This window comes from Hordeum vulgare, chromosome 3H, assembly GCF_904849725.1.
Source record: "Hordeum vulgare subsp. vulgare chromosome 3H, MorexV3_pseudomolecules_assembly, whole genome shotgun sequence".
NCBI classification, from domain to species: Eukaryota; Viridiplantae; Streptophyta; class Magnoliopsida; order Poales; family Poaceae; genus Hordeum; species Hordeum vulgare.
In genome coordinates this window covers 606120023-606192111 of record NC_058520.1, presented here as the reverse complement: position 1 = coordinate 606192111, position 72089 = coordinate 606120023, and the positions used below count along the sequence as shown (strand labels likewise).

The following is a 72089-nucleotide window of genomic DNA, read 5'->3' as shown; positions in this document are numbered from 1 at the left end:
AATCCGTTTTTTGCAGAACTATGGATCCACATATCAGGAACCTCGAAGAGGAAGAACTTCTCGAAGATATAATCAAAGACGACCCCGACGTTGAACCAGCTGAATCTCCGTCGTCATATCTAAACCCCTCCGGATATGGAATGGAGGTCGAGCGACACGAAGATGAAGCCGATGGGGCAGGAGATAGGTCCAATGACGGAGAAGGTGATAGCTCCACTGATGGAGAAGCCGGTGGAGAAGCCGGTGAAGAAATAATAAAGTCCGACGTGGTATACATATGAAGTTCGACAATCACTTGTAATATGTGAAAAATATTGGAGATAGCTCTATATTGTATACATATACATTCATTTGATGAATGTTTCTCCCTCTTAGGCCTCCACATCGAGCAAAGCTACGAAACGGGGCCCGACAAGAAAGTTGGATGCACGAACGCATTACACCTTTGAGGTGATATTGCCTACGGGCGAACCCAAGCTTCCTAAGAATGCTGCTGACACATTCAAGAAGCAATGCGGACTTCTCGTTAGGGATCACGTCCCGATCAGCGTTCGGGAGTGGAACAAGCGCAAAGGGGCAGCCGATAGTGACTATGTCGCCGAAAGGTACAAAGATAATCTTTGGAATGATCTCATGTCATATTACAACCTGCCAGAATGTGAGAATGAAGACGCCGCACACAAACTGAGGGCCAAAGTCAAGCAGTGGACTCTAAAGAAGATGGCCGAACTGTTCCGTAGCTGGAAGTAGAAGCTATTGAAAAACTATCTGAAGACAAAGAAAGTGCCAGTATTCGAGGGGTATCTAGCCAAGCAGGCGAATCACTGGAAGACATTTCAAGAGTACAAGGAGTCAGAAGATGCCCAGGCATTATCAGAAAAGAACAAGATAAATGCCGACAAGAAGAAATATCACCACAAGCTGGGGCCAGGGGGCTATGAGACTGTCATCCCAAAGTGGGATAAGAAAGAGCAAGATCTGCTAGATAAAGGCATCGTACCTGAACCACTCCATGATGAGTGGGAATTGAGAGCAAGAAATTGGTTCCTTGCGCATGGTGGGTCGTACGACGAAAAGCAGGGGACCTCATCTGCAGTGACGGTCTTAGGATAGCCAGGGAGAATTGGAAAAGGATAGTGAAAGAAATTAAGGAGGGAAAAAGAAAGTTCACTGCAGATAGAGAGAAAGATTTGCTCACACTGGTCCTCGACAATGACGAACATGGAGGACGAACGCGAGGCTTCGGTCCTTCTTACCCATGGTGGCTTGGACTTTGCCAGAGATCAAGACACTTACAGAAGCCGAGAGAGAGCAAAGAAGCAGCATCAGGATGAGGAGAATGACAAGTTCAACCAGTTGCTTGCCAGGATTAACGAGCAACAGAAGCAGATTGATGAGCTTAGACGAGTAGCGCGCCAGGAAGATCCTGCACTTGACATTACCGGCGCCCCATCTAAGCGGAAAAGTAGCGTGGCTGAATCTGAGGCCCCGCCCGACGATGCACGAAGAATGATAGAGGGCGGTCCCAGCTACCCCGTGGATGGAATCAAGGAGTCAACATCATGTGAACTCCATCAGAAATTCAAGAACATATCCATGAAGGTGGCCGTCGGACAAGCTTTACCTTCTGGCCCTGATGCACGCTGGCATGGCCGTGAGATTCCAACTGGCTTTGCTAAAGTCGGGGTGGATGAAATCATGGCGGGGTTTCATGATATGGAGCTCGACATAGCTGGACCCGAAGATGAGAGGACACTCGGAGAAGTACTGGATGGAGTCATCCTATGGGACAAGAACTACATCAAGCTTCCAGGCTCGGCCCCAAGGACAACACCGCCTCCGAGTCGTCGCAGGTCACCAACACCTTCATTACCTCCAAGCCCTCCACATGACGTCGGCCAGCACAACACGAGTCCATCTCGATCACCGCCGCCGGACTTGGTTCGTCCGTCTCCGCCGCCGCCCGCACAGGATACTAAGCGGAAGCGTGCCACCAAGAACGCTCCGCCGACGATTTCTAAGCGACGGAGCCCCCCAGTGCGCAAACGGTTGCCCCTCCCAAAGGTACCTCATGCTAATCTTCCTATCAGACCTTATGATCGTACCCCCGAGGAAAACGCCAGGATAGCAAAGGAACATCATGATGCGCAGATGAAAAAGAAGGAACCCGAGCCCCGCCCGGAATACACCGAGAAGCAAATAGCATTTGCAAAATACTTCACGACCCTTCCATCACAGTATGACTTACACCATAAGCCTGATAACTATACACGCACATTGCAGAAGGAAGTGAAAAAGAGCAGATCACGTGCAAGTGCAAGTGGGAGCAAATCAAGTTCAACTACATGCAAGAAAAAATCAGACGTTCCTCAGCTTGGACAACACGCCAAACAGTCGATCCCACCCCTCAAGGTGTTAACCGAGAATGTTCCCCCTCCGGTGCAGGGGCAAGATTTTGAATTAACAAAGAAGTGGGCGGCTGAATGGGGTGTCTCGGTTGAAGATGTTCTCGCTTACCAAGACGACAGGTTACCAAGGCTGTGGTAGCCCCTAAGCCACAGTTTGTCATGGGAGAGCCTTTGGTCAGCAAAGATGATCTCCCAACAAATATGCGTTACTTGCATACATGGTACTTAAGTGAATCAAAGAATAGGAGAACGATGATCGTGGTGAGTGTCCCACGGGAGTACTACGGCCGCCCCGAAGAAATCCATATCGACTTTGATGAACTCTTCCAGATGTACAATGGCGACGCCCTCGACAAATCGCTTATGAGTTGCTATTGTCTGTAAGTTTTTCAATTCGTTGTCTACATATAACTTGTTTAGTTATTTCAATTCATTGTCTATATATAACTTGTACTATATTATGCAGAATGAAGATTCTGGATTGTAAAAGTAAGAACATCCTAAATATTGGGTTTGTTGACCCAGATAAAATACATATAGCGACGCTTACTGATAAACCCAAGGAGACGGAGGAAAACCTTCTAAGGTTTCTAACAGATCAAAATTTCTGTGACCACATACTATTTCCATACAACATCAGGTGAGGGTCTTTACTCTGTTGTGTCCATTCACTTATAAGTGTAATTGATAAGTTACTGACACACACACACACACATGCAGCTTCCATTGGATTCTGTTGGACATTCAAATTAATAAGGGAAGAGTTGATGCCTTCGACCCATTATCGAGACCCTTGGAGCAGTTCCAAATCCTGCAGGACATGCTCCAAGGGTAATTTCAACCATTCTTGCGCTCTATCGGTATCTTTCGATGATTTTCTGATATATCAATTAATGAAAAACTGAGCAAATCATTATCCTTGTCGGGCAGGGTTTGGAAGCGGTTCAAGTGCGTGACTCCCGGTATCGAGCCTGAGAAGCTGACCTTTAGAGCGGTTCAGGTAAGTACTAGTATGATATACTTCTATTTTCAATACATTTATGATGCTAGATTATTATTTTGATTATATATATTCTATTCTCGTAAAGTGCGACTAGCAGCCACGGGGGACGGATCTATGCGGATACTATGTTTGCGAGACCATTCGCATGTTTACCTCTGAGCACAAGGATCACAGATTCGACGTAAGCAATGAACATTCACACCTCTATTTTTACCCGTCATTCTTTGTTATCATGATTGATATTCATATTCATCTCCTCTTCTTATATAGTACACGGCCATGAGGACGAAGGTCCTACCAGAGCAACGCGCGATTGATGTTGCAGAGGAGCTTGCGACCTTTCTGAGGACGGAAGCTATAGATGACAAAGGACGATTTAGTGTAGCTAGGGGCCATTACTGATGTTCGTCCATGTAATCGAATAGACGGACTCTAGTCCCGATAATTCAGATCTCCATATAATTGTATATTTATGCTCGCTTGTAAGATAAGTTAATCTTATATATATATATATATGCATAATTGTTTCTATTTAAATTATATGAAAACTAATTCCCGAACACCAAACAAGGCATCACGTTAATCTTCCGAACACCTAAACCCTAAAACCCTAAAACCAAAAAATAATTTCATTCAAAAAAAACCCAAAAATAAGCAAAATCTGAAACTCTTTAGTCCCGGTCCGTGTAACGAACCGGGACTAAAGGTCCTGCCCCTGGGGCGCTACGAGGCGTCCACGTGGAGCACCTTTAGTCCCGGTTGGTGAATCGGGACTAAAGCCCCTTACGGGCCGGGGCTAAAGGCCCCGTCCCCACTAGTGTTAGGAGCTTAAAGATGCAGCAGCCGAAGGATCGTCGATGAAGAGCCGGTTATCACGATCTTTATATATTGTAATCTAGGAGAAGATGGTACATGTAGGGAGCGTTGTTAATTCCAACTTCGATTAGACAAATGAAGGGGGTTGGTGGGGAGGGGGGGGTGCAAGTTCTCCGACGAAGCACCATCTGACCGAGTTTCATCGGATGGAGAAGGAATCGGAGGGAAAAACATGGCGCCGCGCCATCCCCTCCGTAGGATGCCGCCAATCTCCTAGACAAACACTGCTATGATAGTAATTTTCTAAACGATCAGTTTAACTTGCAATGTCCTATCCTCGGGCAGTTCTTTTTTTCATTTCACGCAAGGGGAAAACCATGGAGAAACATCTTCGTTTCAGCTAGACTGTACTTAAAAATATGAATGTGGTGTCATTTGTCTTGTCTTTGGTCACAACCTTCTGGACGGTTAATTGGCATGTTTGGCAATACATCACTGGTTGGTAACTGAAATACGATTGGGGGTCATGTTCATGCTCTGCTTGGCAAGTTGCACCTGTCGTCTATAAAAGAGTGCTCTGCCCACAAGCAGCTCTGTCAAGTGCTCAACCACAGCAATAGGTACCAGCTATAGATGGTAGATTGGTCGTCGCTTCTGCCCTCTCCGTCGATCACTACATGGACATGCCGGTTGTCTATCACAATCGGCACTTCAACACCGTCAACCCTCGCGTGAGCCGCATGCCATCTCCTCTGCTTCCACCTTCACCATCTCCACGGGAACTGCACATACTACGGAATTGCGGACCTCTATTGCTATACAAAAGGGAAGAGATGTTGGCTTTTGAACATGCGTATGCAGCTGTACAGGCGTGCCTACGTGATTCTTGCTTAGGCCGGCTACTTGACGGAACTTGCGTAACTAGCGACACGAATAAAACTGATCGATGGATTTGATGGCTAAAGGCCCGTGTCGAGCCTTTGCTTTGTATTGCTTTTCGTTTTTCTGGTGTTACAATCAACACCCCTAGGGTGTCTTTTATACACGTCCACAAGGGACTATAGAAATAGACTAGGACTAGGAATCCTAATACTACTAGGACTCGGTTTGGCTTTCTTTCCTAATCCTAAAGAAACAACATGATTAATTTCTACATTCACCTCCTTAATCTTGTTGCTTGACTTCACTTCTTGCACTCCGACTTTCTTCCTCATCTCGATGAACTTCTCTCGACCGAGGGACTTGGTGAAAATATCGGCAAGTTGGTCTTTCGTGTTCACATGTTGAACCTCGATCAACCATTCTTCAATGCACTCCCGGATATGGTGGAACCGGGTATCTATGTGCTTGCTCCTTTCGTGATGAACCGGATTTTTGCACAACGAGATTGCAGCTTGGTTATCGATCTTCAGTGACACCTTCTGCACCTCCCGCTTTGCAAGAATAGCTAGGAGTCTTCTCAGCCACACTGCTTGACAAGCCGCCGTGCTTGCCGCTATGTATTCTGCCTCGCATGAAGACAGTGCCACCACCTTTTGCTTCTGAGAATTCCAGCTAATCGGGTTCGGGCCAAGGTAGAAAACCATGCCCGTTGTGCTCTTTCGGTCATCAACATCACCTGCCATGTCGCTATCTGAATATCCACGAAGGATCAATCCTTCCTTTCCCTTTCTGTACGTGCAACCAAGATTAATGGTGCCTTTCACATAGCGCAAGATTTGATTGACCGCGCTCATGTGCTCGGTTGTCGGATTCTCCATGAAACGACTCACGATCCCGACTGAATAAGCCAAGTCAGGTCGGGTATGCACCAAATATCTTAGGCTGCCCACAACGCTTCGATACATTGTGGTGTCCACCGGCGGATTTGAGCTACGCTTGCTCAACTTGTGACGTTGGTCCATTGGAACTTGTGTCTTGTAGCAAACTGACATGCCACACTTTTCCAATAACTTGACCGCATAAGCCGATTGACATAGGGAAATCTCTCCGGAGCTTTGCTTCACTTCGATGCCCAAGTAATAGCTGAGCAATCCCAGATCGCTCATGCTAAACTTGTTCTTCATTTTCGCCTTGAAACGTTCAATTTCTTGTACGCTATCTCCGGTGATAATCAGATCGTCGACATAAACTCCAACTAGCAGGTTTGAGCCTTTGGAGTTCTTTGTATAGACTGCGTGCTCGAGGGGACATCTCTTGAACCCGAGCGAGACCAAACTCCGGTCTAACTTTGAGTTCCAAGCTCTTGGCGCTTGCTTCAACCCGTAAAGTGCCTTCTTGAGCTTGTAAACTTTCCCTTCTTCACCTTTCTTCTCGTAGCCGAGGGTTGTTCCACGTACACTTTTTCTGTGAGATCGCCGTTGAGGAAAGCGGATTTAACAACCATATGATGAACCTTCCAATCCTCTTGTGGTGCCAAAGCTAGGAGCACTCTCACCGTCTCGAGTCGAGCAACCGGTGCAAACACCTCATCATACTCTACTCATTGACGTTGTACGTAGCCCTTTGCAACGAGTCTTGCCTTGTATTTCACAATGGCACCTTTCGTGTCCTTCTTTAACTTGTAAACCCACTTCAAACCTATCGCCTTTTGGTTTGGAGGTCGGGTTACCAAAGTCCACGTGCCATTGCTCTCAATCGCCTTCATCTCCTCATCCATGGCGTGCGTCCAACTATGACTTTTTCTCGCCTCTACGAAGTTCGCCGGCTCCTCAACTCCGAAAAGACATAGTCCGGAGTATTCGAGCATAACTGGCTTTGTGTACTTGTAGACTTTCTTGAGGGTCTTGTAGCGACGAGGCCCTGAAGAGTCCATTGTGGCTTGTGAAGGAGGCGACACAAATTGTGTCGGTGTTGATGCACTTGAGGAAGACGGCTGAGACCCTGGCGTGTCATCGACATCCGTGTCGTCGGCGTAGTCGTCGCGACCGTGACCATCATCTTGATTGTCAGCGTCACTATGCGCCTCGTTGTCGATGTTGTCATCGAGATCTCCACCCGTGTCGTGCGCTTCATTGTCGCTATCTCCTTGCGACCTATGCACGTCGTCGTCGGTGTTGCCACCATGATGATCCCTACCATTGTGGTCACCTTGGTTGGGCGTCTTATCAACCACTTGGACATCCTCCCCTGCATCATCATCAGTTGGAAATTCAACCGTGAATATGTTACTGTTTGGAGCATTGTCGGCTGCGGCGCTCCAATTCCACGCTTGGTTTTCTTCAAACACGACGTCGTGTGAAATCCGTAGATGCTTGGTTTGTGGATCGTAGAAGCGGTATGCTTTGGTGCCGGAACTCCTCTCATATCCGATGAACACCATCTTGGTGCTATGATCGGAAAGCTTTGAGAGATGCGGCTCCGCCGTCTTCACATGTGCCACACACCCGAACGTCCGTAGATGAGACACATTCGGCTTACGTCCATAAATTGCTTCATACGGAGTCTTGCCGACCACCGCCTTCGTTGGAGCCCGGTTGAGAAGATAGACCGCCGTCGAAATAGCTTCTCCCCAAAAAGTCCCCGACAGGTTCTTGCTCTTGAGTAAACTCCTTGCCATGTCAACGACGGTTCGATTGCGCCTTTCAACGACCCCGTTCTGCTGCGGCGTGTAAGGTGCCGTGAGGAACCTTTTTATGCCAATCTTCTCGCAGTAATCGTTGAATTCGTTCGACATAAATTCTCCGCCGCGATCTGTCCGTAGAGCGCGAACCTTCAACTTGTGTTCCATCTCCGTTGTAGCCTTCAGCTTCTTGAACGCTTCAAACGCCTCATCTTTAGATCGTAGGAGAACGACCCACATATATCTCGAGTAGTCATCTACCACGAGGAAGAAATACTTCTTTCCCGCGTGAGTTGCTGGGGTGATAGGGCCACATAGATCACCATGGAGTAGCTCGAATGCATCACTTGCACGATAGGTAGACTGAGCAGGGAACGGCCTGCGGTGTTGTTTTCCAACCAAGCACCCGTCACATACTCGATCAACATGGTCGATAAATGGCATCCCGGATACCATCTCCATCTTTGACATCTTCTTCAAGGCGTAGAAGTTAACGTGTCCAAATCTAGCATGCCATAACCATGAATCATCATCACTCTTGGCGAGCCAACACTCCAGTTGAGATTGATCAAGGTTGAGGATATAGAGCCTATTCCGTGTGCGATTAACACGAGCTAGCACGTTTCGGAGGTTGTCGAAGATCGTCATCACTCCGTTCTCGATATTCACCTTGCATCCATTCTCGTCAAGCTTCCCAATAGAGATAATGTTGTTGCGAAGCCGTGGGATGTAGTACACTCCGGTGAGTATGCGATGTTCGCCTGTGAGAGCCTCGAAGAGGACAGATCCTTGCCCGCAAATCTCCACAGCTGAACCATCACCGAACTTGACCGAGCCTTCAACATCGTATTCCAGCTCGAGGAATTTCTCCTTGCATCCCGTCATGTGGTTACTGGCACCCGTGTCGAGATACCACGACCCATTGTGATCCCTGGATAACTTAGGTGTCACATTCTTCTCATGAAGTAGCACCTTCCGGGTTGGTTTCACAACCACCGTTTCAGCCAGATCACAAACTTTGGCCATCAGAAGACCTGGACCTTCGTCTTCCTGCTTTGCCAAATTTGCCTTGATCTCCCGCTTGTTAGGCTTCAGACAATCCTTTGCAAAGTGACCCATCTCGTTGCAGTTGTAGCACTTAACCTCGGATAAATCCAAGTTTCGTGGCTTCCGCCCTTTAGATTGGTCCGCCTTACCACGACCTTGTGGCTTGCCTTTTCCTTTGCCTTTTCCGGTTTGTCCGTCGCGCTTCACGTTGCTTGAGCCTTCGCCACCATCACGCCTTCCTTTGCTACTTGGGGCCTCCCAATCTGCGCGCGAGTACATGAGTTGGTCGCTACCTCCTCCTTTGCCTTTCCGACAGCCACGAGCATTCTCTTCCCATGTTCGCAAGCGTCCGATTGCCTCTGTTATGGTCATGTCGTCGATGTCGTAAAGCTGCTCGAGCGTGCCGATGATGTACGTGAATTTATCAGTCACCGAACTGAAAAATTTCTCCACAATATCGGTCTCATCGAGCTTTGCACCAAGCGCGCGGATCTCTCCCACCAAAATAGTAAGACGCATGGCATAGTCGTTCACCGATTCAGTTTCCTCCATCTGCAACTTGTGAAATTGGCGCTTCAGCACTTGTGCCTGAGCCTTGGTGACGCAATCTTCTCCGATCCTCATCTCCTTGAGTGCGTTCCACGCCTCTCTTGCCGTCTCGAACTCCGCCAATGTCATTAGTACGGAATCCGGCACGGACTGGGCTATGGCGGCCATGGCACCTTCGTCGGACTTGTCATCGACGTCGTCGTCCGTGATTGCCTGCCACACTCGAAGGGTTCGGAGAATAATTTTCATCTTCACCTCCCACACGCCGTAGTTGGCGTCGGTGAGCATCGGGTACTGGATGGGGATGTTGCGATGCGCCTCGACGTTGGCGCCGCTCGTTCCTCCACCACTGGTTGCTGACTTGACGCCCTTCTTCACCTTGTCGCCGTTCTTGTTCGCCTTGGCACCGCCCTTGTCGGACTTGACCGACTCAGCGTCGTTGTCCGTCATCGTAGATCGTAGATCGTCGAGGCTCTAGATACCAATTGTTGGCTTTTGAACGTGCGTATGCAGCTGTACAGGCGTGCCTACGTGATTCTTGCTTCGGCCGGCTACTTGACGGAACTTGCGTAACTAGCGACACGAATAAAACTGATCGATGGATTTGATGGCTAAAGGCCCGTGCCGAGCATTTGCTTTGTATTGCTTTTCGTTTTTCTGGTGTTACAATCAACACCCCTAGGGTGTCTTTTATACACGTCCACAAGGGACTATAGAAATAGACTAGGACTAGGAATCGTAATACTACTAGGACTCGGTTTGGCTTTCTTTCCTAATCCTAAAGAAACAACATGATTAACTTCTACAAGAGATAAGTAGTGTAACATGTCGGGCTTTGAATTCTTGAATTGTAGGCATCTCTGTGGTTTCCTCACTAGTGGGGACAGGGCCTATAGTCCCGGCCCATAGTCCCGGTTCACCAACCGGGACCAAAGAGGCGGGACTAAAGGTCTAACCTTTAGTCCCGGCCCTGTTCCAAGCCGGGACCAAAGGTGCTCCACGTGGACGCCTCGGAGCGTCATCAGGGGTAGGCCCTTTAGTCCCGGGTCTTAACACGGACCGGGACTAAAGGATCCGTCTATTTATTTGACCCAAAAAGGTACCTTTTTTATTTATTTTTCAAATTTTATTTTTGAATATTCTTTGATTTGTTTTTATGTTTTATTTCAATTTTTAAATCTTTGATTTATTTGACAATTTAATCTCTAATCACCCATCCTCACTCCTCTATCTCTATCGTAGATTACTCATTTCAAATCGTCTAACTTCTCGGCCGGTCACCCATCCTTTCACTGCTTCAGCCCGAGCACGCTTAACTTCCTGGTTCTATCGCCCCTAGTTGCCAAGTCTGCACTTGTTGTTCTCCTAACAATAGTAAGCTATCAATCCTAAACAACCTAGGGTTTGATGTCATGTCACGTGATTTAATTTTTTGAATTCAAACAATTATTAAAATAAACAAAATAAGTAATAATAATAGTGAATTTCAATGAAAACAACCTAAAGATTTTAAATAAAATTATTTTTTCTTATTTCTGTGGAAAAAACTTCTTTTTGCCATAACTTTTTTTACATTTGGAATTTTGAGCATGTGAGAAAACTTCACCGGGCAAGCCCCGGTGAAATCGATTCCCAATGTTCTCTAGTTTTTTTTTATATATTAAACTTTTTTTTGACGTCGTATGCAAAAGTTATGGTCGTTTTACATTTTTCCCTTTTTTGAAAAAACGGTCAAAATTCATATCTCAAAATTTGTATACCAACTAGGCACTAAAACCTAACTATATCTCAAAGGATTTTATTTTTCGAAGATTTTAGCATTTTTGTTTATTTTCTACAAAACTAAAAAAGACGGTCCAGGGAGGGTAGAGTTTGAAAATTTCAGAATCTCCCTTTAGCCAAGAGTCCAATCATACCCGTCGACTACATTTGCTAGCACCGTCCCTGCCAGAATCACAACTAAGGTTAACCAAGCCAGAGTTAACCCTTTCTAACTTTATTTGCTATGTTGAGCTAAATGACCCTGAAATTGAAAAGAACTATAATGAACTCTGAAAATATTGAAACTTGACATGGTATCATCATTTCATCCACATAGCTTATGCTAAAAAGTTGAGAGGGTTACGACAAAAACTGGATGCACTTCGTGTACAAACTGGACCATCTCCTTCGAAGTATCACGGTTTCGAACGAAAACCCGTCTGCTAGAAAGATATATTATTTTTTTACTTATTTCAACTTCAGACATTTTATGCATTTTGTGCATTCAATATAAACCATTCAAAACCACATCCTAAATTTCGACCCTTTATAACTTCATTTGCTATTTTTCATGCATTTAATGATTTTTTGACCTAAATGACCTTGAAATTGAAAAGCCCGACAAATGAACTCTGAAAAGGTTGAAACTTGGCATCGTATCATCATTTCTCCCACATAGCATGTGCTAAAAAGTTGAGAGGGTTACGTCAAAAACTAGATGCACTTCGTGTACAAAATGAACAATCTTTTTTGAAGTATCAGGGTTTCGAACGAAAACTTATCTATTGCAAAGGGATTTCATTTTTTTGAACTTATTTGAACTCCATACTTTTTGTGAGTTTAAAACACACCATTTAAAGCCACACCATAAATTTTCAATATTTTCTGACTTCATTAGTTATTTTTCATGCATTTACTTACTTTTTTGAGCTAATTGACCCTGAAATTGAAAAGCACTACAAATGAACTCTGAAAAGGTTTAAAGTTGGCATGGTATCATAGTTTCACCCACATGGCATGTGCTAAAAAGTTGAGAGAGTTACGATAAAAACTGGATGCACTTCGTGTACAAACTGGATCATCCTTCGAAGTATCAAGGTTTCAGACGAAAACCCATCTGCTACAAAGGCATTTTATTAAAATGATTTTAATTCCAAACTTTTTATGCATTCAATATGCTACATACTATAACATGTTAAAATCTACAGAAAGTACTAACTAAAAATAATAAAAAACAACAATTAAATGACTAAAACAACTATATAAGCAAAACAATATTGTTTTAATTAAAATCCAAATTTAAATTATTCGAAAAATAACCAAATAAATCTTACTCTAATAACAATCTAACAGATGACTAGGAAAAAAAGAATTAAATTAAAAACTATTTGTAAACTCAAGTTATTCACAATTTGGGTTTGAAGCAAATTTGAACAAATCCAAATTTAAACCATTCAAATTTAAAAACTAATTGCACAAACAGAAACTAGAATTTTTTTTAAATCTAATGCAATAATAATCACTAAAAAAATTAAATATTCTAAAAGATATAAGCAATTTAAAACAGAAACTACGAGCAGAAATAAAATTTTAAAACAGGAAAAAATACAAATACAAAACCCTTTAGTCCCGTTTCGTGTCTCGAACCGGGACTAAAGGTCTACCCTTTAGTCCCGGTTCAAGACACGAACCAGGACTAAAGCCTCCAAACCCTTTAGTCCCGGTTCGAGACACGAACCAGGACTAAAGGTCCCTTTTGAACCGGGAATAATGACCGACCGGCGCCCTTGCCGTTCGAACCGGGACTAATGTGTAAATTGAGCTGGGACGGAAGCCCTTTTTTCTACTAGTGCCTCCATTATCTCAACATTGCAATTGTTTGCAATTGGTTGTTCGTAGCTTATTACAAAGCTGACCGCTTGGTTCATTATCTCAAGATAGTACTGCGCTTTTTCATATGCCTCTTGGCACATCATATACTACTACAATAAAAGATACTGGGAATAATTGCACAATTTATAGTACTTAGGTCACACGGAACAAATGACGATGGCCTCATGCATTCCCTGTGCCAATTTCACAAAAACTGTTATTCATGCATTCCCTGACCCTATGTCAATCTTTAAGAGACAAAAAAACTATCTAAATGATAAAGCTCATATGTATGGCACGAGGCAATATGGTCCACACGCCTTCATAAACATACGACTTGCTACATCAAACATATGATATCAGCAAAATCTTTTTGGTTTTTTAGACTTACAAATGTTTTATCTCTTAAATAAAAAATACAATTAAAAATATATTTTCATTATTAAGTCCAGCTCGACGAGATCTTCAAAACAAGATCACATATTTATATGTTTGGACGACCTTTTTTGCGATCAAATTTTGCCACGATATTTACACTAAAGTTGCCATTTTGTTTACAATAAAGTTGCCACGACATGTTTCATCTAATTTTTTCTTCTACATTTAAATCTAGTGCTAATTATCATTTTTTTTCCCAGTCATGTTCATGTGCTCAGTTTTGCCCTCAGTTACGAATCGTGCTTAATTTTGTTCCTAGACTGTGCGCAACTACTATGACGAGGCCAAACGGGTAGTTTTGAGTCCATTCAGTCTATTGACATTAGTGGTAGTGGGTCCGTAGCTTACACGTGGGACCGCATGAACGTGGGTCCGGAGCTTACATGTGGGACCGTGCAACAACGTCCTCAAATCAATCCTAGTGCTCTAACCGGGCCACTCGACGCCACTCTGTCCCGTCGCCGCCCGACCGTCCCGCGCCGCAGCCAGCTGCGCTGTCACGGCCGTCCTGCTCCACCGCTACCTGCTCCTCGCCGGGAACATCCCGTGGGAGGCCGGCCCTTCCCGTCTCCGCGAAGCCGCGCCCGCCGCCGCCACCCCTCCTGCCTCGCCGGAGGTCCCGCTCCCGCCGGAGCAGGAGGCGTTGCACCAAATTGAATTCGTGGAACATGAATTTTTTTAGTAACTAGACGATGCCCAGCGTGTTGCTGCTGGATATTCTTACGAATTGTTTGAGATGTGATGGTTTAAGAATATTAAGGTCCAATTTCAAATGACAAAGACTGTACATCAGTGCCCTGGAAATTCATAAGATATTGGGTATTCATGATACATGAAAGTATTAATTTTATAAAAGAAGATGAAAATACGATGGTATGCGTCTGCCTACTATGGTCGGCCAAATATTCCTAGATCAAGCAACGTATGTAGAGCTTATCTCAAATCCATGGAATTTGTATTGGTTCAATTTTGAAAAGAGTTCAACTCACAATTTTTTGATAATAATGTACAAAGACAGTGGTAACTGAATGAATAATTAAAAAAGGGTGATTTTATGCTACCATTGCTCGTTTCCTTGTGCAGTTTGGGATTCCGCCTTGGGTTTTTGCAGTTTGCCGGTTGATCCGCTCCTTCTCTACTGACTAACAACGTGGACGACTGGTGCGTCGATTGCCAATATAAGATCCAGCCACCTCGCAAAAAAGATTTCCCTACCTTGGTTATGGAAATTTGGTGGCAGTTGAGGAAAGAAAAGAAAGGGGATATCTTTAGTTCCACAAGAAGATATGTGGAAGGTTGGCTTCCACAACTTGAAGCATATGGCATTACAAAATTTCTTCCATCAGCTCTTGTAATCTATAAATATTCTTCATACCTCTAATCTTCCATTTTATACTTACGTTGTAATGAACTTTCTTCTTAATCGATGCAAGAAATATTGTTGCCTTCATTAAAAAATCTTAAGCTGCTAAGCACGAAAATCGGGAGAATATGCTCGTCAACACCAAAAGCAAGCGCGTGTTTTGCTATTCTGCATACTATCAACAATCAATGAAATAATGGATGGAGAAAACTAACCAATCATGGCAAACCTTTGAGGTTGACAGGGAGCAAGAGTGGCACCTGCAGCAGCTACACCCACGTAGTTGCCACTTAATTCTTCGGCCAGTGTTGCAACCACACAACGATGATACAGATTGACAATTTCACATCACTCTCCGGAATAGAAATTTGCCGACGTGGATTGGAAAGTTGAGGAAGACGTGAGGGAACCTACAGCTATGAAGTAGGGGACGCTAAAGGGTAATGAACCGTCGGCCGGACGCTTGATTACCTCATTAGTTAATCTTGTACATGTGGAATAGTGAAAGATTGAAATGGCAGCCATAATGGCTGGCTGGTAGCGTGAAGAAGAAACGAAGCGATGCGTTGAGAGTCGTAGGTGAAAGGCAGATGCACTGAGAGTTTTAACACACGCTAAAAAAACTGAGAGTTTTAACACACGGGAACATGGAAAGCTGAGGTGGCATATTTGCTAAAATAAATGGTTGCATGTCTATCGCTGATGTGGATAGCTTGCATGTAAAGAGAAATCAAGTAGTTGGGGGCTCCTATTTAGATATAGAAGATTCATCATGAAAAATTGAGTTTATAGATCATGTCAATTTTAGTATTATGACCATGGAAGTTCTAGTGTCTTGAACATGGAAAATATTTTTTGTATGAACCATGGCAATTTTTTGTGCATGTATCATGCCAAATTTATATATTTCAGCATGGCAATTTGAGTTTATAGTTCATGGGAAATTTGAGCCATTGACTATAGATTTTTAAAGTAATTCACGACATATTTATTTTGTACTTATGAACCATGTCAAAATTATTTCATGGATCATGGCAAATTTTTGTAATTCATCATGGCAAGTTTAGTTTCTTAATTGCATTTTTATAACATGTCAAAATTTACTTTAAACATAGAAAAAAGTAGTTTAAATATATCATGACAACTTTAGTGTATTCTTGGTAGCAATCTATTTTCAATACACCTGGCAACTTTTAACCCAAAAAAGTCATCGAAATATATCGATATGAGAGCTAGTTTGAAAGATCTCATGATAAAACGGTTTTTTTAATCATATTTTTTATTTAAGAGATAAAATATTTTAAATACTGAAAAGACGAAAGATTCGTGCTGACATAATCAATTTCGTCACTTGTGCATGCATGCGATGACATGGCTCAATCTATGATCATTGGACGTGTGATAGAATGTTGCTTCCACCACACACGTGGTGGTTATCTACGACGAAAAACTATGTGCTACAATATGTATTTAACATTTTTTTGAGCAACTAACAAGAGAACTTCTATTCATATAGAAGAGAGGACGTGAAAAACTAATATATAAAGAGTGACAAACCCTATAAATAAGACTCAACATCAGCCAATCAACAACAATAAGCTACGCATCAGGGACGCTCTCTTCCGTTGTCCACGTTATCAGGGAGGACTCCAACCACGAACGTTTAGGCAGACGTTGGGACTGGTTTCTCTGCGTTTGTTTGGCTCGCGTGGCTTCGAAATCCAGCTCTGATTGACTTACTAGAGAAGGCACAGAGGGCAACCTAGAAACGGATCGCCCACCCCAGCCCACGTTACCCCCATCCCCATCCCTCATCTGCCGCCATAGTCACCGCTGCCACCACTCACCGACGTCCTCCCCTAGAGCCGTCGCCACCACTCACCAGTGGCCTCCCTCACAGCCATCGCCGCTGCGAGCGCCCCCCCCCCCCCCCACAGACTGCGCCCCACCCCTTCTCTCCTCTCCTCATTTTATCCTCACCACCGACGACCTCCTCGCCTCCCCCTCGCCCCAGATAGAGCAGCAGGTCCGGATCCATGGCCATGCCAGCGTGAGCTCCCCAATGAGAAGGTTCAAGCCGCGTGACGAGGGTGGTCACTGCCGCTCCGACACTGGTGCCAAGGCCATTGTCAAGGTGCCTTCTCCATCACTCTCTCTATTTTTGACCTGTGCAACTGTGACCAACTGGAGTTGTAGCACATCTGCACTGGCACAGTCACCACTAGCCCAACGAAGAACTCATGTGCGTAGCTCCACCCACTCCTCTCGATGGCTGACCTATCTATTTTGCTTTTTATATTACATTTGGACGAAATACCCACCAGGGAGTAGGCAATAGAGATAGCAAGTCCACACAAGTAATAATAGCAGATAGTTGCAGCAATCCGGACAACATAAAAATGTATTGTTAGGACATGTTGTTTTTCTCTTGCTTACTTTTTTTCCTGTTGACTTGTTATATCTGAGAGAATAGCACTGCCTCCTTTTCCTGTTGACTTGATCTTTTGCCTCCCTTAGATTATTTTGGTCAGGCGTATTCCATTTGGCAATGGTTGCCTCCTTCAGATTTATGTGAAGGAAGCGTTGTTTCTAACCGGACCGATGTTGATTTTTTAAGAATAAGTTGGCGCCCCTTAATTTCACACAAATGGTTTCTGGGTTTGCATATAGCACAATCTGAACACTCCTTTTCTCATACAAAAAATGAATATGTTATGTGCTCTGTTACCCACTTAACCGTTGTGGTGCTTGTGTGTTGATGGTTGCACTCATGCAATGATGCAGAAAGTCAGTGATGCCTAATGGTTCAATCAGCTTACAGATGCTTGGATCCATTTTGCAAACAATACTAGCTGAAGTATGTAATCAATTTCAGCTATGCAAATCTATTTTTCTACAGCTGGATGTTTACCTTATGATGTCCATACCGTTGGTGTCTGATTGGTTAAAGCGTCATGGGCGAGCCTAAATTTGTTATCTTTGAAGAAGTTGGTTTTACCATTGTTTGAGCTGCTATGCAAAATGGAAGAGTCCGGGACAAGTGATTTTTTTTGCACGGTTAAAAATTAGGAAGTTGTGTTTTTTGCTTGCAAAGTTGCAATACAGACATAGCTTCCCCTTTCTATCAATCGAGTTCTTAGAATCCATGATCTGAACTATAATGGGTGGTCCTCATGTTTTATTGGGGCATACTTCTGGTAATGTTGCAGAGGTGGGTTGTTATTTAGAACATAGTGTTGTCAAATGTATCACTATGAGAATTGAGACATAAGGTTCATTCAACATCTGTCCTTGCTTCTTGGATGCATTTGAAATTTCCGTGTGATTTTTCCCCTGAAACATCTAATTCATCTTTTTATTCCAGGATACCTCATTATTACCTGGGGCCTCATCTTTGGCAAATGTTATATCCTATGGATGTACCCGCTTTCACATTTGTGTTCAGAGTACATGTGAGGGTGTTGCACGTGACGAAAACAGAGGCCACATAGGAGCTGTTGTTGCTGATTGGTTTTCTTCAACAAAAGATGTTGTTTAAGGTTATTGCTCATCGGCCCTCTAATTCCTCTTATTGAATTAACTTTCAGAACATTTGGCTCATTTATAGAAAACAAAGTGATTGTCTTCTAGCTTGGGTTACGACTTGCACACTTGTCCTGATACATCATGATTTACCTATTGATAATTGGTTGCACGATGATGCCAAATTTAATAATGTTGGAGTTGAGAGAGATATGGAAATAACTATGAGGTCAAAGTAAGTATCACCGGCTGCGCGGAAGAGATGTACGGCGATGTCGAGCGCCACTGAGTGTGCATCATGCATAAGCCTATGAGAAGGGGGGGGGGGGGCTGTCGGTATCATCTTTCTTCCCATCTCCCATTTTTTTATCATTTGCAGTCTTGCCAAACAATGGATGTCACATCTCCAGAGAAGTTTAGTATTGATCCAAATGGAACATGTTTATTTAAATTTCTCAAATTAGGCAATTGAGTAAGTCAGATGCATAATTATCTATTATTGCAGCCATGTTTTATTGATTCATTGTTGAAGATTTATGTTGTTAACTCAATACGTGCTCACCTGAATTTTGGACGGAAATCCACATTAATATACCCATCTACCAGAAAACACCATGGTTAAATTTATTTTAGTTCCCCTTTATATATAGTTTCTAAATTGGTTTCAATCGTCTTTCGGCACTTAAATATAATTATGTGGAGTGACATGTAGCATTTAATTCATTTGATTGTCAGATCATATGAGAAGCATGTGGAATCAACACCATTATTGAGCTGAACATGGTGCCCTGAAATGGTGATTTTCCCCTGCCCCTCCCACCTCCATAATTCTTTTTCCGCTATACACGTTTGATTTGGACAATAATGATTGTGATCCATGATTTAATTTTGAAAATAAGAGAAGTAAACCATCTATTTGGACAACATGATAGTTTATTTATTTATTTCGGCTTGCATTGTATGGTACTCCATTTGTAAACTAATATAAGATCTTAGTGATAAAAAAATATCTTATTAATGTCACTTCGTGGTGATGATTAGTTCATGCTCATGTTTTCGCTGAAAATATATATTCAGTTCCAATTTTGGATATTTACACAATTGTCTTTGTTTCTTTTCTAGATTTTGTTGGAGCAAAAAATTGGTTTATGATGCATTCAAACATCAATAATCATCAGCGGCAACGAAATTTACAAGGCCGGGCCAGTAGATGGTGACTATCTCCACACCTGATCTTTCTATTTGATACTGCATAATATATTATGGCATCAGAAGAACAGTCCTCATCAAGGAGTACCACGATGGCGCGCCCGCAAGAGGGACGTGGTCTTCATCAAGGAGTACCACGATGATGAGCCAACGATGGCCCCGAAGAACAGCTGCTCAAGCAGGCGATGATAAAGGCGAGGGTCAGTTCAATGGTGGGTAGTGGAGAGTTGTGAAAATAATAAGAGTAGTCTGAAATATAGTTTCAATGCCACCAGGTTGTATCTTCATAGGTCTTCTTTCCTGTGTTAACTACCTTTGGACCAACTATACTGTGTGGTCCTCATTATCTCTATAATCAATTTAGTTACACATGCCTAACGTCCCCAATGCATGTGCATCAAGTACTCCCTCCGTTCCTAAATATAATTCTTTTTAAAAATTCCACTAAGGACTATATACCGAGCAAAATGAGTAAATCTACAGTCTAAAATATGTCTATATATATATATATAATCTGTAGTGTAGTCTCTACAAAGACTTATATTTAGAAATGGAGGGGGTAGATGTTTGCTTTCCTAACAAATATCAATTAGTGATGGGCATCAGCTCATATAACTTCATTATTTTTAAAAATTATCTACTCAGACTTCTAGAACTGCTCATGTTGTGAAAACATGGACCAAACAAGCCAGCTGAATGGACAACAGCAAATGAGGCACCGCAGCATCACGCCTCAAGCGGCGCCACCAGGTGGCGCCCCAACCAGTAGTGTCCATTATGGACAAGGGTCCAGCAAGCGCTCTCACTCTTTCTCTCTCTCTCTGTGCATGATGTCGCCGCCGAAGGCCAACATTGCAATCTCATAGTACATCACTAGATCGTCGATGGCGCACGTTGTTGCACCCGTCTTTTTGTAATATTGAATGTTAGTGCTTGAATCAAATATTCAATGATTGTTGCAACACAACAATTGGAATAATCGACATCTCTACCACAATGCTATCATCTTGGTTTCAACTCCTATAGTGAAATCAAGTGCACGCATTTCATATCTCTCCTTTTCTCCCCACGTTTTTGAACATACTAAACATCATTGGTGAATCTTCTCAAAATAGAAGTTCACCATTTCTTCCATGTCGATACGTTAGAAGCAGAAAGTTCATACATGTTAACACATGTGCACAATGTAGACACGGCTAAGATAAACCACATTTCTAGTTATGAAATCCATGGCATAAACACATTTAAACCTGAAACAGGGGATTAAAAGAAAAAATTAAATCAGCAACTAAATTCTCCATTCATGATGCCCACCTACGCAGAAATGTTAGTAACCTTTATTGAAACACTTCACATGTTGTGAATTGGTCTTCCTCGCAATTTTCACCCATCTCACTATTCTGTTAGGTTACACATATTTTCCATCACAGAACACAAACCTAAGGAAGTAGTGTAGTATTATGAAAAACCATATTGATTAACTTGCTCCCAGGTGAGTATAAAAATTTGTCTCTACTCTCCACTGGTTTCAACACAAAGTGTAGTGGAGATCTCCATTTCACACCTAACCATAATAATTTGATATGTCGAAGAATGCATTATTGACAAATATAGATGGTAGTAAAACATTTTAAGATTAGGTATGGCATTCGTCGAGAAGCAACTTGGTTAGGAGCCATTGGAGACAGAGAAGTGAGAAATGAATAATTCACCAAATCAAAATTTGAGAACCTGTCTCCAAGATTTACTCCAATGGATCGACCATGAACACCACCCTCAAAAATAAGTTTGGGAAGACATTATCAGAATTTAACCTGTGGTGGTAGGGGGGATACAAAATGAAAAAAAATGTTGATGGCACCCGTTGCCGCACCCGTCCATTTTTCAGTACAACAATATTTTTTTTTAGTAAATATGTAGTGGCATATAACATGGAAACTAAATACATTTTTTTAGTTGAAGTAGATAAGTGCATAGATATATTACCAGGAAGATAACCTTCACATTCATATACACATTCTTCAACTACTAATACATGCCCTTGTAAATTCAGATTTCGTGTGCATATATGTGCAATGGGAAATGAAAAGGGACAACAAAATAGAGTAAACTTTGCGTCAATAGATGCCAAGGAGAAAGGCAAAAACTTGTACCATTATGATTATGATGAACTGAGAAGGAAAGCTGAACCAAGTTAACTCAGAAGTAATGCCAATAAGACTTGACCCAATGCCACAACAAATCATGAATTACCTAAATCAACCACTGATATATCACGGAATCGATGGTGATTGATACTTGCTTCCAGTTCTCACACACTTTCTAAGAGAGTAAAATCTGGTCGGTTATTTCTCAGTGGATGATGCAACACTACTAGACTAAAATCTGGTTGGTTATTTCTCATAAGATGATGCAACACTACTACATCTTGAGAGGACTCTACCTTATATAATATATAGAAAATAGATGCCAAATAGAATTCATGGAACAACTTATATACCATTAGGCATCAGCAAACTATTATAGGCTTCGAGGATAACAAAATAGGCTCATGTGAGACAACATTATGTTAAAAAAATAAGACATGATAGTTGACAAACAGACTCCAACATCAGTAATGCAGTTGCCTAAGAAAATGTGAAGGCTTTCATTATTGGTGGATTCAAAAGCTAGAGCCTCAATGTGCACAATCAACTACCACTAGTGGGGACGGGGCTTTTAGCCCCGACCCATAAGGGGCTTTAGTCCCGGTTCACCAACCGGGACTAAAGGGGCGGGACTAAAGGCCTAACCTTTCGTCCTGGCCCTCTTACAAGCCGGGACTAAAGGTGCTCCACGTGGGCACCTCGTAGCGCCCCAGGGGCAGGACCTTTAGTCCCGGTTCGTTACACGGGCCGGGACTAAAGATTTACAGATTTTGCTTATTATCGGGTTTTTTTGAATGAAATCATTTTTGGGTTTTAGGGTTTTAGGGTTTAGGTGTTCGGGAGATTAACGTGATGCCTCGTTTGGTGTTCGGGAATTAGTTTTCATATAATTTAAATAGAAATAATTATGCATATATATATAAGATTAACTTATCTTACAAGCGAGCATATATATACAATTATATGCAAATCTGAATTATCAGGACTAGAGCCCGTCTATTCGATTACATGGACGAACATCAGTAATGACCCCTATTTACACTAAATCGTCCTTTGTCATCTATAGCTTCCGTCCTCAGAAATCCCGCAAGCTCCTCTGCAACAGCAATCGCGCGTTGCTCTGGTAGGACCTTCGTCCTCATGGCCGTGTGCTATATAAGAAGAGGAGATGCATATGAATATCAATCATGATAACAAAGAATGACGGGTAAAAATAGAGGTGTGAATGTTCATTGCTTACGTCGAATCTGTGATCCTTGAGCTCAGAGGTAAACGTGCGAATGGTCTCGCAAACATAGTATTCGCATAGATGCGTTCCCCGTGGCTGCTGGTCGCACTTTACGAGAATAGAATATATATAATTAAAATAATAATCTAGCATCATAAATGTATTGAAAATTAATAGAAGTATATCATACTACTACTTACCTGAGCCGCTCTAAAGGTCAGCTTCTCAGGCTCGATACCAGGAGTCACGCACTTGAACCGTTTCCAAACCCCGCCCGACAAGGATAATGATTTGCTAAGTTTTTCATTAATTGATATATCAGAAAATCATCGAAAGAGACCGATAGAGCGCAAGAATGATTGAAATTACCCTTGGAGCATGTCCTGCAAGCTTTGAAACTGTTCCAAGGGTCTCGATAATGGGTCGAAGGCATCAACTCTTCCCTTATCAATTTGAATGTCCGACAGAATCCAATGTAAGCTGCACATGTGTGTGTATATATATATGTGTGTGTGTGTGTGTGTGTGTGTGTGTGTGTGTGTCAGTAACTTATCAATTACACCTATAAGTGAATGGACACAACAGAGTAAAGACCCTCACCTGAAGTTGTATGGAAACAGTATGTGGTCACAGAAATTTTGATCTGTTAGAAACCTTAGAAGGTTTTCCTCCGTCTCCTTGGGATAATTAGTTAGCGTCGCTATATGTATTTTATCTGGGTCAATAAACCCAATATTTAGGATGCTCTTGCTTTTACAATTCAGAATCTTCATTCTGCATAATAGATACAAGTTATATATAGACAATGAATTGAAATAACTAAACAAGTTATATGTAGACAACGAATTGAAGAACTTACAGACAATAGCAACTCATAAGCGATTTGTCGAGGGCGTCACCATTGTACATCCGGAAGAGTTCATCAAAGTCGATATGGATTTGTTCGGGGCGGCCATAGTACTCCTGTGGGACACTCAGCACGATCGTCGTTCTCCCATTCTTTGATTCACTTAAGTAACATTGATGCAAGTAACGCATATTTGTTGGGAGATCATCTTTGCTGACCAAAGGCTCACCCATCACAAACTGTGGCTTAGGGGCTACCACATCCTTGGGTATCTTGTCGTCTTGGGAAGACAGCAATTCTTCAACCGAGACACCACATGCAACCGCCAACTCCTTTGCTCTTTCTAAAGCTAGCCCCTGCACCGGAGGGGGAACATTCTCGGTTAACACCTTGAGGGGTGGGATGGACTGTTTGGCCTGTTGTCCAAGCTGAGGAACGTCTGTTTTTTTTTTGCTTGTAGTTGAACTTGATTTGCTCCCACTTGCACTTGCACGTGATCTGCTCTTTTTCACTTCCTTCTGCAATGTGCGTGTATAGTCATGAGGCTTATGGTGTAAGTCATAAGGTCTGATAGGAAGATTAGCATGACGTACCTTTGGGAGGGGCGACCGTTTGCGCTTTGGGGTGCTCTATGGCTTAGGAATCGTCGACGGAGCGTTCTTGGTGGCACGCTCCCACTTACTATCCGGAGCGGGCGGCGGCGGAGACGGACGACCCAAGTCCGGCGGCGGTGATCGAGATGGACTCGTGTTGTGCTGGCCGACGTCATGTGGAGGGCTTGCACGTGATCTGCTCTTTTTCACTTCCTTCTGCAATGTGCGTGTATAGTCATCAGGCTTATGGTGTAAGTCATACTGTGAGGGAAGGGTCGTGAAGTATTTTGCAAATGCTATTTGCTTCTAGGTGTATTCCGGGCGGGGCTCGGGTTCCTTCTTTTTCATCTGCGCATCATGATGTTCCTTTTCTATCCTGGCGTTTTCCTCGGGGGTACGATCATAAGGTCCGATAGGAAGATTAGCATGACGTACCTTTGGGAGGGGCGACCGTTTGCGCTTTGGGGTGCTCTGTGGCTTAGGAATCGTCGGCGGAGCATTCTTGGCGGCACGCTCCCGCTTTGTATCCGTGGCAGGCTCAGGCTTTGTATCCGGAGCGGGCGGCGGTGGAGCGTTCTTGGTGGCACGCTCCCGCTTTGTATCCGTGGCAGGCTCAGGCTTTGTATCCGGAGCGGGCGGCGGCGGAGCGCTCTTGGTGGCACGCTCCCGCTTTGTATCCGTAGCAGGCTCAGGCTTTGTATCCGGAGCGGGCGGCGGCGAAGCGTTCTTGGTGGCACGCTCCCGCTTTGTATCCGTGGCAGGCTCAGGCTTTGAATCCGGAGCGGGCGGCGGCGGAGCGTTCTTGGTGGCACGCTCCCGCTTTGTATCCGTGACAGGCTCAGGCTTTGAATCCGGAGCGGGCGGCGGCGGAGCGTTCTTGGTGGCACGCTCCCGCTTTGTATCTGTGGCAGGCTCAGGCTTTGTATCCGGAGCGGGCTGCGGCAGAGACGGACGACCCAAGTCCGGCGGCGGTGATCGAGATGGACTCGTGTTGTGCTGGCCGACGTTATGTGGAGGGCTTGGAGGTAATGGAGGTGTAGGTGACCTGCGACGACTCGGAGGCGGTGTTGCATTGAGGAATGCACATACCTTCACAATTGCCAGGCGAACATTTTCCGGTAGAATTCCCCTCAATGCAACCGGAAGCAATTGCGTCATAAGCACGTGGCAGTCATGAGACTTTAGGTTTTGGAATTTTTTGTCTTTCATATTTACGATTCCCTTTATATTCGACGAGAAGCCAGTCGGGACCTTGATACTGAAAAGAACTTCAAAGAAGATTTCCTTCTCTTCCTTAGTAAGAGCGTAGCTGGCACACCCTTGAAACTGCCCTCGATGCATGCCATCCCTTCCTTTATGACGTTCCTGGTCCTCCCGTGCTTCCGGTGTATCTTTTGACTTCCCATACAAGCCCAGGAAGCCTAGAATATTCACGCAGAGATTCTTCGTCAGGTGCATCACGTCGATTGCCGAGCGGACCTCATGGACTTCCCAGTAGGGTAGCTCCCAAAATATAGATTTTTTTCTTCCACATGGGTACGCGCTTATCAGGGCCGTTAGGAACAGGTTGGCTGCCAAGACCCTTTCCAAAGATTACTTTTAAATCTTTGACCATATCAAATACTTCAGCACCAGTACGGATGACAGGCTTCCCCCGGGGTTCTGCCTTGCCATTGAAATGCTTGTCTTTTTTCTTTAAGGGATGCTTGGGCGGAAGAAAACGACGATTGTACGGATACACATTCTTCCTACAATTGTCTAGATATATACTTTCTGTCTGATCCAAACAGTGCGTGCATGCATTGTATCCCTTGTTTGACTGTCCTGAAATGTTACTAAGAGCAGGCCAATCATTGATGGTTACGAAAAGCAACGCTCGAAGGTCAAATTCCTCTTGTTTGTGCTCGTCCCACACACGTACACCTGGTTCGGCCCACAGCTGTAAAAGTTCATCAACTAATGGGCTTAGGTACACATCAATATCGTTGTCGGGTTGCTTTGGACCTTGTATAAGCACTGGCATCATAATGAACTTCCGCTTCATGCACAACCAAGGAGGAAGGTTGTAGATACATAGAGTAACGGGCCAGGTGCTGTGACTGCAACTCTGCTCCCCAAAAGGATTCATGCCATCTGTACTCAGACCTAACCATAAGTTTCTTGCGTCAGCTGCAAATCTCGGGAACTCTCTCTCGATTTTTCTCCACTGCCAACCATCAGCGGTGTGCCTCAACTTATCGTCTTTCATACGATCTTCCATGTGCCATCGCAACAACTTCGCATGATCTTTATTTCTGAACAGACGTTTCAACCGTGGTATTATAGGAGCATACCACATCACCTTGGCAGGAACCCTCTTCCTGGGTGGCTCGCCCTCAATATCACTAGGGTCATGTTTTCTGATCTTATACCGCAATGCAGTGCATACCGGGCATTTATCCATATTCTCGTAATTCTCACCACGGTAGAGGATGCAGTCATTAGGGCATGCATGTATCTTCTGCACGTCTAATCCTAGAGGGCAGACAAGCTTCTTTGCTTCGTACGTGCTGACGAGCAATTCGTTCTTTCTTGGAAGCATCTTCTTCATCAGTACCAGCAACTTTTCGAATGACGAGTCAGTCACACCGGTCTCTGCCTTCCACTTCAGCAATTCCAGTGTGCTACCCAGCTTCTTCTGGCCATCATCACAAGTTGGGTACAACAATTTGTTGTGGTCCTGTAACATCTGCTCGAACTGCAACCTCTCCTTTTCTGTGTCGCAACTTCGCCGTGCATCAGAAATGACCCGGCCAAGAACATCAGCGGGCTCATCTGGTTCCCGTTCTTCATCCTGATCTTCTTCTTCATTGTCTTCCATTGCGGTATCAGCATACTCAGGAAACATAGATCGGTAGTTGTCATCATCATTCTCTTCTTCTTCATCGTCGTCTTCCATCATAACCCCTCTTTCTCCGTGCTTGGTCCAAATATTATAGCCCGACATAAAACCGGACCGAAGCAGGTGGCTCTGAATGACTCTTGAGGAAGTGTAATCCTTCTCATTCCAACATTTAACACATGGACAAAACATATAGCCACCACCATGCTTGTTCGTATCGGCTGCATCTCGAAAAGAATGCACGCCTTCTCTGTAAGCGGTTGTGCGTCGATCACCGTACATCCATGGATGGCTCATCTGCGTTATACGACAGTATATAAAATACAATCACGATCCTAAAAATTAGTACCGCACGGTCTAAACGAGGAAATATAGTTGCTAACCTTTTAGAATAAGTAGAAATAAAGAGGAAGAGGTTTAAGCATGGCTCGGGCATCTCATATCGTAGTTGTGTTCGGTGAACTGAAGCAGCATCGCTCTAACACACATTTCAACAAACACCTCTAGTGCATCAAAAAAAGTGGAGAGCAAGCACCCACCCACAATCCTCCATCCAAGAAATATGCAACGAAGAGGGGAGAGGGGGGCTGTGCTATATATAGGAGGACTTTAGTCCGGGTTTGAGACACAAACCGGGACTAAAGGTGGCGCACATGCGGGCTTCCCACCGCGTAGCCCTTTAGTCCCGGTTTGGGACACGAACCGGGACTAAAGGCTCCTTACGGGCCAGGACTAAAGCCTCGAGGGAGGATATGAGAATTGGGGCGACGTGGCCGGGCCTTTAGTCCCGGCCCAGAGGCAGGCCGGGACTAAAGGGTCCCGGCCAAAGGCCCGTTTTCCATTAGTGTACAGTTGCAAAGATGGAAGAAAGTGTTGGAACAAACGCGAGGCTACACTCGCTAACACAGCGGGCGAAGAACGAACGAGAGAGGAAGTCGAACACAATGACACTGGTTGTTTTGTGAGGCACAACTGCTTACCTCTTTTCTGGCTTTCTTCCCTTCTTATTCGTTCTCCCATAACAACCTGAGAGATTACAAAGATAACGGCCGGACGACTCGGCCAAAACAAACTCCACGATCCTCCTATATCGTGCCATCCCACGACTTGATCGTGGCCTAAACAAACCCACACGTTGACTGCACGTCTCTGACTACTACTTATGCATACATAGAATGACTCGAACACACACATACACGGACAGAAGCATCGCGTGTGTGGCCCATGCAGACTACTAATTAATCTCTAACTAAATATGCATGCATGAAACGAACTAATGACCTGTAACAAGATTAAACTAACAGAAAGTTCCAAAGAGACTACAATACATGAACTCAACATGTATTCCATACATGAATCATCAATATTTGGAGGCAATGATATACCTGACATGGTCGTACTGATATAATTTACCTAAGAGGCATGTCATGTGTGATATGTAATCCGTATATAACATGCATTACATGCATGGAACGTCAACTGTGTAAAATATTGCCTTGCAACCAGAAACATTCCAGGTGCTCTGTAGCAGTGTCACCACCGGCAGTTGGTTTGGTGGTTAACTATGATTTTTCATTTGATTTGCAAGTTTTTAGTTCGGGCTAAGCATTAAAGATTTCAGGTTGCCATTCATGATTTGCGATCTATCCTACTTTGCTGAAACTGTCAAAATGAATTCGCTCACATAGAAACTTCATTCCTACTAAATAAAAGAGGACAAATAAATAAGATCATAGGTTAAACCTGCAGGTTTCTTGAAGATGGTCAAAAGAAGATTAACAGCAAGATTTTCATAATTGTTTGGTTTTTTAAACAAAAAAATAATGGGCCGGCCCAATTGTGGGCGAGCCAAAGATGAATTGGCCCAATATGGACGCTACAGCACGAACGTGGTAGCTACACCATGGGCCAGCCCAGTCAGAGTTCACTGCATGCGTCAGATGCTTATTTGACGCAGAGGTCCCGCTAGGCTGGTTCACCTGTTTTTTCCAAGACTACAGTGGGCTTCACGCTACAGGAGGGCCCAATTAACCACCGGCCTTCGATTTGGCTACGGGAGCAGCTGTCCATAGGACAGTCGGTCCATTGACAGCAAATATTGCGATTACAGTTGATCGAACGGCCAAAAACATCCAAAAACAAAATCTGACGGCCCAGAGTACTAAGTACGTGAAAAGGCCGAGATTAGGTTGGATTTTTCACTGTTTTAACCTTTTTTCTAAACATGAGCACAAAATGAACCAGATTTGAAAACATTTCACGATCTGACCATTTTAGAAATGCCACAAGCCGTGGCGTTGCTGCCCCACTATGCAACGCCTGTCTACCATGACGTTGCTGCCCTACAGTGACACGCCTGTCTACCATGGCGTTTTTTCTTTCTTGCAACGCCAGTCTAATGTGGCGTTGCAGGCCCACTGTGAAACGCCAACAGTGCTGGCGTTGCTGCCCTACAGTGACATGCCTGTCTACCGTGGCATTTTTTTTTCTTGCAACACCAGTCTAATGTGGCGTTGCAGACCCATTGTGAAACGCCAACAGTGCTGGCGTTACAGACCCACTATGAAACGCAGCGACGACATCCAGCCAGCCCACGGCATGCTGCCAGCAACATGTGTACTACTGAAACGCCATGGACCATGGCGTTTCGCGCGTGGCCTGCAACGCCACATTAGACTGGCGTTTGAGTGGGTCTGCAACGCCACATTAGACTAACGTTTGAGTGGGTCTGCAATGCCATATTAGACTGGTGTTTGTACGTGCGTCTGCAACGCCACGGGCTCTGGCGTTTCGAAAAAGGTCAGATCGTTAAATGTTTTCAATCAGAGTTCATTCCGTACAATATTTTCATCTCATGGATCAAAACAGTGAAAAAACCGGATAAGGTTCAGCTTTACTGCCCTTAAATGCAAAACCGTAAAAATACGACTCTTCTTCTCCTTCCAAATGTTCCAGATGGTATAAATGAGCCTGCCACCGTGTGGCCCGCGTCCGTGCTAGGACTCCTTGGCAATTAACTCGTCCCACCAGACATTACTGGGGTTTTGACAGGAAGCCCGTAACTGTAAATTCCTCATGCGTCGAGGGGGAGGTGTGGTTCCAAACTGCCACCAAGAAGGGACAATCCTTGCACGGGTGGGTCACGGTTAGGGAACAGTTCTGCTTTTTCTACCAGTTTGGTCATAGAACAAAATGCAATTGTCAGATTAATGAAATCCATCTGTAAATTTCACAAAATATGTTGTATTCACGCACTCCCCATCCAAGCCGAGGTTTCGCAAACACTCCATTCTGTCAATAAAATATAATTGAGACTTCACCAAAATACAATCTATTAACTGTTTTTTGAAGAGCGCACATCGACCCAAAATAGGTGTGATCCCCTATTCTACACAGACGCAACTAGGCGGTCAACAAGAGTCGAGGCCGCCAACCAACCTGTGATAGGATGGTTAGAGGGACAGTGGTATTCCCGGCCATCCAGAATTCAAGTTCTAGTGCTCGTATTATTTCTGGATTTAGTTTAGGATTTTCAACAATGCGTGTTCAGTACGAGGAGACGTTCTCGTCGACGATGAGGCACCTATGATAACTTCTTAAGCCTCATAATAATATGTCGGCTCAGTCTTTCAGAGATGCCCACAGAAAAAGACTGTGTGTGTGCGTGGTCATAGGTACGAGCGCTTGCGTGTGTCACGTGTCAAAAAAGAAAGAGTCAAGGCCAGTTAAAACTAGTCCAAAATTGAACACGGTTGTTATGCTCCCAAGCCAGTACTAGTCTAATAGTTTATCCTACTCAAAATAGGCTTTCACCCCGCTTTATAGGTAAAGCAACCATCCATCGAACAAACATTCAAATGTCATTGCTATGACGGCGAGTGCAGCAACTGCACAAGCACACCTAAAGAAAGCAAAGGAAATAAGAAAAAAAGCCAGATGCTCACACAAAAAGTCTGTGTGTGTGCGTGGTCATAGGTACGAGCGCTTGCGTGTGTCACGTGTCGAAAAAGAAAGAGTCAAGGCCAGTTAAAACTAGTCCAAAATTGAACACGGTTGTTATGCTCCCAAGCCAGTACTAGTCTAATAGTTTATCCTAATGATCAAAATAGGCTTTCACCCCGCTTTATAGGTAAAGCAACCATCCATTGAACAAACATTCAAATGTCATTGCTATGATGGCGAGTGCAGCAACTGCACAAGCACACCTAAAGAAAGCAAAGGAAATAAGAAAAAAAGCCAGATGCTCACACAAAAAGTCTGTGTGTGTGCGTGGTCATAGGTACGAGCGCTTGCGTGTGTCACGTGTCGAAAAAGAAAGAGTCAAGGCCAGTTAAAACTAGTCCAAAATTGAACACGGTTGTTATGCTCCCAAGCCAGTACTAGTCTAATAGTTTATCCTAATGATCAAAATAGGCTTTCACCCCGCTTTATAGGTAAAGCAACCATCCATCGAACAAACATTCAAATGTCATTGCTATGACGGCGAGTGCAGCAACTGCACAAGCACACCTAAAGAAAGCAAAGGAAATAAGAAAAAAAGCCAGATGCTCACACAAAAAGTCTGTGTGTGTGCGTGGTCATAGGTACGAGCGCTTGCGTGTGTCACGTGTCGAAAAAGAAAGAGTCAAGGCCAGTTAAAACTAGTCCAAAATTGAACACGGTTGTTATGCTCCCAAGCCAGTACTAGTCTAATAGTTTATCCTAATGATCAAAATAGGCTTTCACCCCGCTTTATAGGTAAAGCAACCATCCATCGAATAAACATTCAAATGTCATTGCTATGACGGCGAGTGCAGCAACTGCACAAGCACACCTAAAGAAAGCAAAGGAAATAAGAAAAAAAGCCAGATGCTCACACAAAAAAACTGTGTGTGTGCGTGGTCATAGGTATGAGCGCTTGCGTGTGTCACGTGTCGAAAAAGAAAGAGTCAAGGCCAGTTAAAACTAGTCCAAAATTGAACACGGTTGTTATGCTCCCAAGCCAGTACTAGTCTAATAGTTTATCCTACTGATCAAAATAGGCTTTCACCCCGCTTTATAGGTAAAGCAACCATCCATCGAATAAACATTCAAATGTCATTGCTATGACGGCGAGTGCAGCAACTGCACAAGCACACCTAAAGAAAGCAAAGGAAATAAGAAAAAAAGCCAGATGCTCACAAAAAAACTGTGTGTGTGCGTGGTCATAGGTATGAGCGCTTGCGTGTGTCACGTGTCGAAAAAGAAAGAGTCAAGGCCAGTTAAAACTAGTCCAAAATTGAACTCGGTTGTTATGCTCCCAAGCCAGTACTAGTCTAATAGTTTATCCTACTGATTAAAATAGGCTTTCACCCCACTTTATAGGTAAAGCAACCATCCATCGAACAAACATTCAAATGTCATTGCTATGACGGCGAGTGCAGCAACTGCACAAGCACACCTAAAGAAAGCAAAGGAAATAAGAAAAAAAGCCACCTAGTGGTGGCCACAATACGGCCCCACGGAGAAGATAAACGACGTGTGGTGGCCAGCAGAGCATCCAAAATAACCCTATCCGGTCTCGGTATTGCTGCCTAGCGAGCGACTATCAATGCTGCAGAAAAACAATGATTTTGAAGAATGAGTCAAAAGTATGCCGCAGAAAGATTTGCTTGGTCAACATCTTATTATGCCTCGTCCAAAGCATCCACGGCATCGCCTCAAAGATTTACGAGAATAAGCGGCGATGTCGTCTGGCTTGATTAGCTCTTGTATGGAGGGCCACCCATTCGGACCCCAGTGCCTCACATACGAAAGTCCAGAGTGCCCGTGCCACCGTGCACGGGAAAAGGATACGGGTCCTGGTCTGCAGGACCACACATAAGTGGTACATGCCATCACCCGGGCCATCCCGCTAAAGTATCTCGGTCCCAGAGGGAAAGTGGTCTTATAAAAGTTGCCACACAAAAATCTTAATCTTCAAAGTGAATGGGGCCTTCCATAGAGGATAAAGCCACGAAATGGGGAGGCTAGGCTTGAGCTCACCGAGAATTCTCCGGAAGGACTGAGGCTCCAAGAAACAGTGTCTGGACTGTCCGGCAACACCAACGGGAGGGTGACCAGCATTCTAGCCCACTCTATAGTTTCCTCCTGCCCAAATATGGTCAGAACATGTTGTTCCATTGCCCATAGTGGGAGGCCTTGGAAACTAATAGCATCGAATTTTAGTAGATAGTGAATAGACTAGGAAGACTAACTCTGAGATGTTCGCCTCCTACCCTCGGGTCCAGCGAAAATTGGGTTCTTTCCCCATTTCCTATGGTTAAGGAAACTCCCGAGCGAATCTTCTCTTTGATATGTTCGATGGCTCTCTAAAACTAGGACCCCCCCCCCCACTTGAGAACGAGAGCATGCCAGGAGAGGCTCGCCCCTTAGGTATTTTGCGAAGGAGTTGCAGCCACATGCCTCTCTCACCCCGCAGGACGGGTCACACCCACCACAACATTAGGACGACGTTCATGTTGACGTGTGCGAGTAATATCTAAACCATCCCGATTCTTGGGCCTACATATGACTGTCCACTTGACTATATAATATTTTGGTGTCTGGTGCTACTTGCGAGAAGAATCTAGGGAGATCCTTATAAGTCATCTTAAGCTGCGCACCGCGATCAAGACGGAGAGGAAAACAAGAGAAATTAATGTTAATTTGCTAGTAATTAATTCCATTGCATGCAATGAATTGACCACCCATGTCGTGTTAGTTAGTCCGAAGTCATTAAAAACATACACGCCCCACATCTCTTATTGGTTAATTCTTTTATTCATGTAAAAAAACAAGAAATGCGGTGGAAGTTAATGCACCGTGAGTAAGTGTTTTGGGGTTATTTGGTTTTCGTAAGATGATTTAGGCCTGTACCAATGGAGGTTTCTCAGCGCGGTCTCATAGGCATTTTGGTGATGTGTCACACTAGTTAATGATGAGAGAGTAGAGTTGTATCTTAGCTACTCCCTCCGTCACAGTTTATAAGGCGTGCACGTATACCTAGGTCATCAATTTAACATATATAAAATATATTATTTAATATAAAAATTATATCATTAGAAAATAGAACATCTAAAGTTTCTAATGATATATTTTTTTTAATATATGCCTCTCATTAAGTTGATCAAACTGACGACCTAGGTATACGTACATGCCTTATAAACTGTGATGGAGGGAATAAGATATTACAACATTTGCACGGCACCATAGGAAAAAATGATTAATAGCCCAATCACATCTATGCATGAGCACTAAAATCATTAAATTTAGAGACAACCTCTAAGAAACAATTCATTGGGCTAGTAGTCTCTTAAGTTATTAATACTTCTATAATAATGTGCTAAGAAACAATGCATTAGCACATATGGCTTAGGCATGTGCCAATGCTAGTATCTTAACGGGGTTTCATAGGAAATTTGCTGACGTGACATACTAATTAATGAAGAAAAAGAGTGAGATTATATCTTAGCTAACATAGTACTCCCTCCGTCACGATTTAGAAGGCATGCTTGGAAAATCTCTGAAACCTAGATAATTATCGATTGGCTGTAAGATAAGCTGAAAAATAGCATTAACATAGTCATGCCCCTAATGAGCTGAGAAATTAAAACGACGCATGCATATAACAGTAATACTAATTAGTAGGTGTAATTGCGTTGACACCTTAAACCTTGTTTATTATAAAAATGCACGTAAATTTAAATATACTTTCTAAACCGTGACGGAGGGAGTACAACCCTTGCACTTGGCCATATGCAAAAAAATAGTTCTAGCCTAATCATATGCATGCATTACCCCAAATCATTAAACGTAGATATAACTCATAAAAAACAATGCATTGTCGTATGGTAACGTAATAAGAGATGATGCACTGACACATGCATTTATAAACCGTGACGGTGGGGGTACACCAACCGTTGTTTCCTCTTCCGGTACGTCTTCTGAGTCCATTGAACTCCCTTCTCGTTTTCTGAATGCATTAAACCAGCCGGAGGTAGAAGTGGTGATTGATTGGTGAAGCAACCAAGCGGCACCTAGCATGCAGAATTTATGGCAGCTAGCTAGGTCCCTTCCGATTCCAATGCCAGTTGCATCCAGGATCATGCATCTTCTATAAACATAGAGCTCTGCACGAACGTTTCCCTTTCCACTGGTCAGTCACAGCAACACCAGCGATCACAGTGTCAATTCCACGATGAGGGACTGGTCGTCCCTTCTGCCGGACCTAGTCCGCCGCGTGGCCGACTGCATCCTGGTAACCAGCGACCTCGATCACTACATGGACATGCGGGCTGTCTGTCACAACTGGCGCTCCGCCCTCGTCGACCCGTGCAGCAACTGTGCCGGCGTCGACCACCCCTGCTTCCGCCCTCGGCACTGGGTCATGCTAGACGAGGAGGTGGAACCCACGGACGGCGCCCGCCTCTTTGTCAACGTCTCGACCGGGCGTTTTCTCCGCCGCCGCGTCCCGGTGCTTCACGACCACATCCTCGTGGGCTCTTCCGACGGGCTCCTCATCGTCGGCGAGAGGAAGCCCCACCATGCACTCCGCGTCCTCAACCCCTTCACTGGCTCGCTGCTCCATTTCACGGTGATACTACCTAGTTACCAGGTCAATGTAGTGGTGGCCGTCGGCCATGAGATCCCAACATCCCTCGTCTTCGGGCTCGGTTGCTACGACTTCGACGACCCCGTATGGAGCGCAGATCCGACTAGCAAATACGTCCGCACCACCTATGCGACTCACTCGGTTGGTCCGGCAAGCATGGTCGCCCACGCAGGCCATGCCTACATGGTCGTCCGGGAAGCATCCGTGTACGAGATCGTCTGGGCCGATTGCTTCACCTACCGACACTGGATGACGCAGAGGCCGGACAAGTTCGTGTCTTCGGAGGGCTCAGAGCCATAGGAGTGGTGGCCTACAAATTTCCTAGTGGAGTCTGACGGGGATCTTCTCCTGGTCCGTCGACCGCGGCTCCGTTGGCAGGTCATGGAGGTTTTCAGGGTCGACGTCGAGTGACACGCGCTCGAACCGGTTAACAAGATCGCCGGTGGCCGGCACGCACTCTTTCTTGGGAAGAGGTGCCTGTCCGTCGTCGCTCGCTGGCTGTCCTCCGTCGACGGGAACTGCATATACTACGGCATTGGTGAGATATACACGGAAGACCGCGATCTGCAGAAGTGCGAGGGCATGTATGTCAGCTCGCTCCTGATCCTCGCAAGAACACACTCGGTGCGCAAGAACGAGCTCGAGAGAGAGGTTTTGCAGCGAACAACTTGATTGCTTTTCTATTTCTTGTTCCTTATTTGTACTGCGAATACAGGGGCCTCTAACTAACTCCCCCCGAGCGCTAGCTGCGGACTCGGACCACGATCGAGCTACGGCCGCTGCCATCCCAACGACTCTCTCCCGCGATCCTACAAACTCATCATGAACCCCTGATGCCGCGCCATCCCATGACGGGTTCGGTGGTGATCCTAAACTCTAGGAAAACAAAAACTTGCGCCCCACGCGGTGAACAAGCTCACACGATCGTGGGTTATTCTACTGGACAGAAACTAGCCTAAAACAGCGCAGGGTTTAACTGACAATGTACAGGTATGACGGCAGCGAAGAGATTATCTCAGGCCTCCTGTCCCCCCACAGTGAGAGCTATCGTGCTCGGCCTTTCAGCCTCGTTCAGGTTCTTATTACCTACTGCGCCGTCCTCCCTGATATGGAAGCGCAGGTTATTACCAAGGGATTCAAGGATGAAAAATGACATGTTCCCCTACCTTAATTCGTGAAGTACTGCTGCTAGTTATTGATCTCAGTTTGTGTCTTGCTCTCAATAGTTTCGAGTCGCATATCCAGTCGGAACATTCAGAAGAAAAATTGTATTTAGACTTTCTGACTTGTTCTTGGCATCGAACTCCTTATATTAATTCGTCTGCAAAACTAGAAGTATATAGGCTCTGACCTGAGGACTAACAGATTTGCTTGACAACATTATCCATCCATTCCATGCATTGTTATACAGGAACTCTCAGTCTTTTACCGCCTGAAATATTCATACAAAATTTGAATCGATATTTCTTTATGGAAAAGAAAATGTCTACTACAACCATATCCTTTTGCATAATCCAAACAATGCCTGAGTTTCTTTTTGGATAATTAGGTTTGGAAAGTGTTTTAGTAGTAGTATAGGCAAGATTGTATGTATCCCTCTACCAGAAAATGACGAAATGCGATACTAGAAACATATGATGCACGATGCGTGCCTATGGCTAATTTCGTTTTTGTGTGTGTTCTAATTCCGGTGTTTGTGTGAGCGTCGGCAAGATTCCGGTATATGCTAAGACGAGTCGCGAGTACACGAACATTTGAGATGGCTCATGACCGTGTGTTTGCTGCCTGAGAAAAGCTAACAACTGATATCGAACCAAGGTGTGGAGGCTTCGCCATTAGGTCACGACGGAATTGAAGAGTTCTTCATCGCCATCAAATTGTGTCACGGACAACAGAAAATAGAAGAAGAGGGTCATGTCGACTTGAAAGGAAAGCGGTGGTGGTGTGAGTGTGACCATTTATCCATTACCCCATGCTTGAAGGCCACAATTAAGGGTGTGGGCTATGAAGATGAAGATCTTCACACGTACACAAAGAGTCTGGGCAGCGGTGGAAGGTGACAGTGTGGTTGAAAAAATAATTGACCAAGAGGCTTTCACCACCCTAGCCCAATGTGTGCCTGATGAGCACGAAAGAATCATAAGGGGTAGGTGAATTTGCATTGAAGCTAACCTACATCGTTAATGAGATGTGAACTGGGACAAGTCTGTATAAACTATCTCTACCTCGCTCGCTTGCTCGCTGACCCCCTCCCTCCCGACGACGGCCGAACCCCTAGGTCCCCCTTTTCTTCGGCCCCTCTCTCCTACCACCGTCGCCGGAATGGTTCGCTGAGCCCTACCCGCGCGGCGCTGGCGACGACGGGATATTCTTTCCCTGCACGCACATAGGGGGCGTGGGGTCCTCCCGATGGCAACGGTGTGGCCTGTCGGCGTGGATCCCACGGGATGCGGGTTCCCCTGATGCGACGACACGATCACTGGCCATGGGGCGGCCCAGATATGTGCCCTTTTGGGCTCCATCTCGACTGGGGCGGGCCGACAACTCGACGCACGACGACACTGCTCCCTGGTGGTTGTCGCGATGAGATGGTGGACTACGGGCGGTGGTGGCTTTGTTAGCCGATGAGCTATAGCGGGGCGGCAGGGGCTGTCCGGATCCATTTGGGTATGGTCGGGCCATGAGCCTTTTAAGCCCGTGTCATCGCATCCGGTGGGATCCTCGTTTGCTGGGGAGCTTGTCCCTCCCGTCGGCTTCATTATGGATGCCCCCGAGCCCCTTGTCTCCTCGTCCGTCTTCCAGATCTCGTGTTAGTGGAGTCCGTGAGACAAAGGAGTTGGTTCGGTGACCGTGGTGGTGCATGCTCGTGGGCGGCAGGTTAGGCGTTTCACTACATTGCGTCCAGGGTGATGTTGGGTGTTTGGGACAGGAGGGCGGCTCGTTCGGCTCTGATCTGGCGATGCTCGTAGGCACCACCGGCCTACTTGAAGGGTGTTGGGAATGCCCCTCACCCACTACGCTCTGCATACCGATGGAAACCGAGGACTAGTCCGGGCAGCGGCGACGTTGTCATCGCATTCCTTCTTCAAGGTGTTGTCATCGCATTCCTTCTTCAAGGTGTTGCTCAGTATGCGAAGCTTCGGAGTGCTAGAAGAACGGTGGTGCTTTTCCGGAGGGTGCAATGGTTGCCGGTCATCATAGATTCGTTTATCTGCCCGTGTCGGCATTTGTTTCTCTTCCTTTCTTGTGTCTTTCTTCCTTTGAACTTGCTTGTGCTAGGGCCCCAACGTGTTGGATGTATCGGGTGATTGCTTTATAATATATAAAGCGGGAGGAAACCTTTATCGTCAATGAAATGTGAGATCTCAGATAAAAGAGGCAGGACAACACAATTATGGAGAAGTTACTATGGGATGTTCCTCACAACTTTTTAGCAATCGTTGCCACCATAGTGGAGTGGGGCGATGTCAGGAAGATGTTGGTGATGGACGTGATTGGACGGCTAAAGACCTATGAGTTGACGTTGAAGGGTCATGAACGTGACCAAGAACAACAACAGATGATGTTCTTGCGTATGAGGGACAATGATAAGGAGAAATATCGTAAATTCGACAAATCTAAATTGTGTTGCTTCACTTGCTAAGACTATGAAAACTATGCTCGAGAGTGTCCTAATCGGCGGAAGCACATAGTACTGGAACTAGCCGAAGTGGACATGGACGACAACCCAAGGTTGATTTGATGAAGAAGGGGTGCACTAGTGGGGACGGGGCCTTTAGCCCCGACCCGTAAGGGGCTTTAGTCCCGGTTCACCAACCGGGACTAAAGGGGCGGGACTAAAGGCCTAACCTTTAGTCCCGGCCCTGTTACAATCCGGGACTAAAGGTGCTCCACGTGGGCGCCTCGTAGCGCCCCAGGGGCAGGCCCTTTAGTCCCGGTTCGTTACACGGACCGGGACTAAAGATTTCCAGATTTTGCTTATTTTTGGGTTTTTTTTGAATGAAATTATTTTTGGGTTTTAGGGTTTTAGGGTTTAGGTGTTCGGGAGATTAACGGATGCCTCGTTTGGTGTTCGGGAATTAGTTTTCATATAATTTAAATAGAAATAATTATGCATATATATATAAGATTAACTTATCTTACAAGCGAGCATATATATACAATTATATGGAGATCTGAATTATCGGGACTAGAGCCCGTCTTTTCGGTTACATGGACGAACATCAGTAATGGCCCATAGCTACACTAAATCGTCCTTTGTCATCTATAGCTTCCGTCCTCAGAAATCCCGCAAGCTCCACTGCAACAGCAATCGCGCGTTGCTCTGGTAGGACCTTCGTCCTCATGGCCGTGTGCTATATAAGAAGAGAAGATGAATATGAATATCAATCATCATAACAAAAAATGACGGGTAAAAATAGAGGTGTGAATGTTCATTGCTTACGTCGAATCTGTGATCCTTGAGCTCAGAGGTAAACGTGCGAATGGTCTCGCAAACATAGTATCCGCATAGATGCGTTCCCCGTGGCTGCTGGTCGCACTTTACGAGAATAGAATATATATAATCAAAATAATAATCTAGCATCATAAATGTATTGAAAATTAATATAAGTATATCATACTACTACTTACCTGAGCCGCTCTAAAGGTCAGCTTCTCAGGAAAGTTACCGGGAGTCACGCACTTGAACCGCTTCCAAACCCTGCCCGACAAGGATAATGATTTGCTAAGTTTTTCATTAATTGATATATCAAAAAATCATCGAAAGAGACCGATAGAGCGCAACAATGATTAAAATTATCATTGGAGCATGTCCTGCAGGCTTTGGAACTGTTCCAAGGGTCTCGATAATGGGTCGAAGGCATCAACTCTTCCCTTATCAATTTGAATGTCCAACAGAATCCAATGGAAGCTGCACATATACATACATATATATATATATGTATATATATATATATATATACATATATGTATATATATATATATATATACATATATATATATATATATGTGTGTGTGTGTGTGTGTGTGTGAGTAACTTATCAATTACACTTATAAGTGAATGGACACAACAGAGTAAAGACCCTCACCTGAAGTTGTATGGAAACAGTATGTGGTCACAGAAATTTTGATCTATTAGAAACCTTAAAAGGTTTTCCTCCGTCTCCTTGGGTTTATCAGTTAGCGTCGCTATATGTATTTTATCTGGGTCAATAAACCCAATATTTAGGATGGTCTTACTTTTACAATCCAGAATCTTCATTCTGCATAATAGAGTACAAGTTATATATAGACGATGAATTGAAATAACTAAACAAGTTATATGTAGACAACGAATTGAAAAACTTACACACAATAGCAACTCATAAGCGATTTGTCGAGGGCGTCGCCATTGTACATCTGGAAGAGTTCATCAAAGTCGATATGGATTTCTTCGGAGCGGCCGTAGTACTCCCGTGGGACACTCAGCACGATCATCGTTCTCCCATTCTTTGATTCACTTAAGTACCATTGATGCAAGTAACGCATATTTGTTGGGAGATCATCTTTGCTGACCAAAGGCTCTCCCATGACAAACTGTGGCTTAGGGGCTACCACAGCCTTGGGTATCTTGTCGTCTTGGGAAGCCAGCAATTCTTCAACCGAGATAGCACATTCAGCCGCCAACTCCTTTGCTCTTTCAAAAGCTTGCCCCTGCACCGGAGGGGGAACATTCTCGGTTAACACCTTGAGGGGTGGGATCGACTGTTTGGCCTGTTGTCCAAGCTGAGGAACGTCTGATTTTTTCTTGCTTGTAGTTGAACTTGATTTGCTCCCACTTGCACTTGCACGTGAGCTGCTCTTTTTCACTTCCTTCTGCAATGTGCGTGTATAGTCATCAGGCTTATCGTGTAAGTTATACTGTGACGGAAGGGTTACGAAGCCTTTCGCCCATGCTATTTGCTTCTCGGTGTATTCCGGGCAGGGCTCGGGTTCCTTCTTTTTCATCTGCGCATCATGATGTTCCTTTGCTATCCTGGTGTTTTCCTCGGGGGTACGATCATAAGGTCTGATAGGAAGATTAGCATGAGGTACCTTTGGGAGGGGCGACCGTTTGCGCTTTGGGGGGCTCCGTCGCTTAGGAATCGTCGGCGGAGCGTTCTTGGTGGCACGCTTCCGCTTAGTATCCTGTGCGGGCGGCGGCGGAGACGGACGACCCAAGTCCGGCGGCGGTGATCGAGATGGACTCGTGTTGTGCTGGCCGACGTCATGTGGAGGGCTTGGAGGTAATGGAGGTGTAGGTGACCTGCGACGACTCGGAGGCGGTGTTGTCCTTGGGGCCGAGCCTGGAAGCTTGATGTAGTTCTTGTCCCATAGGATGACTCCACCCAGTACTTCTCCGAGTGTCCTCTCATCTTCGGGTCCAGCTATGTCGAGCTCCATATCATGAAACCCCGTCATGATTTCATCCACCCCGACTTTAGCAAAGCCAGCTGGAATCTCACGGCCATGCCAGCGTGCATCAGGGCCAGAAGGTAAAGCTTGTCCGACGACAACCTTCATGGATATGTTCTTGAATTTCTGATGGAGTTCACATGATGTTGACTCCTTGATTCCATCCACGGGGTAGCCGGGACCGCCCTCTATCATTCTTCGTGCATCGTCGGGCGGGGCCTCAGATTCAGCCACGCTGCTTTTCCGCTTAGATGGGGCGCCGGTAATATCAAGTGCAGGATCTTCCTGGCGCGGTACTCCTCTAAGCTCATCAATCTGCTTCTGTTGCTCGTTAATCCTGGCAAGCAACTCGTTGAACTTGTCATTCTCCTCATCCTGCTGCCGCTTCTTTGCTCTCTCTCGGCTTCTGTAAGTGTCTTGGTCTCTGGCAAACCCAAGCCACCACGGGTAAGAAGGACCGAAGGCTCGCGTTCGTCCTCCATGTTCGTCATTGCCGAGGACCAGTGTGAGCAAATCTTTATCTCTATATGCAGTGAACTTTCTTTTTCCGTCCTTAATTTCTTTCACTATCCTTTTCCAATTCTCCATGGGTATCCTAAGACCGTCATTGCAGATGAGGTCCCCTGTTTTTTCGTCGTACGACCCACCATGCGCAAGGAACCAATTTCTTGCTCTCAATTCCCACTCATCGCGGAGTGGTTCAGGTACGATGCCTTTATCTAGCAGATCTGGCTCTTTCTTATCCCACTTTGGGATGGCGGTCTCATAGCCCCCTGGCCCCAGCTTGTGGTGATATTTCTTCTTGTCGGCATTTATCTTGTTCTTTTCTGATAATGCCTGGGCATCTTCTGACTCCTTGTACTCTTGAAATGCCTTCCAGTGATTCGCCTGCTTGGCTAGATACCCCTCGAATACTCACACTTTCTTTGTCTTCAGATAGTTTTTCCATAGCTTCTTCTTCCAGCTACGGAACAGTTCGGCCATCTTCTTTAGAGTCCACTGCTTGACTTTGGCCCTCAGTTTGTGTGCGGCGTCTTCATTCTCACATTCTGGCAGGTTGAAATGTGACATGAGATCATTTCAAAGATTATCTTTGTACCTTTCGGCGACATAGTCACTATCGGCTGCCCCTTTGCGCTTGTTCCACTCCCGAACGCTGATCGGGACGTGATCCCTAACGAGAAGTCCGCATTGCTTCTTGAATGTGTCAGCAGCATTCTTAGGAAGCTTGGGTTCGCCCGTAGGCAATATCACCTCAAAGGTGTAATGCGTATGTGCATCCAACTTTCTAGTCGGGCCTCGTTTTGTAGTTTTGCTCGATGTGGAGGCCTAAGAGGGAGAAACATTGGTCAAATGAATGTATATGTATACAATATAGAGCTATCTCCAATATTTTTCACATATTACAAGTGATTGTCGAACTTCATATGTATACCTCGCCGGACTTTATTATTTCTTCACCGGCTTCTCCATTAGTGGAGCTATCACCTTCTCCGTCATTGGACCTATCTCCTGCCCCATCGGCTTCATCTTCGTGTCACTCGACCTCCATTCCAACGTCGTGGTTTAGATATGACGACGGAGATTCAGCTGATTCAACGTCGGGGCCGTCTTTGATTAAATCTTGGAGAAGTTCTTCCTCTTCGAGGTTCCTGATATGTGGATCCATAGTTCTACAAAAAACGGATTCTCTTAACCTTTGTACCAAAAAAGAATTATTCTATCAGGAACTCCGTTCCAAAACAATTTTAGTCCCGGGTCGTGGCTTCACCCGGGACTCCTAGATTTCTGCATAGTATTCAAAGTATGAGTACTTTTCCAATTTGAGCATTCAATAAGCAAAACCAAATCGTAAAATAAAGTAGTATTCAAATTAGCATGCATTCAATTATAAGCAAATACATCATCTCTTTTGTCCGTACATCGTCGAATATTATCACTAATACTCCTCGAATACTATCATACATATAGCATCACTGATAGAACTAGAACCGTAGCGCCCGACGGGTATCGGCGTGGGCGGTGGACACCCAAAGAGAAGGAACCATCACAGGATCATAGCTCGAGTGAGATCCCCGAAGAACCTGCCAGGTATGCTCGAACCTGCCCTCCAACGCAACCATGTAGCGACGGACGTGCTCATCCTCCTCGCTGACACGGTGACGTACCACCTCCGCGGTGTCCGGAAGCCTCGGCACCCTCACTGGCCCACGCGACCGCCACCAAACAAGGATCGGGTCAACGACGGGCTGGCTCCTCACCAACCTACGCCCCCCGGAAGGTAGCACCTCCCAATACCAACCGGGCGGAGCCCAGTCCCGGACAGGGCCCCTCTGATCAAGCAGGTGTCCTCCGCCGAGTCGACGACGAGGATGCGGGATAGGCATCGTAAAATAAACTAAAAAAATAAACTAGTTCTATTAATTTTCTTGCTAAAAATAAACTATTAACACTTAAGCATATACAATAGCAAAATTAAAACTATTAACACTTAAGCATATACAATAGCAAAATTAAGCAATAATCTAAGAAACACTATTAACACTTAAGCATATACACTATACAATATTTATTCTTCTTGTAACCCTAAACTAATTTTTCCTCTTCTTCTACTTCTTTTTCTACTTCTACTTCTCCTCTTCTTCTACTACTTCTCCTCTTCTCTTCTTCTACTTCTCCTCTCCTCCTCTTCTGATTTTTTCTCTTCTTCTACTTCTCCTCTTCTTCTATTTTTCCTCTTCTTCTCCTCTCCTCCTCTTCTTATTCTCCTTTTTCTTATTTTCTTCTCCTCCTCTTCTTATTTTCCTTTCTCCTAATTCTAAATATTACTAACCCTAATAATCTAGCACAAACCTAATAACAATAGGAATTAAATGACAAAACAAATCTTTTTCTTCTTTTCTTCCCTTTTTCTTCCTTTCTTCTCCTTTTTATTCTTTTCTTCTCCTTTTTCTTCTTTTCTTCTACTTGCCGGAGTGTTAGGAGGAGGGGGCGGGGGGCTTACCGACCGGAGGTGTCGACGGCGCGCGGCGAGGAGGACGGCAGGCGGCGAGGAGGACGGCGCGGCGGCGAGGAGGACGGCGCGACGGCGAGGAGGACGGCGCGACGGCAAGGAGGACGACAAGGAGGACGGCGCGACGGTGAGGAGGAAGGCAGGCGGCAGCGAGCAGGACGGCGGGCAGCCTGACGGCGTCGTCGATTTCGTCGCTGTGCCGCGCGGGGCAGGAGAACGAGAGGAAGAAGAGAAATGGACGATTTGGGTTGGAATTTTCCGAAGTCCCGCTTATATAGGTGGATCTTTATTCTCGGCGCGTGGCTCGAACCGGGACTAAAGACCCCCTTTAGTCCCGGTTGGAGCCACGACCCGGGACTAAAGGCCTCTTTTCGGGCAGACCAGGAGGCAGGAAGCAGGGGGTCTTTAGTCCCAGTTGGAGCCACGCACCAGGACTAAAGGCCTCTTTTTGGGCAGACCAGGAGGCGGGAAGCAGGGGGTCTTTAGTCCCGGGGCGTGGCTCCACCCGGGACTAAAGGGGGTCTTTAGTCCCGGGGCGTGGCTCCACCCGGGACTAAAGCCCCTCCTCGGCTGCACGATAAGTTTAGTCCCACCTCGCCCAGCGAGGGGGACTAACACTTGTTTATAAGCCCCGTCGCAGCTTCTCCATCGAGCTCCTCTCTAAAGCAGGCTTACGGGCCTAAACTCACTGAAAATTGAAACTATTTTCGAAATTATAGAGAAAATTCAATCTAAATTCAAAGTGAATTTAGATTGAATTTTCTATATGAATTCTCATATAGTTTCAATTTTTTTCTATTTTCATAATTAATAATTTTGACTATCCAAACTATTATCTATTTTGTTATTTTCAATTAAAAACTATGTTTATTAAAAATTCTTTTTGCATATTTGAGAATTTGACAAAACTATGATAATGAAAAGTGTTTGAAATTGAATAAATAATGCAAAACTATTTTCAATTTCCAAAAGTAATTATTTTGACTATCCAAACTATTATCTACTTTGTTATTTTCAATTAAAAACTATGTTTATTAAAATTCTTTTTGCATATTTGAGAATTTGACAAAACTATGATAATGAAAAGTGTTTGAAATTGAATAAATAATGCAAAACTATTTTCTATTTTCAAAAGTAATTATTTTGACTATCCAAACTATTATCTATTTTGTTATTTTCAATTAAAAAATATGTTTATTAAAAATTCTTTTTGCATATTTGAGAATTTGACAAAACTATGATAATGAAAAGTGTTTGAAATTGAATAAATAAAGCAAAAATATTTTCAATTTTCAAAAGTAATTATTTTGACTATCCAAACTATTATCTATTTTGTTATTTTCAATTAAAAACTATGTTTATTAAAATTCTTTTTGCACATTTGAGAATTTGACAAAACTATGATAATGAAAAGTGTTTGAATTTGAATAAATAATGCAAAACTATTTTCAATTTTCAAAAGTAATTATTTTGACTATCCAAACTATTTGAACTTATTTTTTGAACTTATTTGAACTCCATACTTTTTGTATGTTCAAAATGCACCATTCAAAGGCACATCACAAAATTTCAACAATTTCTAACTTCATTTGGTATTCTTCGTGCATTTACTTTTTTTTTTGAGCTAGTTGACCCTGAAATTGAAAAGCACTACAAATGAACTCTGAAAATGTTGAAAGTTGGCATGCTATCATCATTTCACCCACATAGCATGTGTTAAAAAGTTGAGAGGGCTACGACAAAAACTGGATGCACTTCGTGTACAAAACGGACAATCTCTCTCGAAGTATGAGGGTTTCGAACGAGAACTCATCTCTTACAAAGGGATTTCATTTTTTTGAACTTATTTGAACTCCATACTTTTTGTGTGTTCAAAATGCACCATTCTAAGGCACATCACAAAATTTCAACAATTTCTAACTTCATTTGGTATTCTTCGTGCATTTACTTTTTTTTTGAGCTAGTTGACCCTGAAATTGAAAAGCACTACAAATGAACTCTGAAAATGTTGAAAGTTGGCATGCTATCATCATTTCACCCACATAGCATGTGTTAAAAAGTTGAGAGGGCTACGACAAAAACTGGATGCACTTCGTGTACAAAACGGACAATCTCTCTCGAAGTATCAGGGTTTCGAACGAGAACTCATCTCTTACAAAGGGATTTCATTTTTTTGAACTTATTTGAACTGCATACTTTTTGCGTGTTCAAAATGCACCATTCAAATGCACGTCAAAAAATTTCAACAATTTCTGACTTCATTTGGTATTCTTCGTGCACTTCGTGTACAAAATGGACAATCTCTTTGGAAGTAGAAGCAACCCCACAATAAGAGACAACATTCTTCTTCTCTCATATATGGTGGACACTAGCTCACCTGATTTTTCAACCGTCGATGATGGTCGCTACTCCTACTTCCCCTAGTGCATAACCAATATCTAGCACAATGAGAAGAAGGAGAAACGACCCCCCACAGCAACAGTCGACATTCTTCTTCTCTCATGTATGGTGGACACTCCCTCACCTGATTTTTCGACCGTCGATGATGGTCGCTACTCCTTCTTCCCCTAGTGCATAACAAATATCTAGCACAAAGAGAAGAAGGAGAAGCAACCCCCACAACAACAGTCGGCATTCTTCTTCTCTCATGTATGGTGGACACTCCCTCACCTGATTTTTTGACCGTCGATGATGGTCGCTATTCCTTCAGTCCCTAATGCATAACAAATATCTAGCACAAGGAGAAGAAGGAAAAGTGACCCCCACAACAAAAGTGGTTCCGCGGCACGCCACGTGGTTCCGCTGCACGCCACGTGGTTCCGCTGCACGCCACGTGGGACTAATGGTCTTTCATTTTTAAATGACTGTTTTAATCAAAAACAAATCTGTTACAAAAGGGATTTCATTTTTTGAACTTATTTGAACTGAAGACTTTTTGTATATATATGTGGTCGAAATGCATGATACCATGAAGTTAGAAAAGGCTAAACCATTCAAAAGTAGCAAATGAAGTTAGAAAGGGCTAAACCATTCAAATTTGGAAACTATAATGGCACAAACAGAAACTAGACATATATAAATTGGTCCAGGCAGTACATGATACTAGTCCAAACAGTACATAATAATAGCTACCATAGATATATATATACAAGTGTTCGACGTTGAGAACACTACTCGTCTGAATCGTCTGAATCAGAATGTCCACCCTCCTCGAGGTGACGCTGGACATAGTTGACGACTCGAATCTTGCGGTACAACTCGTATGAAACGTATGCATCTTTTGCTGCACACTCAATGTTGATAGGATCAAGTGCGGCCTTCTCCCAAAGTTTGTGCTGAGACTTTGGGAAACTGGTCTTCATATCACCATATTCCTCGTCGATCAAGGCAACTGCCATATGAGCCATCGAAGTCCTGACATGTCGAACCCTGAATACCGTTTGGAGATCAATGAGGCAAATAGTTGGTATCTCAATACCGAAGCTGTACCTCATCTTCAGCTTGTCGTTCCTTATGTCAACGGTAGCAAAAGTGATGCCGCTGCGAAGGAAGTCCATGAGTTCTGAACAATGCTTGTCACTACTGCAATAGAAACAAATTAAAATGGAACAAATGTTACATACTGCTGCAATAAGGAAACATGTTTCACTACAACTAAAGAGAAAATTATCTTTAGGATTCAAATAGAACATATGCAATGTAACCTAGAGAGATCACTATAGCTATCCAATGGAACCTAGAGAGATCACTAGCTATATGCAATTTTCATGACTATGACATATCATATTGCTATCCCATGGAACCTAGAGAGATCACTAGCTATATGCAATTTTCATAACCTTGGATCAAAGAACACCGCATAAAATTGTATCACTACAACTATGATTTCAATGGAACATATTGAACCAGTTAGATTTTTCAGATTGTGGAACACTATTCCAATCAGATTGTGTTCCCTTCAACTAATCAAAATTGTTTCACTGCAACTATTTGAAGCGAACCAACTATGATTCCAATGGAACATATTAAACACTAGATGATTCTAATACGATTTTTCAGATTATGAAACACTATTCCAATCAGATTGTGTTCCCCTTCAACTAATCAAAATTGTTTCACTACAACTATTTGAAGGGAACCAACTATGATTCCAATGGAACATATTAAACACTAGTTGATTCTAATACGATTTTTCAGATTATGGAACACTATTCCAATTAGATTGTGTTCCCCTTCAACTAATCAAAATTGTTTCACTACAACTATTTGAAGGGAACCAACTATGATTCCAATGGAACATATTAAACACTAGTTGATTCTAATACGATTTTTCAGATTATGGAACACTATTCCAATTAGATTGTGTTCCCCTTCAACTAATCAAAATTGTTTCACTACAACTACTTGAAGGGAACCAACTATGATTGAAACAAATAAACTTACAATGTCATTATCTTGGATCAAAGAAAGCCTCAAAACTTACCTCGCCCATTGGAAGATCAAGACATTGCGTGCGAAGCATAGTTGGATGACGGCAACACCGCGTTGATCGGCCGTGTACTCCAGATCAAGCCCCAAGAACTTCTCATGATCCATTGCGGCGTCAAGCCATTTTTCCTTCAACCGTTCAAGAAAAAAGGCACCTCCCTGCTCTCGTTCGTGTACACGACATCGAGCATGGTCGTGCCATGTGCGAGCACCTTTTGAAAGCGAGTTGGCATGGTGGAAGAAGAGAAGGGAAGAAGAGAGGAGAAGAACAGAGAGGGAGAGCGAGAGAGAAGAAGAAACAGAGAAATGGCGACTGTGCTTCGGTTCGTGCTTTTCATCGCCCAAAACGACGCGGGATGCAAACCGTTTGGGCCTTTAGTCCCGGGTTGAGCCACCAACCGGGACTAAAGAGGTATACCAACGGTTGCCACCACTACGGCAGGCCACATGTTAGGCCTTTAGTCCCGGGTTGAGCCACCAACCGAGACTAAAGGGGGATACGAACGGTTGCCACCACCACTGCCCGCCGCGTAGCCCTTTAGTCCCGGTTTGGGACACGAACCGGGACTAAAGGCTCCTTACGGGCCGGGACTAAAGCCTCGAGGGAGGCATTGAGAATTGATGCGACGTGGCCGGGCCTTTAGTCCCGGCCTGCCTCTGGGCCGGGACTAAAGGGTCCCGGCCAAAGGCCCGTTTTCCACTAGTGGTGGTTAAAGAAAATTAGTTGTGTATTTTGCTTTGTCTGTGTTTGAGTCGTCCATGTGTACAATATGTCTTCTTTAAATACACAGTACACACAAAGCTAGGAAAATACAATATGCTTCCTTCTACTTTAGATACACGGTACACACAAAGTTTAACAAAAAGGTAAAAGAAGAGAAACGCGAGAGTCTTCAAATGTAAAGTATCGCCATTCCATAGAGTTGTTTGACTGGCGTTTCAAGAGCGCAAGCAATTGGCCAGGCGGAAGGGGACATTGATTAGTGAGGAATAGCTCTAGTTGTTGTTGGACGGGGCCAACTATTTTCTTTCACTCGGCTAACAAGAGCTTGTTCTTTGGCTTATATGCATCTCTCTCTGTCTCTACTTAATGAGAATGATAGGCAAGTGACTGTTGCTTGTTGTTATAAAAATATGAAAATAAATATAGAAGGCTAGTTGATACATGAAGCGTGATGGAAATGTCGAGCGGGGTGCGGGCTCTGGCGACGCATCAGGCTATTCCTTGTCGCCGCCTCTCCCTCCTCCACCGCCCCTGCTCCCACCACCTGTACAGCTCCCTCCGCCACCTAGCTCCCACTCCACTATCCCTCCGTCTGCCCCGACCCTTGGCCACCGACCTGATGGCCCTTTCGGTGGTGCGAAGGCCCGCGCCATGGTGCGGGAGTTCTGGGTTGCTCTCGCTCCCCTATTGATGGACGGCTGCTATCGCTGCCTCTCCACTTCCCACTTTTCAAAGACCGTAGGGACCCCATTCGCTGTCGTTGTTGTCACCGTTCCGGGCACCGCGTGCGTTCCCGTGCATTCCCCATGCCCCCCCTCGCCCGACCGCTAGGCCACCTCGCACCACGTTCCTCTCGCGCTCCCCCCGGCATGCGAACTCCCTTCCCCTCCATCGCCCATCGTCGTCCTGCCCTGCCTATGTTCGGCCTCACCCCCAAGTGCCTCAACGTTGGTGAAATGAGCTCGCCCTGGGGGTCAACGCTTTTTTCTCCGCGGGATATCATGCTTGATGTCGTGGTTCATTCGCCGCTACAGCCCCCCCCCCCCCCCCCCTCCGGGCGGTAGTGTTGCTCGACCATCCTCGGTCCGCTCCTTTCAGTGGTGGGGACCAAGCCCCTCTCCCGGAGTTTCTTCTTCCATGCGACCTGTCGTCGTCCCACGGCTCGTCGTCTTGCGCCTCTTCCTTGGGGTCAGAGATCTCCACTAACCTCAGTGGTGTGTTTGTGGCGGAGGAATCCCAGCGCCCCGACACCATGGACGTCTATATGTCGCCCAGGGACCTTGAAGCTAAGATGTGCCTTGTGGTGGTCTCCATTGAGCCACCCAACGCTTTCATCAACGCTACTTGCGTCGTGCAGGCCGCCATGCTTTGCCACCTTGGCCACCTCTCATTTGACACGGTTCCATCATTGGTGGGGCTGCGCTACCTCAGGTTCTCCTCCTGGGCAGTTCGGGGAGATGCCATCAACCATCAGCCATTGGAGTATGAGGGGGATCGCGTTCACCTGCACCGCGAGGAGCTTTTCGGGTGCGTGCCGCAGTGTGCCCGTCTTTGCACCCTTCTCGTGGCCACATGCTTCCCCGCGGAGTTCGTGACCCCTACCTGCATCCCCGCGGCCTTCTCCGGCTTTGGGCGTGTCCTGGAGATCGACCCCCGTGTGCTGGCCCGTTCGGAGTTGGCCACGATTCGTGCGGTGGTGCTCCTCAAGCGCACAAGGAACATTGCTTGTGGTGTTTGGCCTTGGGGTGGCCCCTGGGAGACCTGTGTCGTCTCCTTTGAGCCGACGGCGGTCTGGCTATGTCCTGATCGCTCGACGCGGATGGGGACTATGCCTCCTTTCAGCCGCCTCCTCTCTCCTTCGCCCACAACAGGACGGACGCACACTGATGGGCTATTGATCCGCCCATTCTTGTGCTTCATTGGGTGGCGGGTGTCGGCGGCGGGGTTTGGGGTGGTAATGCTCTTGACTCTGTGCTACAGTTGCTCGGGGCTCCGCCTCTGCCGGTTCCTGGGGCACTCCCTGCGGCTCCAGCTCTTCATGGCGGTCCTCGATGTGCATTTCGGAGCTCATTGAGGATGAGCCCTGCTTGGGGAGGGGGGGGGGGGGGGGGGGGTGTGATCCCTCCTTGCATGGGGGCGAGTGGCCTTGCTGGTTGGGGGGGGGGGGGGGGGGGGGGGTGCCACAGTGCTCGTCTTGCCCTTGCCGACTCGGGCGAGTTCGTTGGGATCGCTGATAAGGAAGTTTAGCCCCGCGCCCTTAAGGACGTGTTGGTTGGCTGCTCGCCTCGTCTTCAGGCCAAAGAGGTTCGTGTCCACCCCGTGTGATCCACCTCTTTGTCAGGGTTGTGCGCGGCGGCGGCGGCCCTGAGGGTGTCTTTGGTGCCGGCTCGGTCCGATGATTAATGACCCCTCATGTTCTCGCCGGGGGTGGCCTTCTCCCTCATGTGCTCGCGTGTCCTTCATCTTTTTCGCCTCCCTAGGTGGAGATGTATCTTTCTTTTTGTCATGGGTGTGTCATGGTGTCGGTGTTGTGTCTTCGATATATGTTCGTTCCCATGAATTGCCAGGTCCAACGTCTTTCGTTCTTTTGTTGGAATGACAAGTGCGGTCTCGTCCGTGACGCCATCTCCGTCGATGCTCCAACGGTTGCCTGTCTTTAGGATTCTAAGCTTGCCTCACTCGACGGGCATAAGGCTTGCTCTTTTGTCCCTGACTGTCTCTCTGAGTTTGTGACCAAGGGCGCGGATGGGTTTAGGGGGATTGGTCACTGCTTGGAACCCCGTCTCGTGCCGCTCGGCCGTGTCGCTCGGTCCCATTTCTCGCTCACCACTTCACTAATGTCCACGGTTTCAGACGTTGCGTTCACCATCACTAATGTTTATGCCCCCGCTCATCATTTCCTTACCTCGTCCTTCTTTGAGGACATGGTCGCCCTTGCCCCCTGCGTGGACGGCCCGTGGTTGGTTGTAAACTATGTTATTTCTATGTATTTAGTACAAACTATGTGGATTTTATATTTTCTTAATAATTTGCAGTTCAATTCAGTTGTTATTTGGTTGTGAATAATAATTCGAACAAAAGCCGGATGTGGCGGACAGAATGGGCCGCCCAGTTGGGTTAGCTGTGCAGAAAAGGGTGGATAGATGGCGAATGCCGACCAAACTGACAACCCAAACGGATAGGGAAAAAAACACCCGTTAAGACCGGCGTATTGGAGTTGCCCTTACATCATTGTACCTCTACGAGACACCGACGATCCTCAACATGTAAAAACTTCTCAATGTTTTCTGATTGGACGCTTTACAGTTGCTCACTAAGTTGGATCCGCCGATTAATAATATAGTCGGGGAATTGTTTCTCTTGTCCACCTGACCGGTGTCTAAGCCACCATGTATACTCCGTAGGGCTGCAGTAAGCTAGTACCTCGACGGAAGGATGACGGCCAGGACAACGGCCACACCAAACACGAATATGGAGATCCCAAGGAAGTTGACGACGAACGCCTCGCTTGGATAGTCGTTGCCGGGGAAGATGTACTTGGCGAGGCCGGTCTCAGCCGTGCAGATGGCCATGAGGAAGATGACGATGCCGAAGAAGATGTGCCATGGCGCGTAGTCTGCCCTCATCGTCATCATAGCCCCAGGGAACACAAAGTACACGAAAGCCACCAGCCACTGCACAACCACGATTGACACGTACATGAACTAATAAGCAATTATCTTTGGACTGCGTTATATGTTTATGTTGTTTGAAATTTAAAGGAATGACAATATGGACTTGACTAGGATACCTGAAGGGCGTAGAGGCCGATGGTGGCTATCCCCAGCCAGGAATGCAGTGAGTGGATGTCAGGGACGCCGGCGTCATGGTGAAACTTGACGGCGGCGTACAAGCCGACGGCGGCGAAGCCCAGGGAGAGCAGATGCAGCAAAAGGTGCACCGCCTTCCTCACAGCCCGCGGTCCCAGGATGATCCTGTACGCCATCACCGCTGCACATCGATCAATTGCCCATTGCAAGCCATTAGTATGTGAGTCACTGAGTCCCCTCTCAATAATTTTCTCCTGTGCGGAGAGTAGATGACTTGACTAGCGAGTTGAATGAGTTTTACCTTCTCCGGTGCAAATGACAAGGCCGATCACCATGAAGAGGGGGTGTGCCTATCAAAATTTTCAAAATGCATCAGACAAAGATCGTTACATCTCATGGGCCACTATTCTTCCATGTCACTTTTTAGCTAAAACCACAAAGAAGTTAGACTGGATTTTAATCTAGTCCCTACCTTCAAAGAAAATGGAATTTTCTATATTTGACTATCAGTCTCACATGGGTTAAGCTCGGCTCATTAGGCGAAAGAAACGTATCCCCTCGAGAGTTGAGTATGTTTTTACCGTGTAAACCAGCTGCGGGATAGAGCCCATCTCCCAGGTGACGCCCTTCCTGAAGTGCAGCACCCATACGAGGGTGAGCGTGAACACGGCAGCGGCGAGCAGCTGCGCCATGACAATCATCGGCAGCGCCGTGAGCCGGAAGCTGGCGCCACTCTTGACCGGCATGGCTCCCTGTTAAGCCGTCACTCTTGAGTCTTGACCACCAGCAGCAGACGTCGTCGGCACGGCACGGCGATTATTGTCACGGCAAGACCACAAGAGAAGTGTTGTGCTACTGCCAATAGTCTCTGCGTAGCGCAAGCTCTTCGAAGGGTGGTTAAGTAGAGGGCGCTTCCGGGTGGAGGAGCATCCAAGGCAGAGCCGGGTCAAGGGACAACTTTTTTGCGTGTGTGCGGTTTTGGCCATTTGGCCGGCCCGCGAGCTGGAAGAATAGCTAGCAGGTGGATTTTCTTTTCTTTTCTTGCTGTCCGGTTGTGTTTGGTGTTACCGTCTGGTGTTTGGACGGCACATAACCAGCACTAGCTGAGACAAAGATAATGGTGATGGATTGATCGACAGACAACCAGATGTAAGTTTACAGGGTCACCGCTGAGCACAAGCGGTTGGAATATCTCGACAACACCGGCTGCCACGCGCTATTCCTAGGTATACGGGTTTTCTTTTTTCCATGGATGCAGACAAGTTTGCACCCATCCATATCGCATATGCGTATACATTCAGGTCATATATCCTGGAATTAGTAATTCAAGTGCCTGATGAGAGTTGAATATATAGGTATACATGACCTCGGTAACGATGCAAAGCAAGAGGACAAACTCCGGCGACCTCCCTGCTGATTCAGTAGTGGCAAATCGGCACAAGTCAAGGACGAAAAAAGAAACATTTTTTGTTCAACGCTAGCTACGTCAGGTGCCTTTTTTTAAAAAAAAATTGGTAAATCGAATTTTCTGACAGTTGAAACACGATACATGTTGGTTTTGTTTCTCATTTTTAGTCGGCTTTCAATATTTCTTTATGGGTGTTTTAGTATGCTCGGTGAGTGTAAATGTGTACACGCAAGAACCACACAATATGTATACAAATTATGTAGAGTACAAAATTGAATTAATATACGCTTATTTTTTACATATTACAAAAGGTATAATTTCAATGCAAAATTGTGTGCAGCATTTTTTATTTTTATTTTTCATTTTCTTTCTCATTAAACAGTAAGGATAATATCAATGCAACTAATTCATTCTTCCCAAGGAAATGTTATTTTGTTTTTCATTTCTTTCTTTTTTAAGGTTAATGCCAATGCTAATAATTCATTCATTCTAAGATAACCTTTTCTTTTCTTGTGAAAGTTCCACTACTGTAAGCGTACTTGCATATTATATTATAAATAATCATCATTTATATGTTAATTGTAGAGAAATTTTGTCTATATATGTTTTAGTTTTAAAGGGTTATACCAAAGCTACTAATTCATTCTTTCCTTTAAAACATCATTTTTTATGTCTATATATGCATGTATGTAAAGTACTAGGGTGCAAAATTTGCATTATTATATGCTTATCATTTTGCATATTACAAAGACTGTAATTTCATTGCAAAGTTCTGTGCGATTTTTATTCTTCTTAATGGATAATATCAATGTCACTAATTCATTCTTTCTTCGAAAACTTGGTCATTATTTGTTTTTACTGTTTTCATGTAATTTCTTCTTCAATCGCAATACCAATGCAACCAATTCAATCGGCTAAGAAAATGTATTGGTGTTTATTTATTTATTTTATTTATCTTGTGTCTTACCAGGTATCTGGTCAGTGTATGTTACGTTTCAAAGCAAGACCAAGTATCTGTTGGGCTTCTCTTCCGTGCTTGCAAAGGGCCGAATGTCCCTATCAAAAAACCGACTGGCAATTTTTTTTATAAGTCCATTTTTTAATTCTACTACAACAAGAAAAAAATCGACTGACCCAATGTTTTAGGTGATTGTTCCCTAGTCGTGTCCTTTATTTAATATATTTGTGTTTTCTATCACTTTTATCCGTTTGACCATATATTTCGCATTGAATTTTGTTTGTCTTTTGGATACCTAGTAGTTATGGGCTTATTATTGGCATGTTGGAACGTATTGATTAGTAATTTTGCATGTGTGTTGCACAACTTAAAAAAATACTAATAATGAGGTAACCACAATATCTGAATATCCACCAAAATGTGTTCTCTTGCAACTAGGTGTGCAACTTGTAGAGGGAAGGGGGAGTTAAAAAAAGATTAATTTACGCTCACTTCATGGTATTGGTTGTTTAATACTCACTAGGATCTTTTATCATCAAGTTACCTCCAACTGTATATAAGGTTAGTTGTTATTATTTTTCTTACTATAATAAACAATAAGCAACAAAACCACATGCAGACCTGACCGATCTACATGACAAAACCACGATAGGTGCATAACTCTAAGTTGCCCATCATTGATGTAAATGCTAAAGTTTAATAGATTGTAAAACAAAATAATTTGGCTTCCCGCACTAATGATTTACCAACTCTTCTAGTTAACAACTACTTTTTTCTTGGACTAGATTATAATTATATTTTTATTGTGTGTGTGTGTGTGTGTGTGCGCGCACGTGCTTTCCTAGAGTCATATGCTCCATTGGTCTAGTCATGTTCTATGGAAGAAATTTGAAAGATTATAGGGTGATCTATGAGCACTCATAGAATAGATGAAGAATGTCTTACCTTTGTTATTTATAGCAAAATCGGTCCAATTATACTCAATATAACATTTAAGAATAGGAACATCAATGGTGATCTATGAGCACTCATAGAATAGGAACATCAATGGTGATCCCTACCGCCAAATCATCATGATGTTGTCTACCTCAAGCTTTTAGAGCGTAATTATATAGGATTTTTGCGAATGAAAGGTTCACACTGAGTGTAGCACAACCGTACTATCAAGAATCACATAAGCAAAAGTACGTCGGTTTGAACTGCAATACAAGATCATAATGCAAAAGGTCTCCATAAATCCGTTCAAGACACTCATGTCCAATGACTTTCATAGCCCAAGTACCTTACAGTATTTATTCCCAGTACTACAGAGCCTATAAGGAGTGAGTTATCCACGAGAGAAAACTCATTTTTACTTATCATCAAAACTAGTGCGAAATCTTGTGCTTGTTACTGCTAAGCCAGGTCTCCTTCAACACAAACTATGTTAGACCTTACATCTGCAAGCATATTTTTGTTTGGAACATCCAATCCATTCTTGGTTTGCTTCTCTATTCGGTCACAATATAAGTCTGATACTCCTGTGCAAATTCGGCCGGTTCTTTCAAGTGCTACTATGACATTTATGTGTAATATTCTTTTGATAACTTCTTTGTTTACTATCACACTACCGTGCAAGTGGTTTTACCTACTACATATGCGCCAGTTCATCTTCTACATAAAAGACCCACCTTTATTTGTCCAAAACTTGCATTTATTCTTATCTTGATACTTCTGAGTTTTGTGCTTTCCATGAGGCTTCTTGGACTTCAGATTAAACACTTGTCTCATATTATTTATCCAGTACTTCAAGACTGGTTATTCTTTAACAGTAACTGTCATTTTTTTTGGTTTCTCTGTAAATAGATCTCCACACCCCTTCTGTGTGTGAGGAGAAATGAAAAAGTCTTTTCAAACCATTTTCCTACGTATAAGAGAGCAGTTTCCTAAGTTCTTTAAAGACCAGGCTCATCCTTCTATTGAAACCTTTCTTGTGTCAAGTCCCGCTTCAAGCTTATCCTTTTTGAGGGAAACATACTATAGTCTTTGGGTTCTTGAAAGTATTATGATTGAATATATTTCTCAGTCGATTATCTATTTTTTTTCTTACAACATGACAATTTTATTTAAAAAATTGAACTCTTTTAATTACATTGATTTTTAAATGCATGAACATTTTTTCAATTACATGAATATTTCTTGAAAATATATAAATATTTTAAACAATCATTGTAGATCTTAAATAATGTTGATTGTGCATCTAAAAACAAATGTTCATCGTATATTAAAAAATGACCATCATATATTAAAAAATGACCAGCATATATTTAACAATTTGTTCCTCATAGATCTTTAAATACTTTGATATTAAAAAAACTGGAAAATGGATGAAAGCAAAATCAAAGATGCTCAAACAAAAAACTAAAAAAAATGTCGATAGATGGGGCAAGGAAAAGAAAAACTCACAAAAAACCAAATAAAAGAAGAAAAGAAAAACTTTGGAACGGTTAAATAGGCGTGGCCCAAGGTGTGGGCCAACCCGTTTATGATTACTTTTAATATATTCAGACTACACAAGAAAATGGATGGGACCCCATATTTGATGATCATGGTATGCGTCTCTAATCATGTCCGCAAACATTTGGTTTTGTCCGTTTGATGATCCTCGTTGGAGATGCCATAATTATAAATTTTGCATCGGGAATTTCAGTTCAGTCCTCTTGAAACAATTCATATGTTTTGCCTATGATTCAGTTTCACAAATATAACAAATAATATTCCGTTCAAGTGCCGGCCCATGTGTGCGCCATGACGTCCTGTTTTCCTTTTTTCCTTTTCTCATTTCTGTTTTTATTTTCGTTCTTTAAATTAATTCACGATTTCCAAAAATTCCAAATTAAAAAAATGTGCATGTTTTGAAAAAAATTGAAGAACCATAAGATATCTTGAATTTAAAAACTGCTCGGGAAACAATAAAATGTTCGTGATTTCAAAAAACTATTTACGTTTTAGAAAAAGTTATGGTTTTGAAAAAAATGCTCACGAAATTAAAATCTTCATGCATTCAAATTATAATTGGTAATTTGAAATTTTCCCATGAAACTTTAGAAAATGTTTACAAAAAACAAAATGTACCCATTGAAATGGACCCATAAATAACGAATAAAAGGAACCTTTTGTACATATAGGTTTTTTCATGGGATCTATAGAGGTCATTTTACGATTTTATTTAGTCCATCCCGCATCGGGTAAAAAAATCGCCATTCTCTGTATAGCACTAAGCCCCCAAAAATATCTACACGGCTTCATGTGAATTAGTTTTTGCAAGCTATATGAAAATGACTAAATTTCTAGTTTGCCTTCATACCAATTATATAGCTTACAAAATTAGTGACGCGTTGCATGGCCCAACCATAGTTAAACGTGCCACGCACGGTACGGCCCAACCGGAGTTAAACAAGCAGGCACGGCCCGGCAAGCCATGCTAATTATGCGAGCCGTGCGGGGCCGTCAAGCATGCTATGCACGAGAAACTAGTTAGAGAGCCCTACTTGAGAAGCCTTCCAACGATCGCTCTCACACGTCGTCACTTCGCATGCTCTCAGCCGCCATTACGGGTCGTGCTCTGAAAATTTCTTTCGATTTTATTTTTTTATTCGCACGCGTTTTTAGCTTTTTAGATTGATTTTTTTTCAGGGGTTTTTGGTGTTTCAGTTTTTTACCGGTCTTTCTTAGCTTTTTGACTCCATGAGCTTGCTACTCCGAATCCAACAAACATCCATGATGAACCCGCTAGAAAATGGAGTTGGAACACTCGTTTGATGGTTGCTATGTGTTTCACCTTAAGATTTTTGTTTTTTAAACATATCATTTTGAGGGTTATTTGAATCATAGTTATGTGATGTGATAGAAGTAGAAAAAGAAACGGAATCACGTACATTAAGGTGAGCAGGCTAGACGTACGCAGCTACGATAAGGTGTGCAAGGCTAAATCACGTGACGGACAGAGAAGTAGTTCACGTGCACTCGGGCCAGACGATCGCGTGCGATGGCAGTCAACGCTGACTAACCAGGAAATTGTCCAACTGATTTGAATCATTTTTATTTTATATCCTCTATTCTTAAATAGCTACAACCCATTAACTAATTTTCCTCTCCATGCAACAATGTCACATCATTAAGTCATACATGAGATTTTTTTTCAAAACTACGTCTAAATTTGTACCAAATTTGAAAACCATCTATCGAATTTGAAAAAAACAAAAATACCACCCGGTTGGCCGGTGGGAGGCTGAAGAGAGGCCTGTCAGCCCGTGGGAAGCCGAAGAGGGCCGGTCGGCCCACGGGAGGCTGAAGTGCTGGCCGTCGGCCCCAGGCTGGCCGAAGAGCACCCGCCGGCCTCTAGGAGGCCGAAGAGCCCCTTCTTCCTCCTCTGGCTCATCCCCCCCTCTCTCTCTCTCGTTTTCAAAACCGAATTTGCCCCCCCCCCCTTCGATCTCCTCCATCCTCCACCATTTTCCTGTTCAATCTGGTGAATCAATAGTTTATACCCATCTCTACCGGACTACGGTCTCATTTCGTGTCATGGGGTAGTATTTTGTTCGTTTGGAGGAGCAATGGTGGGATGGTGGAGGTGTGGATGCTGAGGAGGTGGTGTGGTGGAGAGGAAGAAGAAGGTGGAGAGCAAGAAGAAGGGGAAACACGCGTCGAAGGTATACCGATTTTTTATAGTTTAGGTTATTTTTTTATTGTACGTAAAATTAGTTTATGTAGTGTAGTCATTTTAATGTACGTGTTGGTAGTGTAAGTTTATTTAGTTTACTTAGTGTAGTCATTTTTATTGTATGTTTATTTAGTGTACGTAGGTTTATTTTAGTGTAGGATTATTTTAGTGTACGTTTATTTTAGTGTAGGTTTATTTAGTGTACGTAGGTTTATTTTAGTATAAATTTGTTTGTTGCGAATAATAAGAAGCTGGCAATGTCTGACAGGTGAAAATGTTGTAATTACAGATATGGCTTCGTATCCGTTTCTTAATGGTAATATCGATAGAGGGCACCAAGGCGCATTTATGGAATCTGGCACGAACTTAGACGTGTTGATCACTCGCACCCCAAAGTCTAACGGGATGATACACCCTTCATGGGTTGATAGTATGTGTCGGTATAATGACTTAGTATGTTTGACATCCTTTTGATAGCCGCTAACTGTATGCTACATTCTATTTATTTTGTTTGTTAAGTTGGGTTGGACTTTTACCCTTGGCACAACTGGTTGAGGGTACATTGGATGAGTGGGTTCATCATTCGGAATTGGATGAGGCAGGTGAATCAATGGAGTTTCACAAGAGGCAAGTTACACGTTTCTCTTATGATAGGTCACTCCTTACATGCTTAGTAGATAGATGGAGACCAGAGACACATACATTTCACTTTTCCTCGGGAGAGATGGCGCCAACTTTACAGGATGTGTCTTACTTGTTGGGATTAGCTCTGGCCGGTGCTGCCATAGGTCGTTTAGAGGCAGAAACTGGTTGGCTAGCATCGATGCAGGCCCGTTTTCTGGCTGCGGTCACAACTACTACGGTGCTAGACAATGATCGTCACAGGCCTCTTTTTAGGTGGTTGAACCAGTTTCAGATTGTCTCCTTAGGATATCCCAACGTTGAGTTGTAAGAGGCACAGATTGACCAATCCCTAGAAGCATATATTATGTGGTTGTTTGGCAAGACGATGTTCACGGAGAACCACATGACCACTGTCGATGCACGACTCATCGGTATTGCATGAGAGATAGCTGACGCACGTTGCCCGGAGAACATTGTGCAGAGGAGTTTTGGTTCTGCCGTGTTAGCGGCTACGTATAGAGGTCTGTGCAAAGCTTGCCAGTTGAAGTCTAGAAAATCTGCTCTTGTTGGATGTCCACTATTGTTGCAGCTCTGGTCATATGAGAGATTCCCTATTGTTCGACCCTATGTCAGCGTTGAAAAACCTTTTGGTTATGAGGACATGGTTGGGACTTACGTGCCTTCTGTCGGCGACTTGCCTACTATGGGATCTGTTTGGGCGCGGAGGGAGGTATTTTCATAACTAGTAACAATATGAATTATTAATGTTTATTTCTCGCTATTCAATGGTATTTAGTAATGTTTATTGTCATGCACAGAGACAATTTGCGCATAGCCAGGTGAGGGGCTGCTACCCCTCCTTCACGGCGCAGTTTGATAGTTTGCACGAAGGTCAAGTTATATGGGAGCCATACTCCGATCATGCTATTTCAGAAAGGTGTCCAGTTGGGATTTCTGGATTGTGCACTAGAGATCGACATTATTGGATGACCAAGACCAAGTTGGTGTTCGACGTGACGGTTGAGGAGATGGCTCTTCATAGGGTGATGAGACAGTTCGGTCTATGCCAAGAGCCTGACATTCCTTTTATTCCACACTTACCAGATAACGTGCACAAGTAAGTAATACTACTTGAGTGCACCTGCAAACTAATGGTGACCATAGTTTTAAATATCCCGCTATAGCCTTTTCAGGAGGGTGCCGCTAAATGGTATCATGTACAAATATGTCGCTATAGCCCGCTATAGCTACGCTATAGCTGATTTAGAGGCTCGCCGCTATTTACCATAGCCCACTATTTAAAACATTGACAGTGACCAATAAGAACTGAATCGACAACCGAGTTGAAAGTTGACATTTGATTGAGTTGAAAGCAAAAAATACTGTACGTCTCTGGAGAGAGCCCTGATCTATTGTTTACGTGGGTTGGATACGAAAATGGTTGGATGAGCGAAGAGATCGGCGTGGAGGTGGAAGCACCAGAGAGCAACGGGAGGTGGAGCTGGCGAGCCTGGAGGACGGGGAGGACGAAAAGAATTGTGAAAGGAGAAAGAAGGAGGGGGCCTTATCGAGGGACCCATCGGCCTTATTAGGGACTCTTCTGCCTCCTGGAGGCCGACGGGTGCTCTTCAGCCAGCCTAGGGCCGACAGCCCTCTCTTCGGTCACCCGGGGGCCGACCGACCCTCTTTGACCTCCCGCCGGCCGACAGGTCCCTCTTCGGCCCATCAGAGGCCGACCGGGTAGTATTATTGTTTTTTTTTCAAATTCGATAGATGATTTTCGAATTTGGTACAAATTTAGTCGTAATTTAAAAAAAATTATACATAGAGTCATAAGTTACTTTTTTCATTAATCTCTTCATGCAAAACATATCACTTCATGCATTATTTTTTCTTGGAAATTAAGTCATGTAAGAAAGTTTCATACTAATTTTAGTCTTACATCATTTATCCATACATTTTTAACAAGGTCCCACCGCAACGCGTGGGACATCGTCTAATTTCTTTAAGGAGTGAGCCATGAATCCAAGAAGTGCCTGTTAGCAAACTCAACCAATCGACGGACATTTATTTGTCGTGCGAAGGTCGCAGCCGTGATCGGATCGGACGGAGAGAAGGGAAGGGTGGGTGTATGAGGCTATGAGGTCGAGTCGGAATCGGGCTTGTACGAGTTTGGTTCCGGTTCCGCCAAGTTCCCGACATAGATTCCAACCGTCAGCCCAGCCTTGCTCCTCTGCTATGTAGGAGTACATCAGATCCATGGCTGATCGACTGATGGAGATTCCGGCTGCAGGCCATGTTTCGCCGGGTATTTGTTGCCGCGGGGAGGACCCTGTTACGCCGGCTTTGCAGCCACTCTACAGTGGCCGGGCCGCCGTTGAGGCATGCCGGACCAACCATGTTACCCCGGTTCTACAACCAGAATACTGCTGGGGAACGTCGCATGGACCAAAAGGGCCCAAAAGGGATCTATCTACAAGGGTACGTAGATCACTCATCCCCTCTCGTAAATGCGCATAGGGCCCTTTTGGGCTGTCCCACCAGCCCACTAAGGGCTGGTGTGCCACCCTTAAGGCCTATGGGCTTCCCCGAGGTGGGTTGCCCCCCCCCCCCCCCGGTGAACTCCCGGAACCCATTCGTCATTCCCGGTACATTCCCGGTAACTCCGAAAACCTTCCGGTAATCAAATGAGGTCATCCTATATATCAATCTTCGTTTCCGGACCATTCCGGAAACCCTCGTGACGTCCGTGATCTCATCCGGGACTCCGAACAACATTCGGTAACCAACCATATAACTCAAATACGCATAAAACAACGTCGAACCTTAAGTGGGCAGACCCTGCGGGTTCGAGAACTATGTAGACATGACCCGAGAGACTCCTCGGTCAATATCCAATAGCGGGACCTGGATGCCCATATTGGATCCTACATATTCTACGAAGATCTTATCGTTTGAACCTCAGTGCCAAGGATTCATATAATCCCGTATGTCATTCCCTTTGTCCTTCGGTATGTTACTTGCCCGAGATTCGATCGTCAGTATCCGCATACCTATTTCAATCTCGTTTACCGGCAAGTCTCTTTACTCGTTCCGTAATACAAGATCCCGCAACTTACACTAAGTCATATTGCTTGCAAGGCTTGTGTGTGATGTTGTATTACCGAGTGGGCCCCGAGATACCTCTCCGTCACACGGAGTGACAAATCCCAGTCTTGATCCATACTAACTCAACGAACACCTTCGGAGATACCTGTAGAGCATCTTTATAGTCACCCAGTTACGTTGCGACGTTTGATACACACAAAGTATTCCTCCGGTGTTAGTGAGTTATATGATCTCATGGTCATAGGAACAAATACTTGACACGCAGAAAACAGTAGCAACAAAATGACACGATCAACATGCTACGCCTATTAGTTTGGGTCTAGTCCATCACGTGATTCTCCGAATGACGTGATCCAGTTATCAAGCAACAACACGTTGTTCATAATCAGAAGACACTGACTATCTTTGATCAACTGGCTAGCCAACTAGAGGCTTGCTAGGGACAGTGTTTTGTCTATGTATCCACACATGTAAATGAGTATTCATTCAATACAATTATAGCATGGATAATAAACGATTATCTTGATACATGAATTATAATAATAACTATATTTATTATTGCCTCTAGGGCATAATTCCAACAGTCTCCCACTTGCACTAGAGTCAATAATCTAGCCCTCACATCATCATGCGAATTACATTGTAATAAATCTAACACCCATACAGTTCTGGTGTTGATCATGCTTTGGTCGTGGAAGAGGTTTAGTCAGCGGGTCTGCTACATTCAGATCTGTGTGCACTTTGCATATATTTACGTCCTCCCCTTCGACGTAGTCGCGGATGAGGTTGAAGCGTCGTTTGATGTGTCTGGACTTCTTGTGAAACCGTGGTTCCTTTGCTAAGGCAATGGCACCCGTGTTGTCACATAACAAGGTTATTGGATTCAGTGCGCTTGGCACCACTTCAAGATCCGTCATGAACTGCTTCATCCAGACACCCTCCTTAGCTGCCTCCGAGGCAGCCATGTACTCCGCTTCACATGTAGAATCTGCTACGACGCTTTGCTTGGAACTGCACCAGCTTACCGCACCCCCATTAAGAATAAATACGTATCCGGTTTGCGACTTAGAGTCGTCCGAATCTGTGTCAAAGCTTGCATCAACGTAACCTTTTACGGCGACCTCTTCGTCACTTCCATACACGAGAAACATCTCCTTAGTCCTTTTCAGGTACTTCAGGATATTCTTGACCGCCGTCCAGTGATCCACTCCTGGATTACTCTGGAACCTACCTGCCATACTTATGGCCAGGCTAACGTCCGGTCTAGTGCACAACATTGCATACATGATAGAACCTATGGCTGAAGCATAGGGGACGGAGCGCATATGCTCTCTATCCTCATCAGTTGCTGGGCACTGAGTCTTACTCAATCTCGTACCTTGTAAAACTGGCAAGTACCCCTTCTTGGACTGTTCCATTTTGAACCTCTTCAAAACATTATCAAGGTATGTGCTTTGTGAAAGCCCTATCAGGCGTTTTGATCTATCCCTATAGATCTTAATGCCTAGAATGTAAGCAGCTTCTCGTAGGTCCTTCATAGAGAAACTTTTATTCAAGTAATCATTTATGCTCTCCAAAAACTCTACGTTGTTTCCAATCAGCAATATGTCATCCACATATAATATTAGAAACGCCACAGAGCTCCCACTCACTTTCTTGTAAATACAAGATTCAACAACCACTTGTATAAACCCAAATGCTTTGATCACCTCATCAAAGCGTTTGTTCCAACTCCGAGATGCTTGCACCAGTCCATAAATGGATCGCTGGAGCTTGCACACCTTGTTAGCATTCTTAGGATCGACAAAACCTTCGGGTTGCATCATATACAATTCTTCCTTAAGGAAACCGTTAAGGAACGCCGTTTTGACATCCATCTGCCAGATTTCATAATCGAAAAATGCAGCTATTGCTAAGATGATTCTGACGGACTTAAGCATCGCTACGGGTGAGAATGTCTCATCGTAGTCAACTCCTTGAACTTGTGAAAAACCCTTTGCCACAAGTCGAGCTTTATAAACGGTCACATTGCCGTCAGCGTCCGTCTTCCTCTTAAAGATCCATTTGTTCTGAATAGCCTTGCGGCCCTCAGGCAGTACCTCCAAAGTCCTCACTTTGTTCTCATACATGGATCCTATCTCGGACTTCATGGCTTCTAGCCATTTGTTGGAATCTGGGCCCACCATTGCTTCTTCATAATTTGCAGGTTCATTGTTGTCCAACAACATGATTGATAAGACGGGATTACCGTACCACTCTGGAGCAGCACGTGGTCTCATCGACCTGTGTGGTTCGACAGAAACTTGAACCGGAGTTCCATGATCATCATCATTAACTTCCTCCTCAACCGGCGTCGCAACGACAGAGGTTTCCCCTTGCCCTGCGCCACCATCCAGAGGGATGAGAGGTTCGACAACCTCGTCAAGTTCTATCTTCCTCCCACTCAATTCTCTCGAGAAAAACTCCTTCTCGAGAAAAGCTCCATTTTTAGCAACAAACACTTTGCCCTCGGATTTGAGATAGAAGGTGTACCCAACTGTCTCTTTTGGGTAACCTATGAAGACGCACTTTTCCGCTTTGGGTTCCAGCTTTTCAGGCTGAAGCTTTTTGACATAAGCATCACATCCGCAAACTTTAAGAAACGACAACTTTGGCCTTTTGCTATACCACAGTTTGTATGGTGTCGTCTCAATGGATTTTGATGGTGCCCTATTTAAAGTGAATGCAGCTGTTTCTAATGCATAACCCCAAAATGATAACGGCAAATCGGTAAGAGACATCATAGATCGCACCATCTCTAATAAAGTACGATTACGACGTTCGGACACACCATTACGCTGTGGTGTTCCAGGCAGTGTCAACTGTGAAATAATTCCACATTGTCTTAAGTGAGCACCAAACTCGAAACTCAGATATTCACCCCCACGATCAGACCGTAGGAACTTGATCTTCTTGTTACGATGATTTTCAACTTCACTCTGAAATTGCTTGAACTTTTCAAATGTTTCAGACTTGTGCTTCATTAAGTAGACATAACCATATCTACTCAAATCGTCAGTGAAGGTGAGAAAATAACGATATCCGCCGCGTGCCTCTATGCTCATCGGACCACACACATCGGTATGTATGATTTCCAACAAGTCACTTGCACGCTCCATTGTTCCGGAGAACGGAGTTTTAGTCATCTTGCCCATGAGGCATGGCTCGCACGTGTCAAGTGAATCAAAGTCAAGTGACTTCAAAAGTCCATCGGCATGGAGTTTCTTCATGCGCTTTACACCAATATGACCTAAGCGGCAGTGCCACAAAAATATGGCGCTATCATTGTTAACTCTAACTCTTTTGGTCTCAATGTTATGTATGTGTGTATCGCTATCAAGATTCAATATGAACAATCCTCTCACATTGGGTGCATGACCATAAAAGATGTTACTCATAGAAATAGAACAACCATTATTCTCTGACTTAAAAGAGTAACCGTCTCGCAATAAACAAGATCCAGATATAATGTTCATGCTCAACGCAGGCACTAAATAACAATGATTCAAGTTCATAACTAATTCTGATGGTAACTGAAGTGAAACTGTGCCGACGGCGATTGCATCAACCTTGGAACCATTTCCTACGCGCATCGTCACTTCATATTTCGCCAGCCTTCGTCTATTCCGCAGTCAGTGTTTCGAGTTGCAAATATGATTAACAGAATCGGTATCGAATACCCACGCACTACTACGAGAGCCGGTTAAGTACACATCAATAACATGTATATCAAATATACCTGATTTTTCTTTGGTCGCCTTCTTATCTACCAAATACTTGGGACAATTGTGCTTCCAGTGACCCATACCCTTGCAATAGTAACACTTTGTTTCAGGCTTAGGTCCAGCTTTGGGTTTCTTCGTCGGATTGGCAACAGGCTTGCCGCTCTTCTTTGAATTACCCTTCTTGCCTTTGTCGTTTCTCTTGAAACTAGTGGTCTTATTCACCATCAACACTTGATGCTCTTTACGAAGTTCAGACTCTGCGACTTTCAGCATCGCAAACAATTCGCCGGGAGACTTGTTCATCCCTTGCATGTTGTAGTTCAACACAAAGCCTTTATAGCTTGGCGGCAGTGATTGAAGGATTCTGTCAGTGATATCCTCTTGCGGGAGTTCAATCCCCAGCTCAGCTAGACGGTTTGAGTACCCAGACATTTTGAGCACATGTTCACTGACAGACGAGTTCTCGTCCATCTTGCAAGCATGGAATTTATCGGAGGTCTCATACCTCTCGATCCGGGCGTTCTTCTGAAAGATAAACTTCAACTCCTGGAACATCTCAAATGCTCCATGACGCTCAAAGCGACGTTGAAGTCCCGGTTCTAAGCCATACAAGACTGCACATTGAACTACTGAGTAGTCCTCCTTACGTGCTAACCAAGCGTTCTTAACATCCTGATCAGCCGTAGTGGGTGGTTCATCTCCTAGCGCAGCATTAAGGGCATAATCCTTCTTCCCAGCTTGTAAGATTAGCTTAAGATTATGAGCCGAGTCTACAAAGTTGCTTCCATCATCTTTCAACTTAGCTTTCTCTAGGAACGTATTAAAATTCAGGGTGACTGTCGCGTGAGCCATGATCTACAACACAAATATATTCAAAGTGGACTTAGACTATGTTCAAGATAATTAGAGTTTAACTTAATCAAATTATTCGCTAAACTCCCACTCAAAAAGTACATCTCTCTAGTCATTTGAGTGGTTCATGATCCACTTACACTAGCTCAAGTCCGATCATCACGTGAGTTGAATATAGTTTCAGTGGTAAGCATCCCTATGCTAATCATATCATCTATATGATTCATGATCGACCTTTCGCTCTCATATGTTCCGAGGCCATGTCTGCACATGCTAGGCTCGTCAAGCTTAACCCGAGTATTCCGCGTGCGCAACTGTTTTGCACCCGTTGTATGTGAACGTTGAGTCTATCACACCCGACCATCACGTGGTGTCTCGAAACGACGAACTATAGCAACGGTGCACAGTCGGGGAGAACACAATTTCGTCTTAAAATTTTAGTGAGAGATCACCTCATAATGCTACCGTCGTTCTAAGCAAAATAAGGTGCATAAAAGGATTAACATCACATGCAGTTCATAAGTGACATGATATGGCCATCATCACGTGCTCCTTGATCTCCATCACCAAAGCACCGGCACGATCTTCTTGTCACCGGCGCCACACCATGATCTCCATCAACGTGTCGCCATCGGGGATGTCGTGCTACTCATGCTATTACTACTAAAGCTACATCCTAGCAAAATAGTAAACGCATCTGCAAGCACAAACATTAGTATAAAGACAACCCTATGGCTCCTGCCGGTTGCCGTACCATCGACGTGCAAGTCGATATTATCTATTACAACATGATCATCTCATACATCCAATATATCACATCACATCGTTGGCCATATCACATCACAAGCATACCCTGCAAAAACAAGTTAGACGTCCTCTAATTTTGTTGTTGCATGTTTTACGTGGTGACCATGGGTATCTAGTAGGATCGCATCTTACTTACGCAAACACCACAACGGAGATATATGAGTTGTTATTTAACCTCATCCAAGGACCTCCTCGGTCAAATCCGATTCAACTAAAGTTGGAGAAACCGACACTTGCCAGTCATCTTTGAGCAACGAGGTTACTCGTAGCGATGAAACCAGTCTCTCGTAAGCGTACGAGTAATGTCGGTCCAAGCCGCTTCAATCCAACAATACCGCGGAATCAAGAAAAGACTAAGAAGGGCAGCAAAACGCACATCACCGCCCACAAAAACTTTTGTGTTCTACTCGAGAAGACATCTACGCATGAACCTAGCTCATGATGCCACTGCTGGGGAACGTCGCATGGGAAACAAAAAAATTCCTACGCGCACGAAGACCTATCATGGTGATGTCCATCTACGAGAGGGGATGAGTGATCTACGTACCCTTGTAGACCGTACAGCAGAAGCGTTAGTGAACGCGGTTGATGTAGTGGAACGTCCTCATGTCCCTCGATCCGCCCCGCGAACAATCCCGCGATCAGTCCCACGATCTAGTACCGAACGGACGGCACCTCCGCGTTCAGCACACGTACAGCTCGACGATGATCTCAGCCTTCTTGATCCAGCAAGAGAGACGGAGAGGTAGAAGAGTTCTCCGACAGCATGACGGCGCTCCGGAGGTTGGTGATGACCTTGTCTCAGCAGGGCTCCGCCCGAGCTCCGCAGAAACGGAATCTAGAGGAAAAACCGTGGAGGTATGTGGTCGGGCTGCCGTGGTAAAGTCGTCTCAAATCAGCCCTAAAACCTCCGTATATATAGGTGGGAGAGAGGGGACCTTTCCTTGGGGCTCAAGGAGCCCCAAGGGGGTCGGCCGAGCCAAAGGGGGGAAGGACTCCCCCCCCAAACCGAGTCCTACTTGGTTTGGTGGGTGGAGTCCTTCTTTCCTTTCCCACCTCCTCCTTTTTTTTCTTTTCTCTTTGATTTTTCTTCCAATGCGCATAGGGCCCTTTTGGGCTGTCCCACCAGCCCACTAAGGTCTGGTGCGCCACCCTCAAGGCCTATGGGCTTCCCCGGGGTGGGTTGCCCCCCCCCCTGCCGGTGAACTCCCGGAACCCATTCGTCATTCCCGGTACATTCCCGGTAACTCCGAAAACCTTCCGGTAATCAAATGAGGTCATCCTATATATCAATCTTCGTTTCCGGACCATTCCGGAAACCCTCGTGACGTCCGTGATCTCATCCGAGACTCCAAACAACATTCGGTAACCAACCATATAACTCAAATACGCATAAAACAACGTTGAACCTTAAGTGTGCAGACCCTGCGGGTTCGAGAACTATGTAGACATGACCCGAGAGACTCCTCGGTCAATATCCAATAGCGGCACCTGGATGCCAATATTGCATCCTACATATTCTACGTAGATCTTATCGTTT

General features: G+C 44.5%; 1 protein-coding gene across 1 annotated transcript; it reads right to left on the bottom strand.

Annotated features, from left to right (window-relative positions):
• Nucleotides 1-53933: 53933 nt before the first annotated feature.
• On the bottom strand, nt 53934-55072 carry LOC123441055 (probable ascorbate-specific transmembrane electron transporter 1). Its single transcript, XM_045117579.1, has 4 exons — nt 54908-55072; nt 54628-54676; nt 54308-54507; nt 53934-54191 (listed from the first exon to the last, which is right to left on the bottom strand). Exons 1-4 carry the CDS (start codon nt 55070-55072, stop codon nt 53934-53936), a joined length of 672 nt encoding a protein of 223 aa, XP_044973514.1.
• Between the last annotated feature and the right edge of the window lie 17017 nt (nt 55073-72089).

Coding starts and splice junctions, on each gene's coding strand:
- LOC123441055 (XM_045117579.1), bottom strand. CDS start 55,072: ATGCCGGTCAAGAGTGGCGCCAGCTTCCGGCTCACGGCGCTGCCGATG. Junction 54,677..54,907: donor TCCCGCAGCTGGTTTACACG/GTAAAAACATAC, acceptor AAATTTTGATAG/GCACACCCCCTCTTCATGGT. Junction 54,508..54,627: donor TGTCATTTGCACCGGAGAAG/GTAAAACTCATT, acceptor ATCGATGTGCAG/CGGTGATGGCGTACAGGATC.